General features: G+C 37.0%; 1 protein-coding gene and 1 non-coding gene across 2 annotated transcripts; both read right to left on the reverse strand.

The window, feature by feature from the left end:
* Positions 1-25,737: 25,737 nt before the first annotated feature.
* Positions 25,738-40,214, reverse strand: LOC141632812 (uncharacterized). The gene is made up of 9 exons (XM_074445324.1): positions 40,106-40,214; positions 39,701-40,018; positions 39,323-39,601; positions 37,448-39,142; positions 37,343-37,401; positions 36,990-37,241; positions 26,129-26,220; positions 25,987-26,053; positions 25,738-25,857 (listed from the first exon to the last, which is right to left on the reverse strand). Exons 1-9 carry the CDS (start codon positions 40,212-40,214, stop codon positions 25,738-25,740), a joined length of 2,991 nt encoding a protein of 996 aa, XP_074301425.1.
* A 6,338-nt stretch (positions 40,215-46,552) lies between these two features.
* On the reverse strand, positions 46,553-46,659 carry LOC141635169 (small nucleolar RNA R71). Its single transcript, XR_012539873.1, has one exon. It is a non-coding gene; the product is annotated as a small nucleolar RNA R71 (small nucleolar RNA).
* Positions 46,660-72,089: the final 25,430 nt, after the last annotated feature.

Here is a 72,089-nt window from a genome sequence, read left to right on the forward strand (position 1 = left end):
AGCCTGTTATGTTTTCTTCTTCTTCTTCTTCTTCTTCTTCTTCTTCTTCTTCTTCTTCTTCTTCTTCTTCTTCTTCTTCTTCTTCTTCTTCTTCTTCTCCTTCAGATGCTGGTGATGACGGTGGATGCTCTGAAAATGGGTTAGGGCAGTTCCGTTTATCGTGGTGTGCCATTTGTTTGCAGTTATTACACATGCGCTTTGGCTTACAAACTAAGGCAATGGCTTTAGCCTTAGCTGACACCATTCTTTTACCGCTGCCTTTGTTTTGGATTGTTTTGGTGGAAGTATTGTTACTCCGTCACTGGCAGGGCAACCAAGAATTTGCTCCAATTCCTGGTGCTTAGTCAAAGCTTTCTTGTACGGTAAAAGTTTCTCCTTGAATTCTCTAATTAAGGAGCTTAAGTTCACAACTTCAGTCACACTCATGCCACGAAGTAAACCAATGGTCACATGAACTTCTGACCACAACTTCACCATCTCAACCTCTTTTCAATCAGCATTACTATTTGAATCCGTTTGTTCACCATCACAGTCTGATAATCTGAATTACAATGCATCTTTACTCCATATTGTAGCAACGTAATCATCTGGAATTATTTTCTTGCCGTTAGCCGACAAAATCCATACTATATGTCGGCATAGAATTCCCATCCTTTCAAATATTCTACAGCTGCACCGTGCAGCCAGTGTCCCTGTAATCAAATTAAATTATGAAGTTACTGTCATCTAAATAACGTCTCAATCCATATACAAGTAGAGTTATACATATAATAACAAGGGTTATACATTCTGAAAGTAGAGTTATACATATAACAACAAGAGTTATACATTTTGAAAGTAGAGTTAGTCAGAGAATCAGAAGAGTTACACTGAATAAAAGTAGAGTTATACATATAATAACAAGAGTTATACATTCTGAAAGTAGAGTTATACATATAACAAGAGTTATACATTCTGAAAGTTGGGTGAGTCAGAGAATCAGAAGTTACACGGAATAAAAGTAGAGTTATACATATAATAACATGAGTTATACATTCTAAATACTAAAGTTATTCAAATAGAAGTAGAGTTATACAATAAATGACCGCAGTTCAGTGAACTACTAGATAGATAAAGATTTAGTACAAATTAAATTAGATGACAATTGTATAACTTCTATGTTCAGACAATGTAACTTTGGCACGATATCTAGCAACTTCAGGGAACTACGTACTACAATTGATAAATATCGAGTCAAAATGTTGTTACCTGGGTTGTACTCTATGTTGAAACTTTTAACTCTGCATGAATCCTTAACGACAGTCACCTTAACTCCATCGACTTCAGCATAACCCCCGGTCTTACATGTATCGATTGATCAAATGACCTCTAGTTGGAATTCCTTGAAAACCTCACGGGTATAAACATTTGACGTGTATTCCTGTATGGCTAAATGCGTCCCCCTTGCTGGTGTTGAGTGTCGGTTTTCATGGTCAAGTCTCTTCTGCGTATGTCGTTGATGGTCCATAGCGCTTTCAAAACTCATCCAAAACTCCACTAACATACCTAACTTCTGCTCAAACTTCTTAAAAAAAACTATTAATGCTCCCTGATCTCTGGGTTGTCCTCATTACACCACCCATGTTCAAGTCCCTGCAATGCGCCATCACCCATTGGCTCCTTTTATCGTACGCTTTTGTGAACCACTCTTCGTTCACAAGACCATGCGCTTCCATTATTTCTGCCCACCTAGCGTCAAAGTCGTCTGCTTCTAGGTGTCGTCCTATATAATGTTGTTCAATTTCTGAAGGAACTCCTTATAATCCTCCCTTGTCACCCTGAACTTTGTTGGCACCTTGTTCATTATATGCCACATCCAAAATCGGTGGCGTGCAGTCTTGAAAGCAAGGGGTACGGCCTTAATAATCCCCGCATCCTGATCTGTGATAATGTACTTGGGCTCCTTTCCACCCATAGCATTCAAAAACCTGTTGAAAACCCACTGGAAGGATTCATGGTCTTCATGGGCAATCAACGCCCCACAGAATGTTACTGATCACTTATTGTGATTTATACCAGTGAATGGCGTGAAAATCATATCATACTTTTTTGTCGAGTATGTTGGGTCGTACGACACTGCATCTCCAAAAACGAGTAGTTCCTTCTAGCCATTCTGTCAGCTCAGATTGCCGCATAAGGCTATTATCCTTGTCAGCTTCATAATCAAAATAAAACACCTGCCTATTTTCTGCCATATTCTTGAACCGGTCTATGAACAATTGACCGTCCCATTTATGGATGAAGCATTTCACATCTCTGTGAAAGTTCTTAAAATCAGTTAACGATGCACCAATGTTCTCGACCCCGTTTACGAGTTTCTTACACATGTTGTACGTCCTAGTTGCTCCTACCCTCAACTGCAATGGAAAAGATATCCTGATCAGTGCTGACTAATAATAAAAAATGACGTAACCTTAACTCTTACAACTTTTCGTATAACTTCATAAAACATATGCCTAACTCCATTCATGGATTGTGCAACTTCTTATTATTTATAACTCTTACATCTGAAAGTATAAGCTTGACTGCAATTATGTATAACTCTAACAAATTTCTATATAACTCTAAGGTTGTTATAAATAATTCTAGATTTTTAAAAAATAATTAGAAGTTTCACAATCAATTAATCGAGTTTTACATAAACTTGTCTGAAGAGTTATACAGAAGTGTCTAAGAGTTATAACTCTAAGATCTTGGTGTATAACTTTAGAGCACACTACGTATAACACTTCCACATTTATGTATAACATCAACGAGTCTTGTTTGCCATTCAATTACTGGATTTTTGATTAATAGTAAACTAACCCTTGAGTTGTACATTATCAAGTACTTGTGAAAATCTTCTATGTTCCGCGACATCTTTTGAAACTGACGATCCTCACTAGATACAAGCTCGTGATTATGCCCCATGTGGAATCGGTCAATTACTAATACTCCATCCTTCATAAATAGCCTGATATGTGCTTTACACCCTACCCTCTTGACTTTATATTTCCTCTGTTTCGCAGTTGTTAATCCCCATTGCATTTCTTCTACCCTAATCCCGGTCTCATTTTTTTTTAATTACTGCCTCGCCTTTTGGGACATATGTGAATCCCTCTCTAATGCAAACCAATAACGTTGACTTGATTTCACCGCCGCACCATTTTTTCGTCGTATACTTTCGAACATCAAACCCGGAGGCCAGTGCATAAATTTTATAAAATGTCACTGCCTCGTCGATTTCAAAAAATTGTTGTCCTACACAAGGTGTAAACTCCCCTGCCAAATGCTTACAATACTCAGTTTCCGCTTCCTTACGACCATCTAAGTAGAACCATACATCCATGAGATGATTAAGGAATGTATAACTCACTGCACATAATGTATAACTCCAAGCATAGGATGTCTAACTCACTGTAGATAATGTATAACTCTAAGCATATACTGTATAACTCTAGGCATAGAATGTATAACTCTAAGCATATAATGTATAACTCTAAGCATAGACTGTATAACTCTAGGCATAAAATGTATAACTCACTGCACATAATGTATAACTCTAGGCATAGAATGTATAACTCTAAGCATAGAATGTATAACTCTAAGCATATAATGTATAACTCTAAGCATAGATTGTATAACTCTAAGCATATACGGTAAAACTCAAGGCATACAATGTATAACTCCAAGTATATAATGTATAACTCTAGGCATATATTATATAACTCAATGCATAAAATGTATAACTCACTGCACATAATGTAAAACTCTAAGCATATACTGTACAACTCTAAATATATAATGTAGAAGGTCAACCCCAACACTGAAGTTTCATAATTTTGGATGAAATTCTACATCCTATAACTTCAATTAATGAATGTATAACTTCAGCTATAACATGAATAACTATATCAAATTAGGTTGTTTAGTAATATTTTTTATGCAAAATTTAGGGTCAGAATTACAAGAGTTATATACTCTGTTAACTGAAGCTATAGGAAATTGTGTCAGAGTTATACAAAATACCGCTGGAGTTATAACACGATATATATAAATTTTATGATTATTGAGATTCTATTGTTGAAGCTATACATATATGGGTTAGAGTTTTACTTAAACCCACTGAAGTTATAATTCGTTCTTCATCAATCTTTTAAATTTCCCTCATTTTTGCCATGAACAACAACCTACAATAATAAGCAAGACACAAATAAGAAAGATTGCTTTGATGAACACGATGAAAGAACAATGATACCAAATGAAAGAACAAATTTAATGAACACTATGAAAGAACAATGATACCAAATAAAAGATTGCTTTGATTAACATGAAGAACCGACACAAATGATATTCATGAACAACAAGATACAACAATAACTAAGACACAAATAAGAAAGCAAATAAGTTACCAACATTCGAAACTCACCATCGACGGCAACATCAATCTGCATATGATCGATTTCTCGAACACTGACTGTCATTTTGATAGTCTTTTTGTGATGAACTATGACAAATTATTTATCTTCAACAAAGCGAATGAAATTTATGCGGAAAGATGTTGTAGTTAAACAGTGGGAATGAAATTTCTTTTCTCTTTTTGATGATTTATAATGGATTTGCAGAATTATTCAGGTTTTTTGGATGATTTTTATGGGTTTTGCTTGTTGAGAGGTTTTGAATGGTGAAAAGAGGAGGGAAGCATGCAAAATGAATTAGGAGGCTTTGTTTATTGGTATTGTCCGCGGGATTGTACTACAACAAGTACACAAACAGCGTGTTTATCTACCCTCTCTCATACAATCACCATTTCCTTTTTTTTTGCTCTAAAAAACGACGCCTCTCTCTTTATCTCATCCATTGAATTCACTCATCCAAGGGATCTTATGAAGACTTAGGGCCTTATATGATATAAGGGACTTATGAGAATCCTTCTCTCTCCCTCTCTCTCTCTCTTTCTCTTTCTTTCTCTATCTCTATCTCTCTCTCTCTCTCTCTCTCTCTCTCTCTATATATATATATATATATATATATATATATATATATATATATATATATATGAATGAGATAAATGCACTTGTAGCAGATTTATTTCCTTATGCTACTGATTTTACATCATGCTCTAATAGGATTTCTCAAAATTAGACATATTTCCCAGTATAATCTAAATCTAATTAGCATTGGAAAAAACCATATGTCATGTCTGCTTCCACTAAATGAAATACTGGATAAACACCTAAATATTTCCAGGGACACTTATGACAAAGAGATTAAATTGCTACTAGATAGCTTGTAAGTAGCTTTCTTCAAGGTGTGTGCCACTTTATGTGTGTGGGGGTGAGTGTTAAACTAGTTTACTACTAAACGCTAAACCATAGCTAGAAATTTTAAAGTATCCTAGAGAAAAGGCGGAAGAACAAAGCGTACCTCATTTCAGCAAACATTTTTTCCATATCGGCTCTTAGCTTGTTCTCACGTTCAATTGCATCTAAGTTGATTTTAGAGACAAATATTTTGAGCTTTTCATTTGACGATTTCAACTCCTCATTAGATGCCCTAAGATCGTCATTGGATGCCTTTAGAGCCTCTATTTCAGTCTCACGAAATGCAACCGTATTTTTCAGTTGCTGGATTTCAGAAGAGAGCTTCACCCTTAGTTCATTAGTGTCTCCTTCGATTCTACCTTGCTTAGGTGGCCGTGCTCCAGGCCCAAGTCCTCTAACATATCCAGATTTGTTCTTGAAAACCTTCATATATGCGTCTTACATATTGAGTGTATCCTCAATTCCTCACCATGGTTCTCAATTTCAATTTCATGATTTTTTTTCAATTCTTCAAAATGCTTCTCATCATTTAGTCCAAAACCACTCGGTCCCCAATGACTATTTTCATCAGTGCTTTTATGCCTAATAAATGAAATCAACATCTTATAGCCCTGACAATAACATTAGTATTATAACAAAATGTGAAGATAAAGCACCTTTTAGTCTTCTCAAATTATCTAACATACAAAGGATCTTGCTGATCAAGGGACTCAAGTGCTCCTTCAAGATCTTGAGTTGGAGTATTAGATGGCTCATTAATCTGCATGCGTAATGCGCAATACATCTTTAACTTAATTGTATAATAACAAAACCCTATAATTGTACTAGAAAAAAATCGGATACATACCATGTCATAGAAAATTCTTGCCTTAGACCTTGAACCATTAGCTGGTATGTCAGATTGCTTCAGTTTATTAGCAGTGTTAGTCTTGCTTCTTTTCTGTACATCATAGATAAGTTAACTCGATCTAAATACATTTCAAAAAAATGTTAAAAGTTCACTCCTCAGTTTACTAACAAACACATATACCATTACCTTTTGCTTATCACTACCCCAATACTTGAAAACTAACCAGTCCCATTCTTCTTTGTCCACTGTCAATGGCCTGCTATCCTTCGCTTGTGCTAATGTTTTGCCTCTGAAGTATCACTCCTTGAGCCGAAATCGCCAATGTCTATATATCGTTGAGCATTGAAAGCTCAAAGAGTCAACCACAGGCTTGCCATCAACCATTTCAGGTAAGTTGTATTTTCCCTGCAATACTCAAAAAGCATCATAAAAAAGCATGGAAAACGAATATGAACCTGTCATAACTGTAGTTACTTACAAAGATTTTGGAGTACTGTAATTTTTTTTGTCCAGATTCATTTGAGCCCAATTCCTACCATTACAAAAATAAATTCATGAAAACAGATGGATTCATATGTATAATACATTATATGAAACTAGACACTAAATAATTAAATTAGATGAACATACACCGTGTTCAAGGGACAAAACTCCTCAACCCAATTGTTGCAATCCGATATGAATTCAGTCGCCTTATGCCAACAACACGCCGGACAGAATCCATGAATGTCACCGTAATCTTCTCTTCAGGATTTCTTGCCCTTCTCGAAGCATATTTTAAACCTCTTGTTGGGCTTAGGAAATAGACTTCGAAGCTCTGCTTGATCAAGCCTTCGTTGCTCACGATATGTCATCTTCTCATCTTCTATAGAGGAGCACCATGAAATATTTGATGAATACGCATCCGGGAAAGCTAATTTTGACATAAAGGTCACTATTTTCCTCCTTTCGGTTAATGCTAAGTTGTAAGGGGCTGGAGGGATTTCATATTTATTTTCTCCTACTTTCTTCGGTTGTAGCTAATCATGCATCTTCATGCCTACTAAATCAAGACGAGCCTTTAAGGAATCCTTGTTCTTTCCAGGCAAATCAAGTAGGGTGCCTAATATACTTTCACATACTTTTTTTCTACATGAATTACATCCATATTGTGCCGAATTAAAAGATGTTTCCAGTAAGGCAATTGGAAAAAAAATACTTATTTTCTTCCATTGATGCACTATATACCGTTCCCCTTTCGCACGCTTTTTTTGTTGTTCTTTCCAAACTCCATATTTGAGTATCCACTTAATTGTTCTAAAACATCATGGCCCGTAAGGGGAGTGAGAGGGGGACCTCTTTCAACTTTCTTACCAAAAGAGCAGCTTCTGTTAAGCCTCCATTTGTGATCAACTTTTTAAAACTTCCGATAACCAACATAGCACCATTTGCGACCATGGAGCAGTCTTTTAGATTCTGTGTCCTTGTAACAACACGGGCATGCAAGGGTTCCTTTTGTGCTCCAACCAGACAAATTAGCATAAGCGGGAAAGTCATTGATTATCCACAACAACATTGCTCGCATACTAAAAGTCCTTTTGGTATGAGCATCAAAAGTTTGTACACCATTATCCCACAATTCCTTAAGTTTGTCTATTAGAGGTTGCAAAAAAACATCGATATCATTTCCCGGAGCTTTAGGACCCGGAATTAACAAAGATAGCATAATGTTGTCACTTTTTATGCACATCCAAGGAGGTAAGTTATATGGCACAACCATTACTTGTCATATACTATATCTGCAACTCATTCCTTCAGGATTAAATCCATCAGTTGCTAAACCTAAGCGAACATTACGTGCATCTAGAGCGAAATCTGGGAATTGCTTATCTAAATCTTTCCATGCTTCTGAATCGGATGGGTGTCTCATTACCTCATCACCATCAACGTCATCATTACTGCGCCTATTTTTATGCCATCGCATATAAGCAGCTAACTTTGAAGAGATGAACATCCTTTGCAACCAATGAGAGGAAAATGGGGTAAAACCTATTGAGGTAGACAAGTTGTTTTTCGGATGTTGTCATCATCTGACCATTTATCACAACTTTTTTCTTCCATCTAGAGGCTAAACATTTAGGACATTTTTCTTCATTTGCAAATTCTTTTCGAAACAAAATGCAATGGTTGATACATGCATCAATCTGAACATAGTCTAACCCAAGTGCTTTTGTATACTTTTTTGCTTCATAGGCACTTTATGGGAAATTTTTTTCATAACTGAAACCCCTATGTTACGCCTTTAATAACATTGAAAAAGAACTATCAGACCACTTATTTGAAACTTTGATATGTAATAATGAAACAATGAACTCCAATCTCTTATAAGTCTCACAGCCAGTATACAACATAGCCTCCATATCTTTAACTAACTTATTGAACACCTTAGAAGCATCACCATCAGGTATAGAGGACCCAACCCCAATGGTTTCCTCTTCTCCATCAACAATAGGATTGGTATATTTCCAATGATTTGTTGCATCAAATACCAACGGAGCCACGTCATCAAATGACATTTCATCATCCTCCCCACTTAAAATCTCCCTTTGATTTTCATCTTCACTACTATAATTTAACTCTTCACTTTCTCCGTGGCTAACCCACGGGTTATAACTAGGATCGATGCCATAAACTAATAAGTGACATTGCATGGTCTTTCTGTAATACTCCGTATTTATGAGTCTTTGGGGTACTCTATCGAGTAGGCCTTACTCTGTCGAGTAAGGGTAGATTGCGTTTTAGAAAAGTTTCTGACCTGTTGGGTACTCGATCGAGTAGCTGGGATACTCGATCGAGTAGGGGGGTACTCGATCGAGTACCTTGGGTACTCGATCGAGTAGCCGGTTTACGGGGAGTTTTCTCGGGTTTTGTTAATTAGGCGATTAAGATATATAAGCTTCGTCGTCATTATTCTAAATCACTTTTGCAAAACCTAATTTACTGTTTAAGAGAGAAAGCAAGCAAGTTCACCATCTTAATCGCATTGTTAGCAATTCCCAGAGTTTGGAAGGTTGGTTCTCATCGTTGGTTATACCGTTGAGTTCCTTGCGTCGAGGGTAAGATCTATGTACCCTTTTTATTGTTTTTCCTTTGATTTGGTTAAACCCTAATTTAGGGATTTGGGGGTTTTTGAGTAGTATGTGATTTGGCAGCATTTATATGTTGTATGATAGGAGGAGGTTTCATAGAGGAAGCTTTTTGATTCAAGAGAGAGACCGTCGATAGTGTGCTTTCCAGGTAGGATTTCCTACTCAGTATTAGTCCCATAATGGGATATTGGTTGATGTGTTGAGATTGATTGTTGATATAGTAATTGTATTGTGACGGTTGTGATTGTGATTATGATTGTGAATGTTGTCGTGGTTCTCGGGCGTGTCCTCGGGAGTGGGGTCACTTGCGGGGAGTGGCTTCACGCCTAGTTTCGCCTTCATGGAACCCGCCACAAGAAGGGATGTGCACATTAATGGGACAGGGTTATCGCTCGGTATGATGAGCGGGGATTTGGTGGGTACGGCTGCGGTCCCCCATCGGGGTGGTCCCAGTGGACGATCGGTGATTGAGATTATTGGAATTGGTGTGGTTGTGTGTGTGATTAAGTCTGTCTGTTTATCTTATTGTTGATGTATATTGAGTTGTGTGATTAGTAATCGACCCCGTTTAAATGTTTTAAAACTGTGGTGATCCATTCGGGGTGGTGAGCGATTGCTTGGCGGTATATCTTGGATACGCGTGGGATCTAGTCAGGATGGAGTCATCACATGTCGAGTCTTTAGTCTTCCGCTTGTGTTTGTTAGGACAGTTCCTTTCGATTGGTTTATAGATTGAGAACAGTTGTATTTTGCTTACAGTTGGTTTTGGTTATGTAATCACTTAAACTTATTTAATAAAGTATGTTTCTTCATTGTCTTATGATTATCATGCCTCGGGTAACCGAGATGGTAGTATCCTTATACCTGAGTGGTCCTGGTAAGGCACTTGGAGTATGGGGGTGTTACAAATGGTATCAGAGCGACGATCCTGAAACCTGTAACCAATGAATCTAATGAATCTAGGGAGTCAATTAAAATGAACCCGGGGTAAAGGTTGTAGGAGCTAATGCAAAGGCTTGGGAGACGTCCTAAAGTCGCGAACTCGCCCTACAATTTTGAACCGGTCACCATAAGATATGTGTCGGGATCGTTATGTGCTTATTGTGTGCTATGTGTATCTATGTAGTAGTATGTTGTATGAATTGATGGATGCATGCATGTGGAGGATGGGGGATCTGAATTGAAAGATGATGATGACGTGAATTGTATGTTGGTTGATTGTAAAGCATGAAAGTATAATGATTGATACATGTAATTTGGCATGTTATAATTATGTAAGGAAAAGTGTTTTGTCTGTATATATAAAGCGATGTGTAAGTATACATGTTGTTGTTGTCGTGTTGAGTAAAAGTACAGAAGGTTGGGAGTGTGAATTGAACATGTGCTGGGTGAATATGTTGAACGAATATGGTGGATAAATATGTGGTATGATGGATGAATTAGTGGAAAAAGATGAATCATCGTTGTATGATAACATGGTTCCTGATTAAGCATGTTATATAATGGAAGTTATTCTATAATGTTGTTATGCTAGTAACATGTGAATAGGGGACTTGATGTCATGTATTTGTGATTTTGTTTACGAAAAGTGATAGAATAAAAACATGTGGGTAAGTCATAATTGGCAAGTTAGATAAATTATGTGCATGATGAATGTTGTTGCTTAGCTTTTGAAAATAGTAACATATGATTATGAATACTGGTTTTATGAGTTTTGGACTGGTTTTGTTTGCTTGGTTGTTGTTTAAGCTGTTTGGGAAGTAAAAATCAAATAGTTATGTCGTCTGATTACAGCAAAGTTGTCTTTAAACTGTTATAAATTGAGATGCATAAATGATTTTAATGTAATTCCAATTGGAGGTGATAGCTTGTTCTTTTACGATTCTAACGATAGGTCACACGCCCAAAACGACCAAGAAATGAGTGAGTTATGGCTGTTTTACGAAAACTGGACAATGCTGAGAATTGGGGTACTCGATCGAGTAGCCTTGGTACTCGATCGAGTAAGGGGGCACGCGATCGAGTACCATAGCTACTCGATCGAGTAGCCCTGGTGATTCGTTTTACGTGCTTCTGATCTTCACCTACTCGATCGAGTAAGTCCCTTACTCGATCGAGTGGCCTGTACTCGATCTAGTGAACCCTGTTTTGGGTCATATGCTTATCTTTTAACATTCGTTGCATATTATGTTTAATTCAAAGTTGTTATTTTACTTCTTTATGCATTGTTTTACATGTAAGTTGGTCTTGATACATAAGTTACCCAATCTTATGGGGTGGTGAGTGGCACCTTATGGTGAGTGTGAGTTTGGTGGGAGGAGATGAGCTATATGTGGTTGTGCTGAGAAGTGGAAAAAGAAAAAGAATATTGATGAGCTGATTGAGGCATGGTGCAAGTTTTGGTGAGACGTGGTGAGTGATTTATTCGCGAAATTGAGTGATTTAAAAGTAAGTGAAAGTGGGTAAGGGATGATGTGGGTCTAAGGAACGTGAGAATGAAAAGATTGAAAGGAAGGTTTGGATAGTGGCAACTTGAGATGTGTAAAGAATTATGGAGTGAGATGGTTAGGAGTCGTGTGGGTTAAGAATATACACAGTGAAAGTTCGTTTTAAAAGGGTTGAGAAGAGTAGTATATAGTGAACTTTATGGAGACATGTTGCGAGGTGGATTTGTAGACAGTGAGTGAGTTTGGGAGATTTGGTTTATTAAGAGGTGAAACTACGTGTGATTTCTTTGGGCATTTAACGGCATGAAATGAAGTTGTTTAAACAGTGAACGTTGATTTTATGGATAGGTTAGTGACAGGTGTGAGCGATAGCATAATAAGAGAAGATCCATGGTAAGAAAGAGTGAGATGATATCGACATGAAATAATGGGATTTGAGCTTTGGCGGAATGAGAAGGTAACCGGAGCACTAAAGAATTAGATAGAAGTAATAAGGAGTTGAGCTATTAAATGGTATTGTTGAATGTGAAGAGAAAAGAAGAGTAAAAAGTAAGCTAAGGAAAATTTTCACCGGAGTTATGTGATATAAAGGTAAGGAATCATCGAATTGTGTGATATTATCATGAGGATGTTAGTTAATGGTTATATGGGAGCTTCAGGACAACATGATTAATAATGAGTTTCGAGGAATTAAGGGAGTAAGAGTTGGTGGAGTATTTACACGATATGAGATTTTTGGTGGAAAGTTAGATGACGATACAATTAAGGATAGTATTGGGAATAATGTTGAGGTAATTTTGTTGATGGGTTTGATGTTCTTTATTTGGGGATGTTAACCAAAGATAGGAGAAAAACCGTGTTGTTTTGATATGAGTGTAAGAGGTTTGATATACGAGCAGTGGTGGTATTGTGGTGTTGTCACTAGTGGTTAAGGGTGATGATAGATAAGAAAGACAGCAGTCCTAGAGAGGTTGATTTTACAAAGGCCGAATTGATATGTATGGTTGTAAGGGAGTATAAGATGTGGTTATATGAGGCGAACGCTAGTGGTTGAATATTAATGGTATGGCATGAGGTGATGGTTATGCGAATGGGAAAATATGTTATGAGGCGCATATGAGTTAAACTCGGGCGACAGGTAACCTTTATCGAGTGGTAACTTACGTGATCAGGATTGACTAGTTGGATGTGATTGTGGGTCTATGATGTGTATAAATGTTTGTGTGAGGTTCTGACCTCACGAGAAGCGGTATGGTGTGATAGTTATAAAGATGTTATATGAATGTTGTGATATATGTAGGGTACGACAATCTGATGGAATGAGGCTAAAAAGGTAATAATGTGATTGATCTGGCATGGATGGTTAAAATTGTATGTGTATGGATGATACTTGTTTATTCCGTGAAATGGTAAGGATAATGTTCATGAGATTATTATCTGTTTAATTCATATAACATGTTGCATTATGATTTATTAAAGTGGATTTGAGTAAGTTTTTCTTGTCCGAGAAGTTATGTTGAGTCAGTGTTTATGGGACTGTGTAAGTTGTGATGACTATCGATGTGGTTGTGGTGCCTCGGGTGGTGATCCGGGCACGGTACCTAGTGTTGTGATGCGGGTATTTTCGCATTGCGGTGTGGCTGTTGGTGATGGTATTGTGATGTCGTCACCGGTTGTGGTGGAGTAGGCGGGATGATTATGATTCGAGTTTCGAAAGTACATACCAGTTATACATAAATTGTTGTTTTGTTTAATGTTGCTTCCTGTGAGTTTCAGTTTGTACGGATAGACAGTTGTTTTGTTTATTGATGTTTCTTACCAGTTAAGTTTTGGAATGAGGGTAGAGTATGATATGAAATAGAGTTATACATGTTTTCGTTGTTGTCATGGTATAGTGACATTCATTGATGGGACACGATTGTGAGAAGTTATTACTGATAATTTTGATCTTGTTTTAAGTTGAGGCATCAGTAGTCACAGTCATGATCTGATATATGCAGGTGGTTCATAATCCTTTGTTGAGACAGTGAGTGTAGGGTGTTGAGTAATTAGTGTCGTGTTAATTTATGTATGAGTCTTGCGGTAATGAAAGAAAAGAACTTGAGGATCTTGTGTGAGTGTACGTAACACGTGTGGATCGTGAGTTATGCTTTTGGCGATAGAAGTTTTATATAGCCTATATAGAGAGGTATGTCATGTTACGGTAATGTGGAAGAGTTGGAGTATTGGTTATGCTAAGGGTTTTGCGGTATTAGTTAGATGGAGTGTAGAGTGAATTGAAATATGAGAACTGTTTAAGTAAGAAAGCCTTGGAAATAGAAACGGTTATAGAAATGAGGTTATAGGCGGTTATCTTTGACATGTGGTGGTGATGAGGATGATGAGATGATTTAACTAAGGATTTAGTATTAGTGAGTTACGAGGACGTAACATTTATCTTAAGAGGAGTAGGATGCGATAAAAGAGATTTTGATGGTTGTACATATGGTAGTATATTTGGAAGTAGAGTGTTGGTGTAGCATAAGGTATGGATTTGTATATGTTGTGGTTGATAGTGTTAAAAGGTCATGGACGTGCTTGTAGTAGTTCAATGTTAGGAATGCGAGAATACTTCGATAGTGTTGACAGTTGGATGATGAGGCGAGAATACTTCGATAGTGTTGACAGTTGGATGATGAGGTTATGAGTGTGAGTAAACTTCGAGGACGAAGTTCCTTTAAAGGGTGGTAGAATGTAACATTCCGTTTGATGTTTATGTAGTTGGTTATGTATGGAGTTAGTGTCGGGAGAGTTTATGATGTAGTTGATACGACATCGTGAGCGAGGTGTGGAGGTAGGAATAGTTGGTAGAGTTGGTGTTAAGAGTTCATGGTTTCATGTTCTGTAAGTTGGGGTTTTGTTTTGATTTCTTAGTAGCTTTGTTGCGTCTTGACCGAGTTAGTATGTTTGTTTTTATGTATGGGTTGAACTTCGGGGACGAAGTTCTTTTTAAGGAGGGAAGACTGTAATACTCCGTATTTATGAGTCTTTGGGGTACTCTATCGAGTAGGCCTTACTCTGTCGAGTAAGGGTAGATTGCGTTTTAGAAAAGTTTCTGACCTGTTGGGTACTCGATCGAGTAGCTGGGATACTCGATCGAGTAGGGGGGGTACTCGATCGAGTACCTTGGGTACTCGATCGAGTAGCCGGTTTACGGGGAGTTTTCTCGGGTTTTGTTAATTAGGCGATTAAGATATATAAGCTTCGTCGTCATTATTCTAAATCACTTTTGCAAAACCTAATTTACTGTTTAAGAGAGAAAGCAAGCAAGTTCACCATCTTAATCGCATTGTTAGCAATTCCCGGAGTTTGGAAGGTCGGTTCTCATCGTTGGTTATACCGTTGAGTTCCTTGCGTGGAGGGTAAGATCTATGTACCCTTTTTATTGTCTTTCCTTTGATTTGGTTAAACCCTAATTTAGGGATTTGGGGGTTTTTGAGTAGTATGTGATTTGGTAGCATTTATATGTTGTATGATAGGAGGAGGTTTCATAGAGGAAGCTTTTTGATTCAAAGAGAGAGACCGTCTGATAGTGTGCTTTCCAGGTAGGATTTCCTACTCAGTATTAGTCCCATAATGGGATATTGGTTGATGTGTTGAGATTGATTGTTGATATAGTATTTGTATTGTGACGGTTGTGATTGTGATTGTGATTGTGATTGTGATTGTTGTCTGTGGTTCTCGAGGCGTGTCCTCGGCTGAGTGGGGTCACTTGCGGGAGTGGCTTCACGCCCTAGTTTCGCCTTCATGGAACCCGCCACGAAAGGGGATGTGCACATTAATGGGACAGGGTTATCGCTCGGTATGATGAGCGGGGATTTGGTGGGTACGGCTGCGGTCCCCCACTGGCAGGGCTGGTCCAGTGGACAGTCGGTGATTGAGATTATTGGAATTGGTGTGGTTGTGTGTGTGACAGTTAAGGCATGCATTTTATCTTATTGTTGATGTATATTGAGTTGTGTGATTAGTATCGACCCCCGCTTAAATGTTTTAAAAACTGTGGTGATCCATTCGGGGTGGTGAGCGATTTTGGCGGTATATCTTGGATACGCGTGGGATCTAGCTGGGGATGGAGTCATCACATGTCAGAGTCTTTAGTCTTCCGCTGTGTTTGTTAGGACAGTGCCTTTCAGTTGGTTTTTTAGATTGAGAACAGTTGTATTTTGCTTACAGTTGGTTTTGGTTATGTAATCACTTAAACTTATTTAATAAAGTATGTTTCTTCATTGTCTTATGATTATCATGCCTCGGGTAACCGAGATGGTAGTATCCTTATACCTGAGTGGTCCTGGTAAGGCCAAGGAGTATGAGGGTGTTACACTTTCGATTATGGGCAAAACACAATCTACAATTCAAACATGGACATTTCGACATTGTTTCGACACTGTTATCCTTAAAAGCAAATTCTAGGAACTGGTCGACACCAGCCTTATACTCCGGCTTTCGCTTATCTTTTACCCCATTGTGATTCATCCAACTCCGATCTCTATTCATTCTTGACCCGAAAATAGAAAGCAAGTTAGTAAAAATATTGAATTGAGACTAACTAGAAAAGGAGAAAGCTTAGGGCATCTCCAATGGTTGGGAAAAAGGACTTGCTTGTAATTTTTAGAAATTGTAAGCTAGTAGCTTAACCATTGGAGTTGTACATATAGATTAGCTTTGCTCAAATAATTTCAAGCTAGTAGCTCCATGAAGCTACTTGCTTAAATAGACCCACAAGCAAAATATAACCAATAGAAAATTAGTTGTCTCATTTATAAAGTTTTTATTTTTTATTTAGAAATTAAGAATTAAATAAATTAATAGAAAAATGTGTTAGTTAGGTCTCATCAAGCTAATACTAAATTGGCTTCACCATTGGAGTAACTTGTAGCTTGAAATTGTTCTTGCTCAAAAAATGATGTGGCAAAAGGTAAGCTAGTACCAACTATCTTACCATTGTGGATGCTCTTACTGACAAAAAAAAGCTAGGAGAAAGGGTCCATTTTTGGGGACTACCCACAATAAAAAAAATGGTAACCAGTGAGTTGTGTATTGAAACGGAAACCCAAAAGCACAGAAATACAAGTGAAACTGGTAAAGTATTCTGTATTCAACAACAATATTAGCTTAGTATGTCACAAGTTTTTTCCTATGGCGGATTACATCATAACAATAATTTAGTCCACACAGTCTTACATAAGGAATTAACTTTAACAAAAAAAAAAACAATTTACTGAGTTTTCAACTCCATTGGAAATTCTCTTTTCGCCTATTTGTTTAATAGAATTAATCACTGAAAGTGGCGACTCAAATCATGCCATTCTATATCTAAAATTGTGAAATTTTTTCGAGACCGACAAAATAGTAGTATTAAATTACAACTTGTGACTAATAATAAATTACCTCTATATGAAACATTAAGTCAAACTACACAACAAGATTGACAATTAAAAAGATTAGGATTACAACAACAAATTTTAAATTCAGCAAGTCTCTTTTGTGACGGGTATATCCGTCACAAGCTTGTAACAAGTCAAATACTATCACATGGGTAGATAAGACAAAATAAAATGCTACTCCGTAGGCACTTTGCTTTTGTCTTACCTCCCCATGTGGGTAATATTTGACTCGTCGCAAGCTTGTGATGGATATACCCATCACAAATAAGAATTTATGTTTTAGATTAACAACACAACTCACGCCATACACATACACTTATATAATGGACCATTACTTTATTATTTCCATTGAACTTGTACTACTTTATTTTTTTCTTTTGTTTATCAGGATAACCACTAAACAATCGTCTCATACACATACACATACATATACACTTATTTATTTATTTCAAGTATTTTATTTTTCCATTCTTGAATCTTATTCTTATTTGAACCAATTATTGTTCAAAAAAATATTTAAATCGTAGAGTAAACAAAATAATTATAAACATAAAGGATGAAATGGTATAATGAATCCCTTATCAAATTCAGGGAACTGTTAAGTTGCTCAAATGGAGCTCCTAGATGTGACAATCGATGGCGGCGACGACAACAATAATAACGACAAAGATACAAACAATTCCCTTAGACACTGCTACCAATAATTCAACTGGCAACAATAGTAATAATAATAATAATAATAATAATAATAATAATAATAATAATAATAATAATAATAATAATAATAATAATAATAATAATAATAATAATAATAATAATAATAATAATAATAATAATAATAATTATGGGGATTTGTTGCTGATGCTGCTCAGCGAAAGTGTGCTAAGTATGGGGATTTGTGCGCGGTAGCGGGTTATGGTTTCCTACCTTTCTCTTTCTCTTCACTTGGGGAGTTGAGTTCGGATGCTGTTGCCTTGCTCAAGCGGATCCAGAAATTCTCGGTATCTCGGGATGTTTGGGGCTCGGGTAGCCGCTTACATTTTTACTCGTATTAGCTTTACTATTGCTAAGGGTGTGGGAGCCCAGATTGTCTCTCGGCTCCCCACCAATTTCATGTAAACCTTTTATTTTTATTATAATGAAAGCTGCGCGCATTTTATAAAAAAAAAAAAATAAAAAAAAAAAAAAAATAATAATACTAATAATACTAATACTAATAATAATAATAACAACAATAATAATAACAATAATAATAATAATAATAATAATAATAATAATAATAATAATAATAATAATAATAATAATAATAATAATAATAATAATAATAATAATAATAAAGAACAAACCTGGTATTTATGCGGGAAAGGAGGTTGATATCAGTTTGGTTAACGGGCATGGTGGCTCTCTTCGTCCTGCGGATTTGTTGATTTATTCTTGGGACAGAAGGCGTGATGTGTGCGTTGACTTGACAAGGTCTTCTCCTTTGACTCGGACTGGGATGATGGATTTTGTGCCCGGCCGGGTTGTCGCCGATGCTGCTCAGCGTAAGTGTGCTAAGTACGGGGATTTGTGCGCGGCAGCTGGGTGTGGTTTCCTTTCCTTCTCTTTCTCTTCACTTGGGGAACTGGGTTCGGATGCTGTTGCCTTGCTCAAGCGGATCCAGAAATTCTTGGTATCTCAGGATGCGGGGGCTCGGGTGGCCGCTTACATTTTTACTACACTTAGCTTTGCTGTTGCTAAGGGTGTGGGAGCCCAGATTGTTTATCGGCTCCCCACCAATTTCATGTAAACTTTTATTTTTCTTTTAATGAAAGCTGCGCGCATCCTTTTATAAAAAAATAATAAAATAAAATAAAATAAATAATAATAATAATAATAATAATAATAATAATAATAATAATAATAATAATAATAATAATAATAATAATAATAATAATAATAATAATAATAATAATAATGACTAAACCTGCTAAAGTAAGATAGGGGTGTTGGAGTAGGTGTCCTCCACAATAATGCGTTTACATAATAAATCTCATAAAAGGAATATTAGCGATATAATATTTATTTTATACTCGTCAATTGATCAAAGTATATCGGTAACACTCAGCTGACTAGAGTTAGACATTACTGTCGTTTGACGGCGCTGTTCAACTGATTCCATTCGGTCACACCTATAAGATGATGCCCAAATCGAAAAACTAATTATTTGTATGGGATACAATTTAATTAGTCCCTTGTATAAAATTGACTTTTATTTAGTTAAGTGAATTATTATTTGATGACGAGCTACGAACTCGGGCCAAGGAATTTATTATTCAATTACATGATAATTGTAACACCCGCGAATTTCCTATGTTGACATTTTAAGATTTATTAAACTGTTTGATCACTTTACTTTATCTTTTCGAATTATTCAATTTAATTAATTTTATTTCAAATATGATTTTTATTAAAGTAATGTATAAAAGCTCATTTATATAAAAATACGTATTTTAGTCGGACAGTAATAATAGTGACAGTGATAATATTAGTTTCCGTCTTAAGTTAATATAGACTCGAGACATTATTCCGACTAGCTTAGACCGTCACATTTCCTTCTAGCAAAGATTGTTGCATTTCTCTTATAAAGCTATTTCAATTCAGACCAACCCGATTCCGACAACACACTCTCTTACACTCTACTTTTTAATAATTCTATTATTATTATTATTATTATTATTATTATTATTATTATTATTATTATTATTATTATTATTATTATTATTATTATTATTATTATTATTATTATTATTATTATTATTATTATTATTATTATTATTATTATTATTATTATTATTATTATTATTATTATTTTATTATAAGATGCGCGCAGCTTTCATTAAAATAAAAATAAAAGGTTTACATGAAATTGGTGGGGAGCCGAGAGACAATCTGGGCTCCCACACCCTTAGCAATAGCAAAGCTAAGTCTAGTAAAAATGTAAGCGGCTACCCGAGCCCCAAATCCTGAGATACCGAGAATTTCTGACCCGCTTGAGCAAGGCAACAAGATCAAACCCGCTCCCCAAGTGAAGAGAAAGAGAAAGGTAGGAAACCATAACCCGCTACCGCGCACAAATCGCCATACTTAGCACACTTACGCTGAGCAAGATCGGCGACAAACCCGACCCGACAAAATCGCCAACCCGTCCGAGTCAAAGGTGAAGAACCTGTCAGGTCGACGCACACATCACGCCCCCTGCCCCAAGAATAAAGCAATAAATCCGCAGGACGAAGAGAGCCACCATGCCCATCAACCAAACCGATATCAACCTCCTTCCCAGCAAAGAATACCGGATCTATAGCGGATGTCGTAAAGAGTGTCCCGACAAGGTTATGCCGATGTTTAACGCCCACGCATGCCCGATCTGAGACAGCGTGGTCCCCAAAGACATCCCCAACAAAAACCCGAGAGCAAGCAGGACAGGGCCTAGATACCGTGATTAACGGAACACCCAGACGATACCCCAACACACTACGGTAAGTCCTCCCATTCATAGTCTGCCCCAACCCTGAGATAGGAACCGCACGTAACCAATCAGAGGAGTGAGAACCCTGCTGAGACTGCCATAAAGCAATCTGGCGTGGTGTCAAAGAAAAGACAGACTCTGAGGCAGCAGCAACCGTCGTGAAATAAATATCTGCCAATTTCTTCATAAGTTTGGGGGCAGCAATTTCTTCATATTATTATTATTATTATTATTATTATTATTATTATTATTATTATTATTATTATTATTATTATTATTATTATTATTATTATTATTATTATTATTATTATTATTATTATTATTATTATTATTATTATTATTATTATTATTATTATTATTATTATTATTATTATTATTATTATTATTATTATTATTATTATTATTATTATTATTATTATTATTATTATTATTATTATTATTATTATTATTATTATTATTATTATTATTATTATTATTATTATTATTATTATTATTATTATTATTATTATTATTATTATTATTATTATTATTATTATTATTATTATTATTATTATTATTATTATTATTATTATTATTATTATTATTATTATTATTATTATTATTATTATTATTATTATTATTATTATTATTATTATTATTATTATTATTATTATTATTATTATTATTATTATTATTATTATTATTATTATTATTATTATTATTATTATTATTATTATTATTATTATTATTATTATTATTATTATTATTATTATTATTATTATTATTATTATTATTATTATTATTATTATTATTATTATTATTATTATTATTATTATTATTATTATTATTATTATTATTATTATTATTATTATTCACCGTCCCCACAACCCCATTCACTTTCCCTTCCTCTTTTCGAAATCAGCTGAAACCACAACATCATACAACAACACCTTCAAATCGCCATTTTATCCTGAGCTTCAAACCGCGATTTCTCCCCGATTTCTCAACCAAATTCGATAAATTTTACACCATTCTCTTCCTCTTTCCACCCGCCATCTTTCTAGGTAAGAAAGGTCTCGGATTTCCCCAATTTTCGTGACTGTCGTCCCTCCTTAGGGTACGGGTTTTCACTAAGCTTTCTTATTTCGCGTGTGTAGATGCAAGATTGGACAACCCAGAACAGTTTGCGACGGAATCGTGTTCATTCAAGAGCAAAAAGGTAACGGTGATAGGTTACTCGACAAAATGTCGAAATTCCATCTTATATGTCGATTTATATCCTCTTGTTGATAAAGTTTGATCCTTTATGTTTTTCTCATTTGTCTGATAATTTCCGTCTCAAAATAATGTTTGAACTAGGTTGTTTTTATACGCTCTTCATTTAGACTAGTTTGGAACGATGTTTATGTTTTTCGGGTGCTGAAATTGAGTAGTCTTAGGACGGTATTGTGCAGTAAATTGGGACTATTTTTGAGTCCGCTTTGCTGGTACTTTGGGATATTTTTTTGGGACTGTTAAAATGTGTTGAGCAGGCTGTTTTAGGTCTGTTTTAGTTGGGACAGTTTGCTGTGTATTTCAGGGCTGTTTTTAGTTGGAAAGTGGACTATTTTTGGGTCACTTTGTGCGGGTCGTTCATGGTTGTTCATGGGCGGTGTTGAGGCTGTTTTGGGATGCTTTACTCGGAGTTTTGGGATTGTTTTGACGCGACCGAGCAGACTATTTTTATAATTTACAAATTGGAAAACTTAGGTGGAATATATCATAGTTGTCTGAACCTTGTTCTTCAACGGCTTGATTCGCTCCTTTTGTTTAAGTCTTCTTTAATACACTGTAAAAGCGGAGGGTCAGTGAAAATATCCGCTTATGGGTACAAATTGATATAGGCTTGTCTTTAACATCATACTGTAAATGCTAAACTATGGGGCATTAGGGGCATATTATTCTTCCTATATGACTCAAATGGATTAGAGGATTGGGCAGTATACTATCCTTGATAATATTTGAACGATCTCACAAGCCTATCGATATGCTAGACCATTATGTATACTACTATGGATGGTGAGGCATGATATATATATATATATATATATATATATAGGGTCGGGGTCAGGTGCGAACTAAAGTACGGTGCGAACCGTACGAACTAACATAAAATAGTCAGATTAATTAAATAAGCAAAGTCAAAGTTACACCTTAACCTATACTGACTTATACCTCATCAATCTCAATCACATATCTCCCTCTATCTCCATGTCAACCACACCGAATACTCTCGACGGAGACCAGGCCACCGAGTCTCCGCCACATCATCACCACCATCTCCTTATCACGGGCGGCGACGCGGATTTGGTCAAACCCTATTTGAAATCTCTCTATCCCATCCACCAACATTAGTTGCTGACCGCCGTTCCGGAGCTCCGTTGGTCACTTCAATTCCGCGGCGAGCTGCTCTGACAAAATTTAGTCATCCTATTCACCGTCAATGATCTTAGCCCCATCGTTGGTGTATTAATGTAGATTTATTTGGCAATTAGATCTCGAAGGTCTGGTCCGTAAATGATGGAGTTCATAACAAATGGTGAGACGATCTGGTCCATAAATGATCTTATGAGGACGAAGTCAAAAACGAGGTATTAAACTTGGAATTCGTCATCATGTAACTATAGAGTTGCCTGAACTTGGTCTTCGTCAAGATGCATCTACAAAGTTTGTTGCGTTTACGGAGAGTCACATATTGCTCGACAAAAACACTGGTGTTTATTCTGATGAAGAACTACAAAGGTACACCTAAGAAATGTATCTACAAAGTTGGTAACACTTGAAAGCATGTAGGGTATTATGTGTATCTAACAAGTTCAAGACGTGTATCTATACAGTATTAAAATGTATTCGGAGATAAAAAAATATATCTAATTATTTAAATGAGTGTATCTAGTAAGTTAAATGTGTGTATCTAGTAACTTAAAGAAGTGTATTTAACAAGGGAAAAGTGTGTATCTAGAGAAAACTTAAAAAAATGTATCTAGCTAGTTAAAGGTATGGATCTAGTAATGTAAAAAAAGTGTATCTAGCTAAGAAATGTATCTAGTAATTTAACGGAGTGTATCTATCAACTTAAAGGTATGTATCTAATAATATAAAGAAGTGTATCTAGCTAGGTAAAAATGTATGTATCTATTACTTTAAAGGAGTGTATCTAGTAACTTAAAGGTATGTATCTATCAATTTAAAAGAATGTATCTAGATAGTTAAAAGTATGTATCTAGTAATTTAAATATGTGTATCTAGTAACTTAAAAGAATGTATCTTCTAAATTAAAGGAGTGTATCTAGCTGCTAGTAACTTAATATCGGAACCATTTCCGAGAGGGAATGAGTTCAAACGAGGGGGATGACTGATGAGTATCCTTAAGTTTAAATAAAAGAAAAAAATTTGAAGAAAATGGTTTGACCATAACTTTTAAGACACTTAACAGTTTTAATTATAGTGGAATGGATCAGTCATTCTCTGCACAAATTTATGGTAGTGAACATAGGTTGAGATACTGCATTTTGTCTATTCTGTGCAAGTTTTGAAGGTTATGATAACCCGTCTGTGAAAACCAATTTTAGGATCATGACTAAAACCGATATTTGTGTCCCGTGATTTGGCAGAAGTGTGCAGCCAATAGTTGATTTACTTTATCTAGCATAAGATTTTTAAGTCATATTCTGCATAAATTTGGCAGTTTCATTCCTGATCAGTTATGTGAACTTCTCTTGTAGATCGTTTGGTACCCGCTAATTGGACAACTCTATTTTGTAGCAAACCATTCCAGGATTGATCGCTCAAATCCACAAGCAGCAATTAAATCAATGAAAGAGGTATGCACGCACAAAAGTTCGACAAAAATGACAGTCTCATCTCATCTTTCAAATTTCAACCACGTAGCAGCATTAACCCGTCTTTTTTTCGTGTTTAAGGTGTCTCGTGCAGTTCACAAGAATAACTTGTCGTTAATCATTTTTCCTGAGGGTACAAGGTCCAAAAATGGTAGGCTTCTTCCATTTAAGAAGGTAAGTCATTTCCCTCTAAGCATTTATCATTTAAGATCGAAGCTTGTTGAGATCAATGCTGATGTCTGTAATTCAGATTTTTCTGATCGAATTTCCTAAGCCTTTCTTGGAACTTTTTTTTTCTGTACAGGGTTTCGTGCATTTAGCCTTACAGACGCGGCTTCCTTTAGTCCCAATTGTATTGAAGATCACTCCCAGTCAAGCTCTCAGTTTGTTTGTTTGTGACTGCTCAAGTCTCTACTCAAAAACTGGGTGTTTGCCGATAGGGAATTGTTAGTTAAATCAGCTAGATAGGGTTCTGTTGTCTTTCTCGATTTTGCCCCTAGATGATCAGACATTGACTAAGCGATGACAACCAGGAGGTGGGCTTGGAAGCAGCCATCCTAAGCACTCGCATCCTATGAAACTTCTCTTTCAGCGCTTCTTTCCCATGCCGATGAAACTTCTCTTTCTGCTATAATAAAATTGTTCACAACACTCAGATGTACATCAGGGCCATGACGCAGCCGAACCTATGAACTACCCATTCGACTCAAAACATAACTGCACAACCACGCTCACAGGACCCCAAAACAGAGGTCTGTTACCCCCAAAAAGACTCTTATAAACTCCTTAACGACTCACCATGAAGCTATCCCAAAATGACACCAAGACGACTCAAAACGAGGCCAAAACAATGGCGTAAACACCCTGACATTAAACTCATATTTTGACAAACGAAAACAACCATTAAAAGCCTTGTGATAATGTTAATGACTCCCCAAACTTTCAGTATGACTGAATTTATATTAAGAGCACACTACACCGTTGGACTACTAACGACACCACACCACCACTAAAACCGACATCCCAGGCCGGCGAAATCACCAGCCACTCAAACTCTCTGACGGTGCCGCACCTTGATCACTACCACCACCACTGTCTTAACACCTACTAACACCAACATTTCCCACTAATAGCAATCCATCACCTTCCCAGTCATTCAACCCCAAACTCGCCAACACCTCACCCAGATCCACCACCAGTGTACTCGTGTAAGTCGCATCTTTGATTAATCAGCTGAAGCTTCAGTGTCCCTTTGCCAGTCTTGTTGTACTCAGGACTCGAGTAATTTTCATATTGAAACTACAAGGTTACATACGAAACATTATCAATTAGAGTTCAGAATTTCAGATATTTGTTTCAGCTTTCATGATTACAGTTAGTTTAGATTATACAGTAAAGAAGCTTACACGTGTTTGCTCAGTCACTAACCTTAATCGGAGCAGTACAGAGCAGAGGTGGGAATGCTCTTGCACTTTCAGGTGCACAGGTTGCAGCACTGCAAACCATAACTCATACAGTAGCAGCGATTTCTTAGTCCATCACAAACTTACCACGAGTTTCTGAACATTACCTGAAATTAGCAAGCGAAAATACTCCAATCCAATCACCAATAGTTGGTTGACTATGCTCAAAATCTAAGGTCACCCATTCCGAGTTTGCACCCTTCACCTCAGTAAGAGTAAACAACATCAGAAAACTAAAAAATGACAGCATTGCCTAATAATAGCGGTATCATTACTAAAAGAATAGAGCTCGCCGACGTGTGTGACTCGTTACTCTTATCATTTTCCTCGCTCTACCCTTAATCAACCACTAGTACCATAGCAATCAGAGCCTTAAGAACCTTCGATCTACTCCTTTTTATAAAAAATTCTCTCTTCAATAGATCTACGAAAAAAGGAGTAGATTTTCTAAAAAAATAACCGCATTAATGACAATGTCGGAATCTTTCAAGTAAAATTGAGTTGATTATCGACGAAAACTAACCGACTGGCAGTGAGGTAGGACGAAATGAAGAGGAGAAAAAAAGAGTAAAAAGCAGTGAGAGTACGACCGTCTACGGTGGTCGGGTGGTACGCCGACGAGGTTGATGCCGGAGCTCCGGCGGTGATATTGTGGTGGTGGTGGTCTGGTTGATAAGGATGAAGTGGAAGTAAAGTAAGATTGGGGTTTTGAGTTTGGAGGGATAACAGGTCACATGTGAGCAGTTTATTGATTTAATCCCAGCCGTTAATCAATCTTATCTAAGGGGTGAGAATGAGTTCGTAAGTTCGCACCGAACTATTGGTTCGTACAGGATCCTATTTCTATATATATATATATATATATATATATATATATATATATATATATATATATATATATAGAAATATATATATATTTTGTTAACACACCTTAATGTAGGCCCAAACGCAACTTTGACTCATACTTATGGATAATCATTTGTCCTTGTATTATCCAACGACCTGGGTCCAATTGGTCTAGGTTTTTATATAATAAAAAGGATGGCAATTCAGTGATGGTACACGGGTGACTTTTTGTGTAAATTTTACAGTAGGGACTATCACTTTTTAACTAGCTTTACAAATGGTTATCCAAGTATATAAAAGAAACAATTTAGAATGAATCTTAACTCGGTTATCATATAAGACAAAAGCTTCAAACGCTGTTTTATGGGCTGATGAGGGACTATTTTTATGGGTTATTGTTGTTGGATTGTTGGCCTAGCAGCGGCCTGGCCGTGGCCTGGCCGTGGCCTGCTGTAGCCTGGCCATGGCCTGCTGTAGCCTGGCCATGGCCTGCTGTAGCCTGGCAGTGGCCTGGCCGTGGCCTAGGCAGTGGCCTAGCTATGTCGCGAGTTTGAGGCCATGTGTAGTTGGTTGTTAGGCCGAGTTTGAGGTTGCCATAATAACTTTTGTGCCGTGTCTATAAATCGTTGGGCGCTAGTTTGGTTTATTTAAAATATGATTAAATACCGTCTCGTATTTAATATAACGTAATTTGTTAAATATCGTTCATTTATATATTTTCTCACATTAATCATAAATATGGAATTTATTATTTGTTCAAGTCAAAATTTGATGAAATGTCTCATTTACCTATAATATGAATTCTTAATCCGTTCATTCTCATTTATTTATTGTTTCTCAAATATGAGTAAATTATTCTACTTGTTTAATTAAATTGAGTCATTTATAGTTGAATGTTTGTTTTGCTTATTATACATGGTTCATTTCCATTTGTTTTCATTTTTATTCAAATGACAAATATTGAAGAAATGGGTTACTTATTCATGTTCATGAATATAATTTGGCATGAAATGTCTTACTTGGATTATCATCGGTTCATTTCACGTAGTAGTCTCTTTCCAAGTTGATTCGTATCGCTTGGTTGAGTCGTATTCTTGATAATGCCTTTATGCTATACCGTATTGCTTGACTTATCTTTACGCCTCTTTCGGACTGTCCTGCCAATTGTGGGTTTAGCTCATATCTTCCGCCTCATTCGGACTGTCCTGCCGATTGTGGGTTCTCGATTTCCGATCTGTCTTCGAGTCTTGGATGCGGACTGTTATGCCGCATGTCGAATCGGGGACCGTTCTGCCCCGAGAGTCTGGCCAGATTTAGACTAGGATTGAGCCTTGGGAGTACCATTGTCGTCCTACCTGGAGAATTATATATTTATATATGAGTAGTAAAGGTCTTGCTTGGTTATAGATATTGGTATTTGTCTTTCAAGGTAAGAGTTATGCCTTGTGTTGTTTGTCTTGGTCCTATTGGATACTAGGGGTGAGCTGTAAGCCCTCTAGTTGCGATATGATTGTCGGGATTGATGTTGCCATCCGTTCTTATGGTGAGATGCAAGCCATAAGTATGAATGTGACATTTGTAGCCACGTCCCGTGCAATGCTTGCTAAGTGGTTTTCCAAATAATGGCTATGGTTTCTATCCTTGTAATTTGCATTGGTTGATCCCTTACTTAACTGTTTCACATGATTTGGATCCTAGTCTCATATCTATGATCGTAATTCCTCGAAATGCGTGCCTTTGCATAAATGACCGTATTCTTATCTTTCATATTTATTAATTATTTCACATGAATAATGAGTCTCCATTATGCTAATATTGATCTATCATATTCCAACTCATTTAATTGACATGTTTAAATATATAAACTTGATGTTCATATCTTTTGTAAGTATATTACATGATTTATTATTACATGATTTATCTAATTGAGTTCTTTGTTGTGTTCATTTTGACATTTTGTGGCTGGGAGAACCTTGAGTTACTCCCCACTGACTGTGGCGTTCATGTTTACATGAATGACAGGTATTAGTGGTGCATTCATGGGGTGAAGATATGTGTGAGCTAGCGAGCACTTCGGCTAGTTGGTTTATTAGGATTGTTTAGACTCACCTTTTTTTTGTATTGTCATTCTAGGGATATATTTTACCTCACCTTGACTATCACGTTTGTATAATTTAAACTTTATTTCCGCATTCTTTATTTATGTTTTGGATTTTAATGTACCCGCGCTTTAATTTTTAAAAGTTTCAAAAATTTCCTTACTTACGCTTGAATTTATAAGTTATATTTTCCGCTTTATCGCGGGGTGTCACAGTTGGTATCAGAGCCTATGTTGCTCCCGACGCACACACGTGTACCCCAAACTTAAATGTGAACTTGACCTTAAATAATGAATGAGAGATGGGTAGACTTAAGGACCTAAGGTGGTAGTCTGTAGTGTGTTTGCTCTTTGTTAGGTCCTAACATGTTTGTTGATTGTCATTTAATAATTATTATGCCCGTGGATCAATGACCGTGAACTTACCTACATGAGGATCAAGATTTGGTGCCTATTGCCGGGGATTGAAGAATTGTTCAACCTTTGAAGAATGCTTCTACTTCCTCAGAGATATTTCTCTTTCTTTGTATACCTTGCCTTACTCTTTATCTCTTGGTGTTTATCCTTCTTCTAAACTCTCTTCTGTTTTACTTTGAAAACAACTCTTGTATCTCTCAACTTGTCCTTTGTCCCTTGCTATCCTCCCTTAACGTCTTTTGGATGGTTCTCTTTCTTTTGTGAGATATTAATTTTGGGTAAATAATTTGGCTTTGTGGAGTTTGTTTGTGGTTGACCCATAACTCTTGGTTTTGAGAAGTTGTGATGTTGGAAGGACTTAGGTAGTGTGGTGAGACATACTTAGTGATTCTTATACCTAGTTCTTTGGTAAAGTGAGTATAATTGATCGGTGGAATTATGTGTGTTAAGTGTGAGTTGACTATGATACTAAGATTATGGAACTTGGCCTTGTTGTTTATACTTGGAAGTTTGAGTGGAGCTCGAGGTTAGCATAGTCGGTATACTTTTGGGAGTGTTACGATGATTACATAAGAACCATGTTAGGTGAGAGTTGTTAGTAGTTTTGGAATCTCATTTGGGTATTCACCTTGCGGTAATGAGGATTAGTAGCCAGAGTTCTTGAGATGTAATTATAAGTTAGGAACGACAGATGTTGAGCTGAGATGAGTTTGATGTTTTGGGTGGTTGTCTCGTACTTTGGAGAATGTCACCATCTATGCTTTTGGTTTTAAGAGTATAACAAGATCTCCTTGGGATGATAGAATGTGCAAAAGAACGTTGGAATTTGGATATTTGATTGATGGTTTACCATTTTGAGAAACCCATAGTTTACCCTGGTTGGATATGAGTATAGCTTTGTTAGAGGCTTTGACCTTGTTCTCGTGGAGGTTGTTTGTAGATGTTTGAGGATTTGGAGTGGTGAAATCACACATATAGTGAAGTACCTTGTTTCATGGAATTGCTTAGGATGAAGTAGCATGAGTTTTGAGGAAATCCTTGGAAGTGTTGTGATTATGAGTTTTGTTGTTAGGAAGTTTTCGCAACCGTTTAGGATGATGTTGTTGTTCGAGGTTTGAGTACCTGACATTTCCTTGTTGTCTAATTCCCTTTCTTCTTTGACCATAAGCGTTACCGTTCATACCTCTATTTCTCGCTTCATCATACTCCTCCTTTAAGTTTGATACTCGTAACCTGCGAAACTCTATCTTTGACATCCTTGTTGACCTGACTTCGATTCTTATCCCTGGGAAGTTCATCATAGCTCTTTTGTTGGTTAATTCTGGATTCTCTTAACGTACTTTGTATTTATGATGCCGAAGTTACTTTTCTTTTAGTACAATTTCTAAACGTTTCTAGCTACCATTTTTGGTTCGTTGTTAAAAATTTAGATTACTCTTACAAAACGTTACCTATTTTAAGAGGTTTGAAACTGAAAATTTGATTTAGTTCGCTATTTGTTCTTTGAGTATCAACTCATTTATTATAATTTTAATTGCTAAACCCGATATTTCTTTAAATTTTATCCAATTTCTATTAACTTTGATCTATTTATAATTTCGTTGCCAAAGTTTAATATTATATTTTCAGGATTTGACTCCTTTTTTAAGTTCAACACTGAATCTTTCAATTTCCATTTGGCTTTTGCAAAAGAAAATTTGAGTGAATTACCTTTTTCTTTTGATTTTAACGTTGATCGGATGTTAGAACTCGTTATTGGAGACGTTCGATAACTTGTTCTACGCTTGTCGGCGAGTGATTTTTGTCTTAAATCTGTTTTTGACTTGGAAAGTTAGCGTTCTTTTGTGCACGACAAGAGCAATTTCGTTCCTCGAATAAGACTTATACTTTTGAAAACTCTTCATAAATATTTTTGAAAGCATTTTGATTTTTGATTTATACAAATGATTTGCCTTTTGACCTTATCTTTGATTTGGAATGTGATGTTCTTGAATACGTAACGAGAACACTTCCGTTCCTTTGATGAGAATCTGGTTCTGTCGGAAAATTCTACTTGAAAATTTTGAAAGAATTTTAATTCTCACGAAGAGTAACCTTTTAATGTTTTGGTTGCCGGTTTCAAAAAAAAAAAAAGTCCACTTTTACTTTTTATAACCTTTCATTTTTACTTTCAAGTTTCGAGGACGAAACTTTTTAAAAGGTGGGGTGATTTTAACACCCGCGAATTTCCTATGTTGACATTTTAAGATTTATTAAACTGTTTGATCACTTTACTTTATCTTTTCGAATTATTCAATTTAATTAATTTTATTTCAAATACGATTTTTATTAAAGTAATATATAAAAGCTCATTTATATAAAAATACGTATTTTAGTCGGACAGTAATAATAGTGACAATGATAATATTAGTTTCCGTCTTAAGTTAATATAGACTCGAGACATTATTCCGACTAGCTTAGACCGTCACATTTCCTTCTAGCAAAGATCGTCGCATTTCTCTTATAAAGCTATTTCAATTCGGACCAACCCGATTCCATCAACACACTCTCTTACACTCTACTTTTTAATAATTCTATTATTATTATTATTATTATTATTATTTTATAAAAGGGATGCGCGCAGCTTTCATTAAAATAAAAATAAAAGTTTACATGAAATTGGTGGGGAGCCGAGAAACAATCTGGGCCCCCACACCCTTAGCAATAGCAAAGTTAAGTCTAGTAAATATGTAAGCGGCCACCCGAGTCCCCGCATCCTGAGATACCGAGAATTTCTGGATCCGCTTGAGCAAGGCAACAACATCCGAACCCAGCTCTCCAAGTGAAGAGAAAGAGAAAGGTAGGAAACCATAACCCGCTACCGCGCACAAATCCCCATACTTAGCATTATTATTATTATTATTATTATTATTATTATTATTATTATTATTATTATTATTATTATTATTATTATTATTATTATTATTATTATTATTATTATTATTATTATTATTATTATTATTATTATTATTATTATTATTATTATTATTATTATTATTATTATTATTATTATTATTATTATTATTATTATTATTATTATTATTCACCGTCCCCAGACCCCCATTCACTTTCCCTTCCTCTTTTCGAAATCAGCTGCAACCACAACATCATACAACAACACCTTCAAATCGCCATTTTATCCTGAGCTTCAAACCTCGATTTCTCCCCGATTTCTCAACCAAATTCGATAAATTTTACACCGCTCTCTTCCTCTTTCCGCCCTCCATCTTTCTAGGTAAGAAAGGTCTCGGCTTTCCCCAATTTTTGTGACTGTCGTCCCTCCTTAGGGCATGGGTTTTCACTAAGCTTTCTTATTTCGCGTGTGTAGATGCAAGATTGGACAACCCATAACAGTTTGCGACAGAATCGTGTTCATTCAAGGGCAAAAAGGTAACTGTGATAGGTTACTCGACAAAATGTCGAAATCCCATCTTATTTGTCAATTTATGTACTCTTGTTGATAAAGTTTGATCCTTTATGTTTTTCTCATTTGTCTGATAATTTCCGTCTCAAAATAATGTTGGAACTAGGTTGTTTTTATGCGCTCTTCATTTAGAGTAGTTTGGAACGATGTTTATGTTTTTCTGGTGCTGAAACTGAGTAGTCTTAGGACGGTATTGTGCAGTAAATTGGGACTGTTTTTGAGTCCGCTTTGCAGGTACTTCGGGATATTTTTTTGGGACTGTTAAAATGTGTTGAGCAGGCTGTTTTAGGACTGTTTTAGTTGGGACAGTTTGCTGTGTATTTCGAGGCTGTTTTTAGTTGGAAAGTGGACTATTTTTGGGTCACTTTGTGCGGGTCGTTCATGGTTGTTCATGGGCGTGAGTTGAGGCTGTTTTGGGATGCTTTACTCGGAGTTTTGGGATTGTTTTGACGCGACCGAGCAGGCTGTTTTTATAATTTACAAATTGGAAAACTTAGGTGGAATATATCATAGTTGTCTGAACCTTGTTCTTCAACGGCTTGATTCGCCCCTTTTGTTTAAGTCTTCTTTAATACACTGTAAAAGCGGAGGGTCAGTGAAAATATCCGCTTATGTGTATAAATTGATATAGGCTTGTCTTTAACATCATACTGTAAATGCTAAACTATAGGGGCATTAGGGGCGTATTATTCTGCCTATATGACTCAAATGGATTAGAGGATTGGGCAGTATACTATCCTTGATAATATTTGAACGATCTCACAAGCCTATCGATATGCTAAACCATTATGTATACTATTATGGATGGTGAGGCATGATATATATATATATATATATATATATATATATATATATATATATATATATATATATATATATATATATATATTTTGTTAACACACCTTAATGTAGGCCCAAACGCAACTTTGACTCATACTTATGGATAATCATTTGTCCTTGTATTATCCAACATCCTGGGTCCAATTGGTCTAGGTTTTTAAATATTAAAAAGGATGACAATTCAGTGATGGTACACGGGTGACTTTTTGTGTAAATTTTACAGTAGGGAGTATCACTTTTTAACTAGCTTTACAAATGGTTATCCAAGTATATAAAAGAAACAATTTAGAATGAATCTTACCTCGGTTATCATACAAGACAAAAGCTTCAAAAGCTGTTTTATGGGCCGATGAGGGACTGTTTTTATGGGTTATTGTTGTTGGATTGTTGGCCTAGCAGCGGCCTGGCCGTGGCCTGATGTTTGCCTGGCCGTGGCCTGCTGTAGCGTGGCAGCAGCCTAGCAGTAGCTTGCAGTGGCCTGGCTGTGACCTGGCAGTGGCCTAGCTAAGTCGCGAGTTTGAGGCCATGTGTAGTTGGTTGTTAGGCCGAGTTTGAGGTTGCCATAATAACTTTTGAGCCGTGTCTATAAATCGTTGGGCGCTAGTTTGGTTTATTTAAAATATGATTAAATAACCGTCTCGTATTTTATATAACTTAATTTGTTAAATATCGTTCATTTATATATTTTCTCACATTAATCATAAATGTGGAATTTATTATTTGTTCAAGTCAAAATTTGACGAAATGTCTCATTTACCTATAATATGAATTCTTAATCCGTTTATTCTCATTTATTTATTGTATCTCAAATATGAGTGAATTATTCTACTTGTTTAATTAAATTGAGTCATTTATAATTGAATGCTTGTTTTGCTTATTATACATGGTTCATTTCCATTTGTTTTCATTTTTATTCAAATGACAAATATTGAAGAAATAGGTTACTTATTCATGTTCATGAATATAATTTGGCATGAAATGTCTCACTCGGATTATCATCGGTTCATTTCACGTAGTAGTCTCTTTCCAAGTTGATTCGTATCGCTTGGTTGAGTCGTATTCTTGATAATGCCTTTATGCTATACCGTATTGCTTGACTTATCTTTACGCCTCTTTCGGACTGTCCTGCCGATTGTGGGTTTAGCTCATATCTTCCGCCTCTTTTCTGATCGTCCCGCCGATTGTGGGTTCTCGATTTCCGATCTGTCTTCGAGTCTTGGATGCGGACTGTTCTGCCGCATGTCGAATCGGGGACCATTCGGCTCCGAGAGTCTGGCCAGATTTAGACTAGGACTGAGTCTTGGGAGTACCATTGTCGTCCTACCAGGGGAATTATAAATTTATATATGAGTAGTAAAGGTCTTGCTTGGTTATAGATATTGGTATTTGTCTTTCAAGGTAAGAGTTATGCCTTGTGTTGTTTGTCTTGGTCCTATCGGATACTAGGAGTGAGCTGTAAGCCCTCTAGTTGCGATATGATCGTCGGGATTGATGTTCCCATCCGTTCTTATGGTGAGATGCAAGCCATAAGTATGAATGTGACATTAGTAGCCACGTTCCTTACAATGCTTGCTAAGTGGTTTTCCAAATAATGGCTACGGTTTCTATCCTTGTAATTTGCATTGGTTGATCCCTTACTTAACTGTTTCACATGATTTGGATACTAGTCTCATATCTATGATCGTAATTCCTCGAAATGCGTGTTTTTGCATAAATGACCGTATTCTTAACTTTCATATTTATTAATTATTTCACATTAATAATGAGTCTCCATTATGCTAATATTGATCTATCATATTCCAACTTATTTAATTGACATGTGTAAATATATAAACTTGATATTCATATCTTTTGTAAGTATATTACATAATTTATCTAATTGAGTTCTTTGTTGTGTTCATTTTGACATTTTGTGGCTGGGAGAACCTTGAGTTACTCCCCACTGACTGTGGCGTATATGTTTACATGAATGACAGGTATTAGTGGTGCATTCGTGGGGGTGAAGACATGTGTGAGCTAGCGAGCACTTCGGCCTAGTAGTTGGTTTATTAGGATTGTTTAGACTCACCTTTTTTTTGTATTGTCATTCGAGGGATATATTTTCCCTCACCTTGACTATCACGTTTGTATAATTTAAACTTTATTTCCGCATTCTTTATTTATGTTTTGGATTTTAATAAACCCGCACTTTAATTTTTAAAAGTTTCAAAAATTTCCTAATTTATGCTTGAATTTATAAGTTATATTTTCCGCTTTATCGCGGGGTGTCGCAATAATTGATTGATAAATGTGATACGAGATTTAGTAGTTAATAGTTAATTTACTAAATTATTACGGTATGTGTGTATATTATGAGGCAGAGATAATTAGCTAATTAAGTTTACAAGGAGTTGTAAAATTAGGTAAGAGGGTTTTATAAACACATTTTATATTGATAAAACGGTAAAATGTTACTAGGTGAGTGTACATTAATCACATGTTTGTATCGTTTAAGTGTTAAATCATCAAATTAATATTTAATTATATAGTATAATTAAATATAGGTCTTTTAAGCATTTGTGGGACAAATGTCCAAAGTGGAAATAAGACCCGAATAAGACCCAAATGGATCGACATACATATGTAACAAACACATAATTTTTTGCCAAATTTGCCTAACTTGTGATGATGTAATATGCTTACGTCATCCAACTAAATTGTCTATAAATACTATACTATTCACACTCTTAAGATGATGAATTTTTTTAAAGACAAAAATCACTCTAAAACTCCTTGTTTTTCCATCATCTTTTCTTCCAAATTTGATCAATTGTTGGTCAAGGTTACATCAAACAAAATTCACATATAATTATTGTAAATAAGTATTATTATTTTTTTGAAGGGAAGACCCAGAGGTCTACTGCATTAAAAGAGAATAAAAAATAATAGCATTGTTTGCACTCGGTGGTAGCTCCTCCGACCACACCGATCTACCAACTAATCTAGGAAATAAATGAGCTAAAGCATGTGCAACGCTATTGTTATCGCGACTAGTAAACGACCAAACAACAGAAGTAAAAGAGTTACATAAATTTAAAATATCCGACAAAACCAAAGCTAGCATATTTTTTCCAATGGACTTCTTCCTGAGCGCTTCCACGACCAACAAGCAGTCACTCTCCATGACCATCTCTTCGTGCCCCCTTCTTACAGCTTCCTTAACCCCTTCCAACACAAACTACCGCTTCAAAGAATCGAGGCTCCCAAGATCGGTCCCGAACTGCGCAAAACCCCACAACACTCTCCCTGTACTTCCTCGACACACCGCTCCCCAGCTCACTCCTTCCCCTTCCTTAGCCCCCGCGTCCACGTTAATCTTGACAACCCCGGCCTTGGGTGGCTCCCATCCTCTCGTCTCCACATCCCTCACAGCCCTCCTACTCGTCTTTTCCCTATTAGCCACCACAAAACCCCTTCCTTCCGTTTCCTCCATAACATCCAAGGCACGTCTAAGCACCCGCCAATGATCCACCTCCCACCCATCAAAAATCACCTTATATCGGTGTTCCCACAAGGCCTAGCAACACACCATAAACAAAGCTTGTTCCCTACCCCCAAAGCTCCTCCATCTAGTTTCCACCCATTCCCTCACGCAAGCTCCCTCATTCTCCTCCTCACCGAGACCCACTTCTTCCCAGACCCGCTTAACAATGGCACAATCACGAAATAAATGTAAACTAGACTCAACGAAAGATTTACATAAAGAACAAAAAGCAGGCTCACCTCGAACTAGAGTAGCAATATTCGCTCTTGTTGCCAATGCCTCGCTGCACAGTTGCCAGAAGAAAAGCTTCACTCGGGGCCACACCGGGATTTTCCAGAGCCTATTCCACAGCCATTTTTCCTTCCCCCAATCCGACACACCCCCAAGCTCCAACGCCTCCCTATCCCCAGCCAATCTTCGATTTGCGGACTTAACTGTGAACACACCATCTTTCTCCCCAACCCAAAACCAATCATCAGGCGGTCTTGAGCTGCTAACCCGTATCCTCTTAATCCTCTCGCACTCAAAAGGCAAAAACAGCTCGGCTAGCAGAGACTCATTCCACCCCCCACCATTATCAAGCGGCTTGGCTACGGTCATGAGTTCCTTCCCCGGAACCAATGGGCTCAATACCCGCCCTGTTTGAGTCTCGGGCAGCCAAGCATCCCTCCACACCCGAATACCCAGACCGTCCCCAACTCTCCTCCTCCAACCACTATCCAAAACTCTCCTAGCTTCCACAATTCCTCTCCAAGTATAGCTTGGAGCACTACCGAGCTCCGCCGTCATAATATCACCCTCCGGGTAATATCTAGCTCTCATCACCCGCGCCCATAGCCCATCCGGTTCAGTCAACAGCCTCCACACTTGCTTGCCAAGGAGAGCCATATTAAAGAGGTAGAAATCACGAAACCCCATACCCCCACGGCTTTTCGATTGACATAGCCGACTCCACGCCACCCAGCTAATGCCTTTTTTCCCCTCCTCAAAACCCCACCAAAACCGCGATATTAAAGATTTAAGCTCATCACAAAAGTTTACGGGAATTTTGAAAATACTCATAACATAGGTAGGGAGTGAATTGGTCACAGCCTTTATAAGCACCTCCTTACCAGCCCTAGACAAGATTTTCCCGCGCCACCCACTCAGTCTCTTGCTCAGCTTATCTCTTAAAATATCCGTTAGGACTTTCTTTAACTTACCCACCACCGTCGGCAGACCCAAGTATCTTTCCTGCTCCTGCACCTCAACAATCCCCAACCGTGTAGCCAAGTTACTCCGCTTCTGCAAAGGAATTCCCTTACTAAAGGAGACCGTAGTTTTAGCGAGGCTAACCAACTGTCCGGATGCATCCTCGTATCGCCGCAAAATGGAATTAGTAGCATCAGCTTCCTCTATTCTTGCTCGCGTAAAAAATATACTATCCTCAGCGAAGAGTAAATGCGAAACCAGTGGAGCATTATTCGCGACCCTAATCCCGTGTAAACTACCCATCTCGACAGCTCTCCGCATCAGACTAGATAACACCTCAGCACACAAAATAAAGAGATATGGCGACAGCGGGTCGCCTTGTCGTAACCCTCTCGAAAGGTTGAACGCTTCCGTGGGTTGCCCATTAATAAGAACCGAGAAGGACACCGTAGTAACACAAGCCATCACCCGAGAGACCCACTCCCTATCAAACCCCACAGCGGACAAAACCCTTCTTAGGAAACTCCATTCCACTCTATCGTAAGCTTTTTCCATGTCAAGTTTAATCGCCATATAAGCCTCTCTGCTTCTCGACATCTTCATAAAATGGAAAAGCTCAAATGCAATCATCACATTGTCCGAAATTGATCGACCCGGAGTAAAAGCACTTTGGTTTTCTGAGACGATCTCCCTCAGGAACTCCTTTAACCGGTTGGCTAACACTTTGGACACGAGTTTATAAGCTACGTTACACAAGCTGATAGGCCGGAAATCACGTATACTCGCTGGATCCTTTATCTTGGGAATAAGTACAATGTTGGTTTTATTCAAGCCCCTTGGCGAGGCCTCACCACGCAGAATCGCCAAAACCGAGTCAAGTACCTCCTGCCCCACCTTCCCCCAATATGTTTAGTAGAACAAACCATTCATCCCATCCGGACCAGGAGCTTTCAACGGGTGCATTTGGTTCAAAGCATCAATCACCTCATCCTCGCTGTAAGCCCGTCGCAGCCGAGCATTCATGTCATCGTTAACCCGCTGCTCAATTCCGTGGAGAACATCCTCGGGTATAATTGGGTTCGACGACTGAAACAAACTTTGAAAATAATTGATAGCAACACCCGCAACCGCATCATCTCCACTCCGAGTTACCCCCTCATCATCAACAAGCTGGGCAATATGGTTCTTCCTTTTCTTTTCCCCTGCTCTTGTATGAAAGAATTTTGTGTTCCTATCACCGTCCTTCAACCACAAAGCCCTCGATCTCTGTCTCCAATATTGCTCCTATTTCTTCCTCAAACCCGCTATCTCCGCAACCAGTTTACACCGTCTAAGGACAACCTCTTCTGACCGTTCTTTATCATTAAGCGCATCCAGCTGTTTATTTTTAATCCCGATGCTTCTTCTAATCTGGTTGATACTAGTCCCCTTCCACCTACGCAGCTCTCTAGCACACTCCTCCAGGACGTGTACCAAGTTGCCCCTACCCCTAGCAACTCCACGTTCAATGGCTTCACAACACTCCTCCTCGCCAACCCAAATTTGTTCGAACCTAAAGCATCGCTTCCTAGACTTCTCTTCTTCCCGGCAGTTCAGAACTAGCTTCAAAGGAGCATGGTCTGACCAATCACGCGTCAAATAAAACAAACGAGCCTAAGGAAATAGATCGACCCAGCTTGACAAACACAAAGCTCTATCTAGCATACATTGTCGATTAGCATCCCTCACTTGGCCATTATCATAGGAAAAATTATAACCCTCCCAAGGCACATCTCGCAACCCACATTCATCGACCGCAGCTCGAAAATTGTTCATTTGCCATTGTGGTCTACTACCCCCTTCATCTCAGTAGAATACAGAATCTCATTAAAATCACCAATATAAACCCAAGGCAAATTCGACTGCCTACCAAGAAGTCTAAGCAGCTCCCAAGAGAGGTGCCGGTCAGACACCGCCGGCCACCCATAGAACCCTGTAACTCTCCACTCCCCAACCTCACTCTTAATCACAAAATCCATGTGGTGAACAGAAGCAGATACAAAAGTACAGTCGATCTCCTTCTGCCACAACATAGCAAGCCCTCCCGATCTCCCTACACTATCAACCTCCAAACCAAAATAGCCATCTAACCTTTCCTTCACCCTCCTAAACTCACGACCACTCAGTTTCGTCTCACACAGAAATAGAATGGTTGGGGCCTCCTTCCGTACCAGAGCACGGAGTGCTGTAGCTGTATCGGGGTTGCCAAAGCCCCGACAGTTGATAGTCATGATATTCATTGGGCCTGGCGGGGTTGATCTTTGTCAATCTTCGCCTCAGATATTAAGATGTTCCCGTCTATGGTAAGTCTCGCTTTCTTCTGTGTTTCCTCCCCCACCAAATACTCCCTTCCCCACTTATTCACCTCCTGCCCCTTCAACTTCGATCCCCCCTCCGTACCTGCTCCTCTATCACAAGACCTAGGAATACGAGTCCACCTTCTCCCTCCTCCATTCCCCCTTCCTCCAACAATATTCGAATTCGTCGCCATCACTACTCCCTCCATCCCCTCCCCCATCTGGCTTACATCAGAGAACCTGCCACTCGCCTTCACCACTTCCCTATCCCCCTTTAGATTGTTCCCCCTCTGAGACTCCAGCTTCCTCTCCCCTGAGCATGTCAAGAATTCCACCGTAGCATCAGCTTTCTCCCCCACAGTCTCCCCTTAGCATGTCAAGAATTCCACCATAGCATCCGCTTTCTCCCCCACAGTCTCCCCACCACCTCCCTGTCCTCTTATCACAGCCTTATTCTCCACCCGCATAGCTTGCACCTGTTTCTTAGTACGTAGGTCGATAGCAATACTTTTGTGTTTCTCGATCATATTCGATATAGTCTCTTCCGAATTCTTGTCACTTTCTTCATCAAACTGAGCCCTAAGATTCCTTGCAGCCTTCCCCGTTTCTTCCTTAACCGTTTTCACCACCTTCCATGGTGAAGCCCTTAGCCAGTCTCCAAATTTAAGATCTTCCTCCTCATATGGCCCTTCCTCACAATCCTTTTCCCCATGCCCTATAAGACCACACCCATAGCAGTACGTAGGTAACCTCTCGTATTTGACATTAAATTTAAGCGTCCTTCCATCACGAACCTGTATCGGGATATCAGCCTTCAATGGTTTTCTAATGTCGTACAACACACGCACGCGGATTGCCCTATCGAGCCCAGGGTTAGGGCCATGTTCAAAGTGCATAAACGTCCCCAAACGGTTTCCTAAATTCTTAGCATTCAAAGGACTAGTACAGCCTGATAAAGGTAGGTCATAGATTCGCGCCCAAATCGGAAATAAGAACAATGAGGAATCAGTAATTTTACCCGACAAAGATGGTTCATCAAAACACCACATGAACCTGTCAAAATGCCATGGCTATCCTTCTAGAACCCTCGCCTTATCCCTTTCTGCCCCAAAACGAAACATGAAGGTCTTCTCTTTCGCATCGATGACCCATCGTAGGTTTAGATGGATTCCACAACTTGATCATTGTATCGATCGCCGCCTTGACATTAATAGCCCTCGAATCCCAAAGATTCCCAACGAGGAGAAGTTTGCCTTCTCCTGCCGCCTCCGTCACATCCTCCTCCCATTCAAACACCCCATCACACTCTCCCATAGGCTCTTTCCCCTCCCGGTGAGTCTCCGATGATCCACTCTCCATGGCACCTGCACACACGAAACAAAGAGAACAAACAAAGAAAAACGAACAAAGAAGAAACCTACTCACGACGAGGTCATGAGCAAGGCCTCGAGAAAGAGGAGAATCGAAGAAAAATAGGACGAGAGATAGAGAAAATCAGACGGGAAACCCTAGGAAACCCTAGACGTTTGATATTGGTTTTTTCCTTGCCTGGTTAAACACTTAATTTAAATCAAGTATTATTAATTAGTAATAATACTACATAATACAAAGTTAATTCTATATATTATCTCCTAAATAATTATAGAAATTTTGGGCTAGTCTTGGATGCATTCTAAAGGAGGTCATCTAATTTGGTGACTTGGGGTTAAGGAAGATCATCCATATTCATATAGGTCAAGAACAACATAAGGAAGGAGTCCTTTGTTGTGCCCTATAATACCATTTTACCAACAATGTAAGGAAGGTACTTCTTCTTATTTTCTTATATTAAGCATATAGATTGCATGCATGTGATTGAGACCACATTAAATTAAATTAATTAGTAATTTAAATATAATTAGAGGAGTCTAATTAGGCTCTTAAAACTAACAATTAGTATCAGAGCATTGTTATTCACGTGCATGTTGTTTTAAGATGATTTTATCGCTTTTATGAGATAAATTGATAAAATGAGTATTTGGATGTTAAAATTGGTTTTATCACAAAATATCAATTTGCATGTAAGAATCTGATCTAAAATGTTTTGGGTCGGAATTTTGATTTTTTCCGGTTTTTATAGCACATAATTACATATTGCCGATTAAAACCAAGTTAAAATGCATTAATTTTAGTTTAATACTAATAAAATTATGTTTCATATTAACTTTGAGTATGTTTATTAACAAATAATAACATGTATGTTTTAATTATGAGAACTAGAATTTTCAAATTAATTTGATTAATTTTAATAGTTTATTGATTTTTATTGGATACAAATTGGTAAATAGTGGTTATTTTGTAAATAAATAATAATTGGAAATTTTTGGTCGAAATTTTTTGATAATTAGCTACTATAATTTATTCCAAAATGTTCAAAAATTTTGTTTTGTTTTTTTTGAATTTTTATGGTTTGATTTGGAATTAAATTGTACAATTATCGAGTAAATTGCAAAAATGCTAGAAATCGATTTTATGGGCTAAATTTTCGACATGAACATCATTTTGGTAGGTGACCAGAATATAAAAAAATTTTAAAATTGATTTTTCCATAATGGTTATGATTAAATTGAATTATTTCATAAAAGTTATGAATTCTAAGGTAATTTTGCTATATTAAAATCAAATAAATCCTATTAATCACCATATAATTAGTGGGGACTAATTTTTGGAGTTAGAACAGATTAGTATGATTGGTTTATCTTAAAATTATTTTAAGATGTGATTGTATATTTTTTAATGGTTAAAAAATTGCACAATCTCGGAAAACCGAGCTCACATGATCGTTGTTGGTAAATTAGGACGATTTGGCATGACATATATCATTTATTACATATTTTTATTCATGTTGATGAATGGATTTAAGTTATGTTGATCATTTAGTTTTACCTAACATGGCCATAGTTAGAAGTCGATATTACCCGTAATGAAAGGGTACATCGATTGTTTTGTAATTTAAATGCGATCTCGTATCGCCGGTTTGTAATTAATTAATAATTTTTAATTATTTAAATTATTGTATAATAGGAGTAGCTATGTAATTTGATTATATTAGTTATGTATTTGTTCGAGTTTTCTCGAAGACGGAGTTTCCCTTAGACGGCGAATTTCGTAAAGGAGTTCCAAAATCCTAAAGACGGTGGTTTCTTGGAGGCCGTTCCAATGAAGACTCAAGGGACCAAGGAGTTGGTTTTCAAAGTGTAATAGACTAGTAAATTAGATTAGATGCATGGCCATATTAGGATTTATTGTTTTTCATGATTTTTCTATGCATTCATGCCAAATCGTCACAACATGCATTTTATCGTTTTATACGAGTGTTGTCATTTTATGATTATCTAGTATTCACTAATTTAGTTCACTTAAAGGTGAAAGATGATTAATTGACAAGATCTCTCACATTACTTAAAATTGAGATTAGCCTTACCAATTAGTAGCACCTATGAATCCCTTCTTTATTAGGAGCACGCTCAACCTAGCGAGGTGTAACCTTTTTACGTTGGGTAAGTGGGGTAATAATTGTTATTACGTGTCAAATTTGTGATAAGTGAATATTTTATATACTTCCATCCCCTATATTAGCTTCATTTTATTTTTATATTTAGCACTTATTATAGTGTCTTAAGCTAATATTTGTTGTTCTAGTGTATTTGTTTGTCTTAACATGTTTTTGTAGGAATCTAAGCATTTAGAGGCTTTTTCCTATCATTTTATACACTAAGTTCATTAAGCTAATCAAGACCAAGTGTGGACTAAGCATGGAGTATTGGCATGGGTTTGCATGAAGAAATTGGTGGATCAAATTGTGTAATTCAAGTGTTGTCAACAACCAAAATCAAGCCCAACTTCAAAGTCCAAGTCAATGGGAAAGCATGGGATTCTAAAAGTTCCTAAGATGCCAAATGCTATCATTAACCGGGTGATTAATCGCACAATTAATCACCAACATTGGATACCCTTTGCAATTAAGAGGAGAATTAAGAGAATTAACCGAGGATCACACGACCCCGATCGGGGCCGCCTAACCCCGATCGGGGTTGCATGACCATTGATGGCTTACATTTTTCTCCTCCTCTCCTATAAATAGGAGAGGTAATCCGAGGTCTTAGGCATCCAATTTTTACGTCCAAGTCTTAGTTTACAATAGCCTTAAGCATTATAATTCTCTCAATTGTTTTCATATTAGTTTACAAATTAGTTAATCTTGTAGTTGTTCAAACATTTGGTTCTAAGTTATTTCAAGCTTTTGGTTATACATTGTTACAAGTTCTCTATTATTAAGGTATTTCTTTTTCTAATTTGCAATTTACATTTCTATTTTAGTTACCACATAGTTTATAATCAAGTATTCCATTTTACATTAGCATTGTTCTTTTCTCATGTTATATCATCTAATTAATATAAATCTTATAACCATGTTTAATATTTCTTACAATATAAATTGCAATTTACATTTTAGTATGAGTAGCTAAATTTCCTAGTCTAAGGGCTAGGGGAGCCATGCATAAAATCAAATATATAACATGATAAAATAGATTAATAATAATATTGAACATATTGCTTCTATCACATGCTTGTGCCACAATGTTTAATCTTTGTTTAGGGCCCTATTCATTTGATTAAGTTTGTTTATTCGTTCTATAAGTCGAGAGGCACGGAATTGAATTAGACAAAGCATGTATAGTAGGACGACCTAGTCATGGACGAGAGTTTCTCTAGGACCCGGTCTATGGTTGATGCTAATGCCGCAAGGTGGGTATCTTTAAGCCTAAGCAATTGACAATGTTGTTAGTACCGAATTTATCATGACCATATGTTTATCTTTGCATGTGTGACCCGAACCCCTTAGACTCTCTTTTATTATATAATTTACATCATAATTCTTATTAATCACCAAACAACCAAAGCAAACCAAATCGTAATCGACCTTGATAAAAATCTACCCATAGCAATTCACGAAGTAATTCCCGTTTCCTTGTGTTCGACCCCTATTGCTACATTAACTTGTTGTTTAGGGAATTTATCTTTGCATAGGTACGCGATAAGCCTATCAAATTTTGGCGCCGTTGCCGGGGAAACGGTTTTATTGCTTTTTGAATTGTCGATTTTTATCTTGTTTTCCTTCGTCTTGGGGAACACTTGTTCCTTGAGACCGTTACTTATCACTTCTCTAGAAATTGTTGTCTTATGCCCAGGTCCTCACGCAAGGGAGAATTGCTTTCACCGGATTCCGATCCCGAGAAAACCTTTAGGAGAAGACGACGTTTTTGGAAGGAAGTGAAAGAAGCCACTTCTCCCGTACAAGTTGAAAGTGCTAGAAAGTCTTACTTAGACGATCTAGAAGCCCTTGAAGAGGAGGATGTTTCAAGTTCATCATCTCCACCACCATCACCATCTACTACCAAAAAGATGGTGAAACTTTCCGATCACTTAAAGCCCACCGCGGCCATGCTTCCGGCCGGAATCACAACCACTCAAATCACCGCGCCGGACTTCGAGATCAAACCGGCTTTCATTAGCCTTGTGGAGAGAAAGCAATTTGGAGGAAGTCCTTTGGAGGATCCCAATTTGCATGTGCAAAACTTTTGTGACTATTGCTCCATGATCCGTCAAACGGGCGTCACCCAAGCCCAAATAAGGGAAATACTTTTCCCTTTCTCTTTGAAGGACAAGGCCAAGGTTTGGATCAATAGCCTTGACCGCACCGCCATGGGAATCACCAATTGGGAGACATTGGCCCTTGCTTTTTACCAAAAGTTTTTTCCACCGGAGAAAACTCAAACTTTGAGGAGCCAAATCACCGGATTCCGTCAACAAGCTCTCGAGAGCTTATATGAGGCTTGGGAGAGGTACAAAGAGCTTCAAAGACAATGCCCACATCATGGGCTAGATGATTGGTTTCTTGCAATAACATTCTACAATGGATGTTGTGCCGAGTCCCGAAGGATTCTTGATTCCGCCAACAATGGGCGGTTTGATCAAATTGACACCGACCTTGCTCATGCCACGATCGAATCTATGGCGGTCCATGATGCTCAATATGTCAATTCCCGAGCTGTGCCATCCAAAGGTAAAGAAGAATCCTCTAACAACTCCGTTTTGCTAGCTCAAATTGCCTTGCTCCAACAACAATTGGCGAAGAGAGATGCTAAGGATTCCCTTCAACAACTCAATGTTGTATCTTCAACAAGCCAAATCATTATTTGTGACGGTTGTGGAGGTGCGGGTCATTATGCCGCTCATTGCCGAGCCCCCATCGAAGAGGTAAACGCTTTTCAAGCTTTAAGACAAAGTTCATATCCACCGGGTACATTTTCCAACACATATAACCCGAATACAAAATTTCACCCGAACTTGTCTTACAATAGCAACAATGTGCTTAACCCTCAACCCCCACCACAACAAAATGCCTATGTTCCTCAACAACAAAAGTATATCCCTCCACCGGGTTATCAAAATCAACAAAGGCCCCCACAAAACAATTTCCAACAAAATCCACCACAAAATGGCCAACAAAACAATCAAGGAGTTGGTAAGCTCGAGGGCATGATAATCCAAATGCAAAGGGAATTGTTGGCTCAAATTCAAAAGAATGATCAAGCTCATAGTGCCGCGGTCAAGATGTTGGAACAACAAGTGGCTCAACTAGCCGCTTCTAGCTCTCATAGGAAGAATGGTCAACTACCTCCCCAAGGTGAGCAACCACATGAAACCGTTAATTCTATTTCATTGAGAAGTGGTTCAAGCTATGATGGGCCATCCATGACTTTGGATGAAGAGGTGGTTGTTAAAAAGGCTAAGCTTGGGGGAAATGACAAAAGGAAGGCTAGTGAAGAGCCTATTGTTAAAGATCGTGTGCCATTTTCTCACCGGTTGTTGATGCTAAAGAGGAAGAGCAAGCTTGATGCCAAGAATGTTGAGTCTCCTATGCCCAAAGAAAGTGATGAGGTAATTGTTGAAGAAGTCTCTCCTAATGCTAAGGAGAGTGATGCCGTTCCAACAAAGGTGAGTGTCCCCAATGAGGATGAGAAAGTGATAGGTGTGGAGGATGCTCCTCCAAAAGAAGTTGTTCAAGTACCATTTCCCCATCGTCTAGCAAAGCACAAGGAGGAAGGTAAGTTTGCTAAATTTTTAGAAGTTTGTAAGAATTTGCAAGTCACCATCCCGTTTATGGAATTGCTTACCCAAGTCCCTTCTTATGCAAAGTTTATGAAGGAAATCCTCTCAAAGAAGCGATCCTTCAATGAGGTTGAGACCATTGCTTTCACCGAAGAGTGTAGTGCACTCTTACAAAACAAGTATCCCCCGAAACTTAAGGACCCCGGTAGCTATTCTATTCCTTGCACTATAGGCAAATATACCATTGATAAGGCCCTTTGCGACCTAGGTGCTAGTGTAAGTGTCATGCCCTATTCTCTCAATAGTTTTCATATTAGTTTACAAATTAGTTAATCTTGTAGTTGTTCAAACATTTGGTTCTAAGTTATTTCAAGCTTTTGGTTATACATTGTTACAAGTTCTCTATTATTAAGGTATTTCTTTTTCTAATTTGCAATTTACATTTCTATTTTAGTTACCACATAGTTTATAATCAAGTATTCCATTTTACATTAGCATTGTTCTTTTCTCATGTTATATCATCTAATTAATACAAATCTTATAACCATGTTTAATATTTCTTACAATATAAATTGCAATTTACATTTTAGTATGAGTAGCTAAATTTCCTAGTCTAAGGGCTAGGGGAGCCATGCATAAAATCAAATATATAACATGATAAAATAGATTAATAATAATATTGAACATATTGCTTCTATCACATGCTTGTGCCACAATGTTTAATCTTTGTTTAGGGCCCTATTCATTTGATTAAGTTTGTTTATTCGTTCTATAAGTCGAGAGGCACGGAATTGAATTAGACAAAGCATGTATAGTAGGACGACCTAGTCATGGACGAGAGTTTCTCTAGGACCCGGTCTATGGTTGATGCTAATGCCGCAAGGTGGGTATCTTTAAGCTTAAGCAATTGACAATGTTGTTAGTACCGAATTTATCATGACCATATGTTTATCTTTGCATGTGTGACCCGAACCCCTTAGACTCTCTTTTATTATATAATTTACATCATAATTCTTATTAATCACCAAACAACCAAACCAAACCAAATCGTAATCGACCTTGATAAAAATCTACCCATAGCAATTCACGAAGTAATTCCCGTTTCCTTGTGTTCGACCCCTATTGCTACATTATAGGGAATTTATCTTTGCATAGGTACGCGATAAGCCTATCAATTTGGTTGGACTCAACGGGATGCAGAGGCGAGTCTCAATTACAGGGTTAGAGATAAATTTAAGAAATTTATCGACCAAGAGTTCTAGGTGTAGAACCAGTCAAACGTTGACTCACCAAATTTAATTAAAATTGGGATGTATCGGCTCACCGTGCCCGAAATTAATTAAAAACGGATCTTGAAATCATTTATATAATTCAGTGGGAGATCATTATATAAATGCATATTAAAACTTGTTTAAAACTTTATCAAGTTAATTTCACGATAAATGTTAATATTTCCTTTCTTATTTCGTTTGTAGTAAAATATTTGCATAATGTCGACTACAACACCAACTCAACAAACAAATGTACCACCACCATCTGCTCCACTTTCACGCGATTCTTGGCTTCGGTCTTTTATGGATAGAGTATCCTTAAAGAAAGATGGAAGCAACTACGTCGACTAGGCAGAGCAGCTGAAAGCTGCTGCTCTCGCCGACGGAAAGTCACGCTATCATTTTGACCCTCCCCCTCCCAAACCCACTGCTACAACAACCAATGACGATGTTAGGTCTTCTTATGATGAATACATTAGAGAGTCTAATGCAATTAAGAACGTCTTAATATTTGCCATGGACCCTGTGTTACAATGTCAGTGTATTTCACTGAATGCACATGAGATTTACACGAGGGTTGGGAACATGTTTTCCCTATCACCTCGAATTAGACGGTACAAATCTGCCGCATCTTTTTTCGAGGCTTGGCATGGAAAGGGCCAATCCATGAGTGCCCATGTACTCAATTTGATTGAACACGTGGAGACCCTAGAGAGGCTAGGCAGTCCTATCTCTAACGAGATTGCGATTGACCAAGTGCTACACTCGTTTCACGGTGGATTTTCCTAATTCAAGGGGAATTATGAAATGAGCATTGTGGATAAAAGTATCCATGACCTACATGGACTTGTTGTCCAAGCTGAGAAGGACATGCAACCCAGTGGGAGCCTTAGGAAGGATATTCTTAACATCCTAAGAAGGGTGCTGGAAAGAGGAATAAAAATGCGCTAACGAAAAGGGCAAAGGGAAGGCTATTGTGAATAGCTAACCTAAACCTAATAAAGGGGCAACTCCCGACCATCAATGTTTTTACGGTAATGGGACAGGGCACTGGAAAAGAAATTTCCCAAGATATTTGGATGATAAGAAAGCGGGACATGTGACGTCTTCAGGTATAATTTCATCAAACATCTTTATGACAGAAATCAACTTTGCTAGTACCACTACTTGGGTATTTGATACACGTTGTGGTTCTCATATTTGTAGCCATTTACAGGGAATGAGAAACGTGCGTCAACTAGCCAGGGGTGAAGTTGATCTTCGAGTCGGAAATGGAGCTAGGGTAGCCGCCGTCTTAGTGGGAACTTATGTACTTAGTTTAGCATATGGCTTAGAATTGTATCTAAATAATTGTTATTTTGTACCTTCCCTATGTAAGAATATAATATCAATATCTATATTATATGCAGAAGGTTTTAATTTTGTAATCAAAGACAAGTGTTGTACTTTTTTCTTCAATGATATGGTGTATGGTAATGCCAAATCTATCAATGGTATTTATATTCTAGATCAAACTAATGATGTTTATCATATAGAAAATAAAAAGTTCAAAACAGGTGACCTAGATCTATCTTATCTCTGGCATTGTCGTTTAGGTCACATAAACGAAAATTGCATTAAAAGACTAGTAAAGACTGGTATTATCAGCATTTGATTATAAATCTTATGGCACATGCGAGTATTGTCTTCTTGTCAAGATGACTCGTTCACCTTTTTCAGGAAAAGGAGAGCGAGCAAGTCAGTTGTTGGGCCTTATATATACCGATGTATGTGGACCAATGACTATAACCGCTAGAGGTGGTTACGATTACTTTATTACTTTCACTGATGACTTAAGTAGATATGGATATGTATACTTAATGAGGTAAAAGAGTGAAGCATTTGAAAAATTAAAAGAATTCCAAAATGAAGTAGAAAATCAACTAGAAAGAAAGATCAAGGCATTACGATCTGATCGTGGTGGGGAATATCTAAGTAATGACTTTGATGATCACCTAAAAGAATGCGGTATAGTATCACAATTGACTCCTCTCGGAACACCTCAACTAAATGGTGTTGCTGAGAGGATAACCGAACTTATTAGATATGGTTCAGTCTATGATGAGTAAGACTCAGCTTCCTGAATCATTTTGGGGATTTGAAATTCTTTCTGTCATTAACTCTCTTAACCGAAGTCCAACTAAAGCTGCAGATAAAACTCCACATGAGTTGTGGAAAGGAAAGGTTCCTAATTTTTCGTTTATGTGAATTTGGAGTTGTGAAGCTTATGTCAAGAACAAGTCTGACAATAATTTAGCTTCTCGATCCGACAAATGTTTCTTTGTAGGTTATCCTAAGGAAACACGTAGTTATTACTTCTACAACCGTGATGAGAACTAAGTGTTTGTGACTCGTGATGCTGTCTTTCTAGAAAATGAGTTTATTTCTAGAGGACAGAGTGGGAGAAAATTTGAACTTAGGAAAGTTCAAGAGCCACAAACTGAGGATGTGACGCAGGAAGATGTTCCTTTTCATCTGTTTTAGTTATTGTTCCTAGGAGGTCAAGTCGCGTTAGCCATCAACCTGCTAGATATATTGGTATTATCGAGGAAGATGGTGACTGCGATGTCTTACATTTAGAAAGTGACGAACTTACTACCAACAAGGCAGCAATTTCTGAAAGTTTCATAAACCCCTACTATACTCTTCTAATAGTGTATAAATTAACTAATTAATTTAGTGATGCTAGATCTAGTTGCATGCATAACAAAATAATAAAATAAGAAAGAAATTCGAGTTTCCTTACATTGTAAATGGTTCGAAACTTTGGGCACAAATAAGGACACCTTCCTTACTTGTTCTTGAGCTAAAAGATTATGGATGATCCTCCAAACCAAATCTCAAGTGTAGAGATTCTCCTCTTGTTGCACCCAAACCAAACCCTTAAAACTACTAATATAATTAACTAGATTATACTAGTAGTATTCCTTAAAATATATTCTATATAATTTATTACTACTTCTAGTAATGTTTTTATGTAATATTAGAATGAACAAATTTTTTGTATAATAATTTTAGAGAGATGAGAGAATAATGTAAGAATGTTAATATGTCATAAGATAAAAATGAGAACATTTTTCTCATAATAGAGAAGGGGAGACGGGTGGGGAGGTGTCTCAAAGCCAATGCATGGCTTCCACTTTCTCTTTTTCTCTTCTCAAAATAATAGGTGTGTAAGGCTAGTAATCTTAGGTTACGATTGTGTCTTAATTTAACAATTAAAATAAAAACACCCACTAACCCAAAACCCTCCAATTTCAGTCCACCCATAAAATGGACATCCATTTTATGTTTGTCAATTGTAATATTGTCATACAATATGTCACATGTAGCATGTAACATGTTATTAATCAATTTAATGCATATTTAACAATTAAATATCATTATATGAATTAATTAAATTATAAATAACAAATTTACTAGTAATTCATAATTACTTGTGTATAAAATTGGTCAAGTTATATAATTCATAACATTTTGTAATTATAATTAACTATTCATTTTTATCTCAATTGTTTCATAAACAATAATCAATTTTAGTAATAAAAACATTTTAATTACTAAAAAGAATCTTATTTAATCAAATTACAATAAGATATATATATTCTCACTCACTATCATAAATTGTTCAATTTTAAGGAATTAATTAATCTGTATCGTTATACAATTAATTGATTAAACTATTAAGGGAGTTGTCCTATAGGTGTGATCTTAAGGGATGAACTGATCACCACCGTCAAACGACAGTAATGTCAAACTCTAGTTAGCCAATCATTACCGATTAATGTTGATCAGTTGACTATATAATTGAATCATCCCTTACGTATTCTTATATGAGATTTATTAATGCGATCGCACTATTGTTGAGGACACTTACTCCAACAATTTCTAGTCCTAACACTAAATTATGGCTTGAGGCCATTCGATCCGGTATGGGACCTGGTTGATTTGCCTGAGGATGTTAGACCTATTCAGTGTAAATAGATTTTTAAAATCAAAATCAGCTTGGATGGACAAAAGGATGCCTACAAAGCACGATTGGTTGCAAAAGGTTTCACTCAGGTTCATGGTCTTCACTATGACGAGACCTTTGTGACAGTCGCTATGCTTAGGTCTGTTCGGATTATCTTAGCGATTTCTGCATTTCATGATTATGAAATTTGACAGATGGATGTAAAAACCGCCTTCTTGAATGGAATTCTGGAAGAGGAGATCTATATGACACAACATGAAGGTTTTGTTGATCCAAACAATCCTAAGAAAGTATGCAAACTTAAGAGATCTATTTATGGTCTTAATCAAACATCAAGAAGTTAGAATCATCGTTTTGATCATGTGATTAAACAAAATGGCTTCGCTCGAAGTGTCGAGGAACCATGTTTATACATGAAGTTTAGTGGGAGCAAAGTGGTCTTCTTAGTCTTACATGTGGATGACATATTGCTCATTGGAAATGATAAACCAATGCTTATTTCTGTAAGGAGTGCCTTGGAAATTTTTTTAAAATGAAAGACTTAGGAGAGGCACAACGCATCTTAGGTATCCAAATCTATAGGGATAGATCCAGAAGGATATTAGAGTTAAGCCAAGAGGCTTATATAGATAAGATTCTTGACAGGTTCAAAATGACAAACTCTAAGAGAGGTCATCTGTCGATGGGTCATGGGATCACTCTGAGCAAGTCACAGAGTCCTACTGACCCAGCAGAAATTGAACGCATGAAATTGATCCCTTATGCTTCCGCTGTTGGATCAATCATATACACTATGATGTGTACTCGTCTTGACGTCTTGTATGCATTGAGTATGACGAGTCGTTACCAAAAGGAACCAGGTGAAAATCACTGGATAACCGTGAAGAACATCCTTAAGTACTTGAGAAGGACTAAGAATTGGTTCTTAGTGTTTTGAGGAGATATTGAGCTATGTGTTAAGGGTTACGCGGATGCTAGTTTCCAAACTGATCGAGATGATTTAAAATCTCAATCTGGCTACATATTTATGTTGAATGGTGGTGCTGTTAGCTGGAAGAGTTTCAAGTAGAGTGTGACTGCGGATTCTACAACGGAAGCTGAGTATCTTGCAGCGTCGGAAGCTGCAAAGGAAGCTGTTTGGATTCGGCAGTTTTTGGAAGGGATAAAAATAGTTCCCGCTGTCTCAGATCCTATCACCATTTTATGTGATAACAGTGGGGCTATTTTTCAAGCAAACGAGCCCAAGTCTAGCAACAAGTCTAGACATATACTTAGAAAGTATCATGTAATTAGGGATTATATTGATAGAAAGGAAGTTGCGATTTGTAAGGTTGGGTCAGACGATAACATTGCTGATCCTTTAACCAAGCCATTATCGCAGGCTAAGCATAATTCTGATGTATTTTTAATGGGATTGAAACGTGTACCTAAATTTCTGTAGATTATAACATATGTAATAAATGGATTGAGTATCAATATTTACATATATGATAATCGCATTTATCGTTTGAGTTTTTCATAACTCTGTTTATTTTTAAGACTTTGTTTTTCCGAGTAGGTTTTGAGACAACGTTGAACCGTTCTTAAAGTGAACAGGATTTACATTGTATTTTGCCCCTAGTTACTTAATGAGGTGATGTCTCGGAAGTGACTAGATTGTAAGTCGACTAATGGCAGGTTCGACAGCCATTGGGTCATTGATATGAATAGTCGATTACATAGGCAAACTGTTATGACACTCTGTCGGGCAGTGTCCATTTTTTATAGAGTCCTCATGTTGCTTGGTCGTGGCAAGGACTTCTATCTATTCCTTTGAGTCGATTATTTAGACTAGCAACTATTTGTCTAAGTTAGTACAGTTTTCGATTGGCTTTAGGTTTTTGTCCTAGGTCGCGCCGTAAAAGGAGTCTGATGAGCATCTACTGGATCATGGTGATCTGTGATTGAACAAAGAAAATGGTTCAATAGGAGTTGTCCACCATTGTCAGGGTTTAAACATCTCAGGGCCACTCGAGGAGATATGGTTGGGAATGCGTGGCCACGCTCGAATGAGATCTATGGTAGATTATCCGGTCAGACAGTTATTCTCCCAATCAAGGAAACCACTCATGATTTAGATCAAGTGCAAGTACGACCTGAAAGACGCTTTGCATTGAGTGGGAGATAAAACGGACAAGAGAATCGGTAGCGCACACTTGTGTCGGACAAGTGGGAGATTGTTGGAATAGGTGTCCTCCACAATAATGCGTCTACATAATAAATCTTATAAAAGGAATATTAGGGATATAATATTTATTTTATACTCGTCAGTTGATCAATGTATATCGGTAACGCTCAGCTGACTAGAGTTAGACGTTACTGTCATTTGACAGTGGTGTTCAACTGATCCCTTTCGGTCACACCTATAGGTTGATGCCCAAGTAGAAAAACTAATTATTTGTATGGGATACAATTTAATTAGTCCCTTGTATAAAATTGACTTTTATTTAGTCAAGTGAATTATTATTTGATGACGAGTTACAAACTCGGGCCAAGGAATTTATTATTCAATTACATGATAATTGATTAATAAATGTGATACGGAATTTAGTAGTTAATAGTTAATTTACTAAATTATTACGGTATGTGTGTATATCGTGAGGAAGAGATAATTAGCTAATTATGTTTACAAGGAGTTGTAAAATTAGCTAAGAGGGTTTTATAAGACACATTTTATATTGATAAAATGGTAAAATGTCACTAGGTGAGTGTACATTAGTCACAAGTTTGTATCATTTAAGTGTTAAATCATCAAATTAATATTTAATTACATAGTATAATTAAATATAGGTCTTATAAGCATTTATGGGACAATTGCCGAAAGTCGACATAAGACCCGAATAAGACCCAAATGGATCGACATACATGTGTAAGAAACAAGTGATTTTTTTTGCCAAATTTCCCTAACTTGTGATGATGTAATATGCTTAAATCATCCAACTAAATTGTCTATAAATACTATACTATTCACACTCTTAAGATGCTGAAGTTTTTAAGACAAAAATCACTCTAAAACTCCTTGTTTTTCCATCATCTTTTCTTCGAAATTTGATCAATTGTTGGTCAAGGTTACATCAAACAAAATTCACATATAATTTTTGTAAATCAAGTATTATTAATTAGTAATAATACTAGATAATACAAGGTTAATTCTATATATTATCTAGTTAATAATTATAGGAATTTTGGGCTAGTCTTGGGTGCATCCTAACGGAGGTCATCTAATTTGGTGACTTGGGGTTAAGGAAGATCATCCATATTCACATAGCTCAAGAACAACATAAGGAAGGAGTCCTTTGTTGTGCCCTATAATACCATTTTACCAACAATGTAAGGAAGATACTTCTTATTTTCTTATATTAAGCATATAGATTGCATGCATGTGATTGAGACCAGATTAAATTAAATTAATTAGTAATTTAAATATGATTAGAGGAGTCTAATTAGGGTCTTAAAACTAACAAGGGGAGGAGAGATTAGGGTGATCTGATGAAGAAATCGATAAAGCGAATGGTAGATTCTAGAGAAGAGAAATTAGGGTTTTGAAATTGGGGGAAATTATTTAGGTGGGAATTATTTGGAGAAAATTAAGGGGAATTATTTGGGTGTAAATTATTTGGGGGGAAATGTTTGCACCATTGTATTTCCGAGCAGAGGCGACAATTATGTGTAAATTGCAGCCTATAAGAAGTTTAATGGCGACAAAAACAAATGCCGTCGCCCAAAATTTATAATAAGGCAACAAACATTTGTCTCGCTACACAAAGGGTAGCTTTTAATGACGAAAATAAGGTCGTCGCCTATGTTAATATCATTGTGCAACAAGTAGAATATTTGTTGCCCATATTAAACCATTTTGTCGCCCAAACTAGTTTTTCTTGTAGTAAGTTTAAACCCGATCAAAATGTGATTAATCTATGATATAATCAAACCCGTTTTTTTATACCCCATCAAAACTTAGGCGAGTAAAACTTAGTACATGCAATTGCGACAGGAACAAAAAGCAACCCGAAATTACCCAAAAACCTTGGACGGGTAAAACGTCTGACCCAAAAACGACAACCACATGCAATTACAATAACAAAATAGAAATACAATTTAAAAACCGATCATATTACATTATAAGGCGTTCATCAAACCTGCGACAAAACGAATTACCCAAAAATCTTGCATGAACCCTTACAAATCCTGTCATAATACAGTACATTAAAACCCCAAAAGAACCTTGCATGAACCCTTACTATATACTCGGCCATGCATAAACCACTAAACTACGATATTTACAATAAGTTCATTTAATCTACCATACCTTACTAATTTTGAACTTGTAAGACAACTCTAAGCTTCATCAACCACCCATGCACGCCTTGCACGTCTTCTTCTTGCAACATCGTCTCTACAGTCGACCCATCCACGAGCCCATGCCTTACAAACAGCCACTAGGTTAGCACTATCCACAGTATAGCTGTAACACCCCACGTTAATTGAAGAGATCCAGTGATAGGCTTAAATGACTAGTGCTTAAAGGGATTGAATGTACTACTCATATCAACAAAGTGCACTTTCTTTTCTGGTTATCCATGCAAAAGAACTCCAAAGTTAAGCGTGCTTGACTGGGAGTAGTCTTAGGATGGGTGACCTCCTGGGAAGGTTCCCGGGATGCGCATGAGTGAGGACAAAATGCGCTGGAAAGGACTCGTGTTGATCTGTGTGCTATGTACACAGCCTGGTGAGCTATCATAACTAACCGCTCCCGGCCCGGTTTGGGCCGAGGTGTTACGATAGCAACGTGACATGATTTCATATACAATTATATCGTTGCATGCAGCAACTTGAAATGTCGAGGTAACCTCCTTTGATGACGACTTAACGGGACAGAACTGGGTAGATAACGTATGAGTTTAGGTATTGGATGTCATCCTTGGGGTTGCAGAGCAAAAATAGACCAGTCTAGGCCATCATCTTGCTTATCCATGGTGTAAACGTTTGAAGGTTTTAGTTAAGAATGTAAGAACTTAGGAAGTGGATTAATGATAGAAGGTAAGATATGAGGAATGATGGGTGAAGGAGGTCTTTATAACTGGTTTAGAAAAAAGGGGTTTGAAATACGGTTGTAGTTATAATCGGGTTCAAAAAACGGGTTTGAAATAAGGTTGTAGCTATGGTCGGGCTAAAAAATTGGGTTTGAAATATTAAGTTTTTAATGAAGATGATTCGGGTTTTGGTATTTCGGGTAATTTATACTCGGTTTAAGCTATGATCATGTTTAGGAAAATCGGGTTAATCGGGTTTGAGAAAATTGGGTTTGTATTTTGCATGGAAAATGACTTTACTCATCTCCTTACTCAACCTTTGACATATGACAATGCAATTACACCAAAAACATCATGATGACTTACCATTGACTATTGAAATTTATCATGATTACTTCCATTTGTTTTATGGTTTTTAATATTTAAACTTAAAATCGTATCATATTACGAATTAACCAATAATAGAAAACCCTAAATTACACGAATTCAAATTATTAAAAACCGGAAATCAACCATAATTTAGATTACCATACCGAAGTATATTACACCAAGAAAATCAAGATACTTACCATACGACTAAAACTTACAATATGGAAAATTATACAACTATGATCAACCCGAAGTTACCCAAATGCAAAACCGAGTTCATCACATGCAACTATGAACAACGGTTTTCATTTTTCCTTCGATTGATCTCGTCTTTTCAGTCGACCCATCCACGGCCCCATGCCTTGCAAACGGCTACTAGTGAACCACGATCCCATAACCAACATTGTGACATGATTTCAAACACAACTAAATCGTTGCATTGAGCAACTTGAAAAGCCGCTGTATTCCCGTTTGAGGAGGATATAGGGACAGGAGATACAAGATCGTTAATAACTTTGGGGATTGGAGGTCGTTCTCTTGGCGGAATAAAAATAGACCAATCAAGGCCACCTTCATTAGCCATGGATATAGTTTAGAGGTTTTTTTTTTTTTTTTTTTTTTAAAGTAACCGATGAAGAAGATGAATGAGAGCAGTCGGTTAATGAGGAAGTTATATGAGAATGAGACTTTAGGGTTTATTTTTTTTAAGTAACTTTAGGGTTCTTTTATTTCACTTGGTTTGGAAGGATCTAGTGTTTTAATTTTTAATTTTAGTTATTGGTTTTGATTTTGAAAAAGATAAATTTTTAATTTAGAATACAAACAAATAAATACAAGTTTTTGATAATATGTTGATTATTAGGTCATTTACATGAAATATCGATTTTAACCTATGATCGGGTTAAGTTAGTACATATTTACATGAAATTTCGATTTTAATCTATGATCGGGTTAAGTTAGTACGTATTTACATAAAATATTGATTATAACCTATGCTCGGTGTAATACCTCGTAATTTGATAAGTATTTATAAGAATAATTTATATAATTCGAATAATTAATTAAAAGGCATTTATATTAATAATTGTAAATAAGACGATAATTAATAATAAAATAATGGATGAGTCGCGATTGGATATTGGGCCGTGTACATTGGGTCGTGTAATAATAATAGTAGTAGTAGTAGTAGTAATAATAGTAGTAGTAGTAGTAGTAGTAGTAGTAGTAGTAGTAGTAGTAGTAGTAGTAGTAGTACTAATAATAATAGTAGTAGTAGTAGTCTGGCGATCTTCATCCTCTGGTTGCCTCTTCGGTGGTGGTCTTGGATATGATTCGGAGCTTCCCTCGTGGTACTTCCTGTGGGAGGGATGGTTTTCGTGCCCAACACCTTATGGACTGTTTGAGTGGCGCGGTTGTGGCTATCTCCGATGATTTGATCACTTTTATTACTAGGGTGGTTAATCTTTTTCTTGAGGGCCGGTGTCCTCTTCCTCTGGGTGAGTACATTGCCAGCGCCCCTCTCACACCACTCGTTAAACCGGGTGGTGGAGTTCGTCCTATTGCTGTTGGTACGGTCTGGAGACGGCTTGTCTCTAAGGTTGGTGCTTCTATGGTTGGCCCGTCTTTATCTTCTTATTTTGATGGGCTTCAGTTCGGGGTGGGTGTGTCCGGTGGAGGAGAGGCTATCTTGCATGCCTTGAACCGGCTCATTGAGGCTCTGGGGCTCTCGTGGGGCTTTCTATGTCTTTGCTGGTTGATTTCGCACGCGTTCAACCTTGTTGACCGTTCGACCATGCTTCAGGAGATCCGCCGTCGTTGCCTGGCTCTCTCCCATTGGGTGGAGTTTTGTTATTCCAGCCCGGCCCGTCTTTTTTATGGGGAGCACTGCTTGTGGTCTTGTCAGGGTGTTCAGCAGGGTGATCCGTGGAGCCTTTGCTTTTCGCGTTGGTTTTGCATCCCTTGGTTTGCAAGATCCGGGACTGTTTTGACCTCACTTTGCAGGCATGGTACTTAGATGATGGCACCATTGTGGGTGATACTTTGGAGGTGGGGAAGGTTTTGGACTTGATTAGGTTGGATGGCCCTCGTTTTGGTTTACACCTAAATGTCTCCAAAACGGAGGTCTTTTGGCCTGTTGAGGACCCACGGAGCCGGCTTCCTGGGGTTTTCCCCACTTCTATTTCTCGGCCATTGCACGGTGTTACAGTATTGGGAGGACCTGTCAGTACTTGTCCTGGTTTTAGCAGTGAGATTGTGGCGACGAGAGTAACTAAGACCATTGAGCTAATGGACTTGGTTGCGAGGATTGAGGACCCGCAATGTGAGTTGCTTCTTCTTCGAGCTTGTACTGGTATTTCTAAGCTCTACTTCTCCCTTCGTACTTGCTCCCCTAGTGTTTTTGGGTCTGTCCATCTTCCTTTTGATGCCGCTCTGCGTTCTAGCTTGGAACGTATTGTCACCGCGTCAGGGCCGGGTTTTGGGGATTGGCAGTGGCGCCTCGCTACGTTCCCTTTTCATCTTGGTGGACTTGGTGTCTATGCGGCGGGAGATGTTTTATTTTATGCTTTTATTGCGTCCCGCTTGCAGTCTGCTGGTTTGCAGGCTAAGCTCCTTGGCCCTTCTGGTGTTGTAGCTGCTGGCCCTGCTTTTGATGATGCCGCGCAGGTGTTTACTGCGACTACAGGTTCTGGTATATTAGGTCACCCTAGTGAAATTGCTGCCCCCAAACTTATGAAGAAATTGGCAGACATTTATTTCACGACGGTTGCTGCTGCCTCAGAGTCTGTTTTCTCTTTGACACCACGCCAGCTTGCTTTATGGCAGTCTCAGCAGGGTTCTCACTCCTCTGATTGGTTACGTGCGGTTCCTATCTCAGGGTTGGGGCAGACTATGAACGGGAGGACTTACCGTAGTGTGCTGGGGTATCGTCTGGGTGTTCCGTTATTCACGGTATCTAGGCCCTGTCCTGCTTGCTCTCGGGTTTTTGTTGGGGATGTTTTTGGGGACCACGCTGTTTCTTGTACTGGTATTGTGGGCGTTAAACATCGGCATAACCTTGTCCGGGACACTCTTTTCGACATCTGCTATAGATCTGGTATTACTGCGGGCAAGGAGGTTGATATCGGTTTGGTTGATGGGCATGAGGGCTCTCTTCGTCCTGCGGATTTATTGCTTTATTCTTGGGACAGGGGGCGTGATGTGTGCATCGACCTGACAGGTTCTTCACCTTTGACTCACACTGGGTTGGCAGATTTTGTGTCGGGCCGGGTTGTCGCTGATGCTGCTCGGCGAAAGTGTGCTAAGTATGGGGATTTGTGCGCGGTAGCGGGTTATGGTTTCCTACCTTTCTCTTTCTCTTCACTTGGGGAGCTGGGTTCGGATGCTGTTGCCTTGCTCAAGCGGATCCAGAAATTCTCGGTATCTCAGGATGCGGGGGCTCGGGTTGCCGCTTACATTTTTACTAGACTTAGCTTTGCTATTGCTAAGGGTGTGGGAGCCCAGATTGTCTCTCGGCTCCCCACCAATTTCATGTAAACCTTTTATTTTATTTTAATGAAAGCTGCGCGCATCTTATAATAATAATAATAATAATAATAATAATAATAATAATAATATTAGTAGTAGTAGTAGTAGTAATATAATTGGTAGTAATATGTAATATAATAATAGTTTCCTAATACCCTTCTATATGACCTTTCATAATACTTTCCTATAAGACTACCTTGTCACTATAAATAGAAGACATTGACCCTTATTCACTCATAATTCCATAAGCACATAAGTTAGAGAGGGAGAGGGGGAATAAGAAGGAAAAAGAAGAAAAAGAGGGGGGGGGGGGGTGGGGAATTGGACAATCAATTTGGGGATTTTGCATCTGCTTCTATTGGATTCGATCTTTTATTTTGTAAGTTGCCTTTAATCTTTCTAAGATTCAATTGTTCATCTTTAAGACTTAAAGTATAGTAGGATTATGGTAGAAGTTGTGCTTAATTACATAAATATTAGGTTAAACATGATTAGAATAAAGAAAGAAAGTTACAGCAATTTGGCAGATTTGTAAGTTGTCTTGATTAATTTATTTCGTGGTCTTAAATTGTTTTTTTCGAAAGATTAATTAAGAGACTAGGGTTTATTTCAAGTCTAGTTTATGCATATAAAATTTCGTAGTAATATTCGATACGGTTTGTCTTGGGTGATTTATTTATGAACGTGTGGCCGAAAAGTCCGCAAATCTGCTAGTGTTGTAAAGAATGCTTCGAAACCCTAACTTACATGTCAAAAATATTCTGTGTCTTTTTCATACATTAAATTTGAAGAGTCTATATGATGCTAGAAATTGGAATTTCTCAAAAATTATATGTTAAAGTTGTTTATGAATCGACACTTTTTATGCAACGGGATTCATCAGTAATTATAAATCTTTCAAGAAAACCTTGATAAGTTTGGAATTTGAGTCTATTTCACAAGAACTGTAGATATGAGTCTTAGGGTTCCAACCCCATTGGTCTTGTGTCGTTTGGATTTTTATTGAATTAATAATGAATTTTATAGTGAGACTGATTTGTGCCGTAAAGACGGATTTTAATTCAATAATTACGTATGTTAATAATTAGTAAATTATAATTAATTAATAATTGAGTATGTGACGTAGTTACTAATTATAATTATTATTATTACAATTGTTAGGTGACGGTTACGTTGAAGTAATTCTTTAAATCGGATTTAAGCTGCATAAATTAGAATTGCTTGTCAGGTAGGGATAAATCCTACTCAACTCTCGTATATGATTTGTGTGTTTTATTGTACGATATGGTGGATGATGTATTGAGGTGAATTATTTACATATTGATATTGTTGTATTTGTTGGAAGGGAGAAATTATATTATACTGTGTTGTTATTATTATTGTTGTGGACGCGTAATTATGACGAGATGCGTTTAATTATTATTGTTGATTATGAATGTGGAATTGTGATGGGAGGTATTGCGGTCAGATGTACGTTGTTCAGGGAGTTGTACTCTGCGATGAACGGTAATATGTACGTTATTGAGGGAGGGGTACTATTACAAAGTGGCGTTACGTTGTTAAGGGAGGGGTACGATGGTGATATGAGCACGTTGTTAAGGGAGGTGTGCAATGTCGAAAAGGAGTACGTTTTTAAGGGAGTAGTGCCATGTGTATGGAATTTAATTATTTATTGTGATTTTATTGTTAGTATTTATTCCTACTCAACATCGTGGTTGACAGTGTATTCGTGAACATCTGTGATGAACCGTAACTGGGGAGCAGACTTGACAGGTACTTAAGAATAGCTGACTTGCGAGATTCTGGGGATGCGTAAGGACTCGACCAGTCTACCTAAAAGTCTAGATCATATAATTTAATTATTCACTTTATTTAATTCCGCTGCGAGTTGTAATTAATTTTATATTGAGTTTTAGTTTGGTTAATTTGTAATAAATATGTAATCGCTAAATTTTATCTAAAGTACCGTGATTTGTTGTACTTTGTTATTCACTATCTCGGGAAACCGAGATGGTAACGCTCTCATTTACTTAGGAGGCCTAGCTAAAGGCTCCTGAATAAATGGGAGTGTTACACTCGAGTAAAGTTAGTACACATAATTTACATGAAATATAAATTATAACCTATGCTCGGGTTAAATTAGTACACACTAACATAAAATATCGATTATAACCTATGCTCGGGACAACTTAGTACACATAATTTACATGAAATATAAATTATAACCTATGCTCGGGTTAAGTGTAACACCACCTTCTTACCCGGCCAAGGTAATTAGGAAATGTTACCGTCTCGGTTTCCGAAGGCAGTGAAATCGGAATTATAATTAAGAAACCTTTTTTTATAAATAACAACTTTAGTTATTATAAACATAAACTAATGAATAAAGTGAATTATACAAATTAAAAGTCGACTACCATCTATGTCATCTATGTTATGATACTAGACTCTGAGTCTAAGGCGCGACCCAAATCTCGATCACGTCAACAAGCAAAACCTGTACTCAACCAGCTCCCCATATGATCGGAAATATCATATGGATCGACACAGGCCACCCCGAAAATAGGTGACAATTACACAGACACACAAACGTCAGTTTCAATAAATAAAGTGTGACACTACTTAAAATGTGTAAGTACGCGACATGACTATGATATGAATGAGACGCTATCAAACAACCACTACACCGGTACCGGGACACGCCCAGACGTACCCACAACCACCACGATACCGGGACATGCCCAGACATAGCGAGAACCACACTGGTACCGGGACAAGCCAGAACATACCAACAACCACAAATAGGTATCGGGACACGCCCAGACGTACCGGGTCCGGAAACCAACCAGATCCTCTGCCAGACGTCGTGATTCAACCACACGAGTCCCTCCGTAGCTCAAGCCGTTAATGTGCACATCCCTCTTGGAGTGGGAAGCTCCAAGAGGCGACTTAAGCATAAGACAGTCTCCCAACCGTCTTACGTCTCCTCAATAACCAAGTACACCACCAAACAATCACAACCGTCATATTCTCTAATATACATGACAAATATAATAATGCAAGATACAACACAATATGCCAATTATCGACTCATCAAGTCATCTTAACCAATATCATGTTATAATGCAATTCAACCAAGATACTTATCTCCTTAATGATACTATTAACCATTAAACATGTTATAATACAATTACTTTAATTATGAGATACTAATTACAACATTAACCATAACATATACAATGACCACATTATTGAAGCTGAGTAAGATTAACCTACCTTTTAGCATATTCTGTAAGAAAATCCGAAACCACCAAGCATCCATATCATAAAACCGTCTCAGCCTACATAATTCCATAACAGCTATCACAAAGCATCCTACAACAACTAATACTACTAGTTAACCCTTCATCATTACCCATTAATTACTCCTAATACTAATTAAAGCATTAATTGACACAACTCATGAAAATCTCCCAAATTCTAGTGTTTAGTCTTAAAACGAATTATCCAAATTAAAGGGAAAAAAGGTAGTATAATACTCACCAAGTGATAAGGAACAAGAATATGTGAATGAATCTTCCAAATTCTTCACCCATAGTTGTAGATCTAGGATTTAGAGAAGGAGATATTGTAGAGAGAGGTAGGAGGGGTTTAAAGAGAATGAATTAGGGTTTGAAAATTGGAAAAAACAGAAAAAATAGGTTATATATATATGTCAAGGCCCATGAATAGAAAAGCCCACGCGTGAAAAGTCAGCGGTTCCCGCAGCACTCGATCGAGTGCTTGGTTTACTCGGTTGAGTGACGGTTCCACTCGGTCGAGTAAACCAAGCACTAACCTATGCTCGAGTATGTGTACTAACTTTTGCTCGGGTTATGTTAGTACACATAATTTACATGAAATATAAATTATAACCTATACTCAGGTTAAGTTAGTACACATTTACATAAAAATATCGATTATAACCTATGATCGGGTTAAGTTAGTACACATTTACATAAAATATCGATTATAACCTATGCTCGGGTTAAGTTAGTACACATAATTTACATGAAATATAAATTATAACCTATTCTCGGGTTAAGTTAGTACACATTTACTTAAAATATCGATTATAATAAATGCTCGGGTTAAGTTAGTACACATTTACATAAAATATCGATTATAACCTATGCTCGAGTTAAGTTAGTACACATTCTCGATTTTATATATACCATAAAACCCTAACACCTAAAAATATACCCTAGAAACCCTAAATCATAAAACCCTAAACCCTATACACAAAAACAAACCCTAAACCATTTCCGCCAATTGTGTTGATTGGTACCAATTTTACAAATTTGTAAACTTGGCTATGTTAGTTAAATTAAATTTTACGCCAAACTAGTTATAATTTAAAAATCAAATACTTATTCAATAATATTCAATTCAATAAAAAAAACAAATTTCAAAATGACTATCGATTAGGGTTACTCAAATTACGAACCTAAAATTGAGTTCCAAATATTTCAATTTCAAATTGCAAATTATGTAATCTACGTTAATAGTTTTTACAATTAGTTCTCATTATTCTTAAATTTGAATTTCATTTTAAAATTGCAAATTAAACTCAAACGAGGGTTCGAACCCTATTAACCACAATTTTTTTTTTGGCATAGGACTTTCCGTTTAGGGTTTAGGAAATTCAATTTAGGTTATCACTTTTTTTTTTCGTTTTTATTGGATATCTTTTCCATTTCTAATTTTATTCATATTCAATTAGGATATCTTTTCCATTTTAAATTTAATTGAGTATTTATTTTATCTTGTTATAATATATTCATTTTATGATTTTTTAAAATTATGCCAAGATATTTTGGCCGAAATATAGGGATACAATTAGGAAACTATATTTTGGCCGAAATATAGCTATGATCAGGTAAAAATACAATATTTTAGGAAAAAGATAAAAACCACATAAATAATTTCCTTTTTTACGAATTCAAATTGATAATAAGTCGGGAAATTTACAATTTGCCTATTTTTAAAAACTAATTCAAAATCAAACTAAAATTTACAATTTTACGAGAATTTTAAAACATTTTCGCCAATTGTGTTAAAAACACAAAACTCAAAGTATTTTTAATTGTAGCAAGTCATCCCGTGTTCAAACCTCACTAACAACCTTTTGTCATTACGTTTCTGCAATTGAGTTACGTGAATTTAATTAGGGTTAGACAAATTAACATCAATTGAATTAGGGTTCATGATTTTGCGAATTAGGTTATGTCATATTATGAGTAATAGACTACAGGGTTCATGATCTTCAACTTACTTAAACTCTTTATAATCAAACAAAAATAATGAACAAAATAGGCCGAAATTAATAACAAATTTATTTCAATTACTTAAAACGATTACAACTAAAATTGAAAACAAACTGAAAAACCTCGGAAACAAACTAAATTTATTAAAACAAATACTAGAAATTAACTAAAAGTTGAGGCGTCTAATAGCACGTGCAGGAATCCGATATCGATCCCTAGTCCTCCATTCAAAATGCGTAGGAGGAGGAGGTGTAGGATGATTAGGATTATAGCCAAATTCATCCCGAACAACTATTGCATCGTCCACAACGGGCATAGGGAGATACTCCAAGTCATCTACTTGACGCCATTTAAGTTTGTCATCGGGTAGGATTGTTGCGTTTTTGGCATTGTACTCCTCCTCGTAAATGTACTCGATATTTTGGCACAGGATGCCATTTAGAGCTTTTTAGAAATCCTTCTTGGGAACTATGTCCATCATTACTCGAACAAACCTACGTGTTTCCAACACGTCCTTTACGTGAGCTTTCTTCTCACGTTCAACCTGAAGTTCCAACAAACGATTTTGTAGCATAAGTTGAGCCATTTTATAATATTGATCAGCCATTTGTAGTTTAGAGGGTTAGTTTTGATTATTTTTTCCAATACGGTTGTGTGTTTTGTGTGAGTTAAAATTATCAAAGAATTGTACTTATATATGATCCCTACTCAAATTTCCTTCCACTTTTTCCCTCCACATTTTGTAACACCCCCATACTCCAAGTGCCTTACCAGGACCACATAAGACATGGGAATGCTACCATCTCGGTTTCCCGAGGCAATGTATATCAAATAGACAATAACGAAACGTACTTTAATAAATAAATTTAAAGTGATACATGTCCAAACCAAAACTGTTAAAAGGAAATACAACCGTTCCAAAATGCTAACTCAATAAAGTAAATAAATGTTCAAAACACAGCGGAAGACTTCTAGACATCTCATGGTGACTCAACCCAGCTATCCCAAGCGCTTCCATCTCATACCTGCTCAATAACTGCTCACCATCCCCGAATGGATCACTACAGTTTTCAAAACATTTAAACAGGGTCAATTACTGATTACACAAAAATAATACAACAGAAACAATACACAATTATCCAATCTCCACCATAACTCCACACACCTGACTACACACTAATGTGGGTAGTCCTGCCAGAATACTCAGCACAACAAGTATTCCACACCGCCAGTGGGGGACCGCAACATTTCCCATCTAAGCCCCAATCATCTCATTCGAGCGATAACCCATATTCCTTAATGTGCACATCCCCTCCTGTGGCGGGTTCCATAGAGAGCGAATCAAGGGCGTGAAGCCACTCCCGTAAGTGACTCTACTCAGCCGAGGACGCACCTCGAGAACCACAGACAAACAATCACAACCAACCACATTATACAACAACAATTACCAATCACCAATTCCAATACAATATGAATCAACAACAACAAATAACCATAAACAACATTATGTAGTCAATAACCGAGTAGGGAAACCCTACCTGGAATAAGCTACCACGAGACCGTCAAAAGTAGCTAATCAGTAATGCTCCACTACGAAACCTCCTCCTATAATCACATATTCATACAATTACCATCTAATCAACATAACACTCCCAAAACCCCCAATTCTACCCAATTAGGATTTTAAACAAAATCAACAAAACAATATAAAAACTATACAAGGATCTTACCCTTGACACGACGAACTCAACGGCGTAAAGAACACGGCGATCCGACAACCTTAGCATTTAGGATTTGATAATAACGCGAAGAACAAAGTAACGTAATTCTTTTCTCTCTTTAAAAGGTTTTTAGAAAAGTAAAAGTGATTAAGAAAGAAGACGGAACCCTTAAATACTAATCATGCATTATTAACAAAACCCGGCTAAAACAACCCGTAAGACCAACTTACTCGATCGAGTAAGTGACGTACTCGATCGAGGGCCCCTTACTCGATCGAGTGTCACTCCTACTCGATCGAGTACCCATCAGGCAGACTACTGTTTCGTATAAAACATACTTACTCGATAGAGTAAGTTCCACTCGATAGAGTATCCATAGACATAGAAAACCTTAGTATTACAGTCTTCCTTCCTTAAAAAGAACTTCGCCTCCGAAGTTTAACCCATACCAAAAAAAAAAAAAAAAAAAAAAAACAAAACATACTAACTCAACCACGACACAACAACGCAACTAAAACTCAAAACAAAACTCCTAACTAAAATTCAAACCGACTCAAAGCAACTAAAACTTATAACAAAACCAACATAACCCATACCAAAACCTTATGAGATCACTTCCTACCCCCTTTAAAAGAAACATGGTTACGTTCCCGTAAGCACACATACCTGATCAAAAAGAGGCGGATACCGCTCCCTCATAGCCTCTTCCGGACCCAAGTAGCTTCTTCAACCTCATGATTAGACCATAGAACCTTAAGCAACACTGTTTCCCCGTTCCTAGTTTTCCGTACCTTGCGATCAAGAATCTGTTTTGGCACCTCAAGATAAGACAAGGACTCATCCAACTCTATGTTCTCCACCTCCAGCACATGCGAAGGGTCGCTTAAATACTTCCGTAACTGAGACACATGAAAAATATTATGCACCCTTTCCAAAGCCGCTGCCAACGCTAACCGGTAAGCAACCTTACCCACACGATCCAAAATCTCATATGGTTCGATAAACATCTGGCTCAGCTTCCCTTTTATACCAAACCTCATAACCCCACACATAGGAGACACTTTCAAAAGAACCTTTTCCCCAACCTGAAACTCTATGTCACGGCGGTGTAAGTCTGCATAACTCTTTTGTCGATCCTGGGCCGCTTTCATCTTTTGGCTGATCAGCTTAACCTGTTCTATATTCTCCTATACCATCTGTGGTCCTAAAACCACAGCCTCAACTCTATCATCCCAGTAAATCGGACTCCTACACCTCCTCCCATACAAAGCCTCAAATGGTGCCATCCCAATACTCGTATGATAGCTGTTGTTATAAGAAAACTCAATCAGGTCCAACCTATCCTCCCAGCTACCACCAAACTGTTGGAGCTTGTGTCCTCCACAAATTAGTGTGATAACATTTGTAAATCTCTTACAGGTTCACAAGGGTATACTTCGTATTTTAATCAGTTGATTAACGATTACCTAATAACGGTTGGCTTGCTAGAAAGTTTGACGTTATTATCATACAGATGGCGGTGATCAACTGGTCCCTAAAGGTCACACCTATAGGATGTGTTTGAGAGATGTCGTTATAGAAATATAATCACATTGATGCCTTATATGACTAAACAGTTAGTCAATGTGTTGATGAGACAATTATTTAATGAAGATTAAATAATATTAGTTGAGACGAATTAACTGTCAATTCGTAAATTGAATATAATAAGTTATATTTAATTAAATGTATGTAATCGTTAGCTTGGACGAATTAATCTGTTAATTCGTAATTAAATGTAATCGGTTATATTTAACATCAACAAGATGAATGTGTCATAGTGGTAATAGTGATGGTACTCAAACTAAGAGGTCATGGGTTCGATCCTCACTAGATGACAATTTACACAATTTATACATTTTTGGAATAACCGAAAAAGGAGAAATTAACTCTCTTAATTTCGGTATATGGGCCGAAAATTTGGAAGGAAAATATCTACCCTATTACACCTTATACTCGGTTTGATAAGGGTATGGTAGATCATAATTTTTCTAACTTAATTTTAACCTAGTTTTGCTCATCATTTTCTCTCATCAGAAAAGACACAAAACCCCTAATATTTACAGAAAATTAGGGATCTCATTCTAGCAATTTTGAGGGGTTTTTCTCGGAGCATCTTGGGTGCAACTGATAGGAGAATATCATTGTGATATTGTTTATAGGCCGAATTAGCTAGGACCGAAGGTTATTTCTAATTCTCTTTACCCTTTTGTTTATGTAATTTAATTTATGACTAGCACTCATCATGATATATTCGTTATAGTCCTTAAATTCAAAGGGATTCATACAGATAAATCCCACAAGTGGTATCAGAGCCAAGGCCACGAATTTTAATTTTGATGATTTTCATAAAATTGTTTGTAAACAATTATTAGGGTTTGCGAAAAAAATATATAATCGGCTGGATTTTTTTTATCCGTGGAATTTTTTTCCTTCCGTCACGGTACTGTTCACATATGAACAGTACTTTTATTAAAAAAAAAAACAAAAAAAAATCTGTTTTTTTTCTTTTCGGTTTTTCCTGAAAAACCGAATAAAGTTTTATGCGGCTGTTTTTGTTTATGCCGAGTTGAAAAGCATCCGAGAAAAGAAAATTTGTTTTGTTACTGTTCACGTCACGTTACTGTTCACAGAGGACAGTTTTTTTTTAAAAAAAAAACAAAAAATTTCTTGTTTCGGTTTTTTACAGATAAAAACCGTGAACAATATGAGAAACGGGCTGTTTTTTTGGTTCTTGCTGTTTTTGCCGAAAAAAAAAGGGCTTGTTTTTTTCTTGGTTTAGCCGAGACATATAAAAAAAAAGGATTTTGTTTTTGTTTGTTTTGGCCAATATTAATTATACATTACCTTTACAATGTATGATTAATTGTTGTGAAACGGTTCA

Source organism: Silene latifolia, chromosome Y, assembly GCF_048544455.1.
Source record: "Silene latifolia isolate original U9 population chromosome Y, ASM4854445v1, whole genome shotgun sequence".
Taxonomy (NCBI): domain Eukaryota; kingdom Viridiplantae; phylum Streptophyta; class Magnoliopsida; order Caryophyllales; family Caryophyllaceae; genus Silene; species Silene latifolia.

Excerpts from the sequence above, each read along its gene's own strand:
- LOC141632812 (XM_074445324.1), bottom strand. The coding sequence starts at position 40,214 with ATGAACAATTTTCGAGCTGCGGTCGATGAATGTGGGTTGCGAGATGTG. Across the intron at positions 40,019-40,105 it reads GAGGGATGCTAATCGACAAT|ACCATGCTCCTTTGAAGCTA; the intron begins GTATGCTAGATA and ends GTGATTGGTCAG. Across the intron at positions 37,242-37,342 it reads CTGGGAAGAAGTGGGTCTCG|GCCTTGTGGGAACACCGATA; the intron begins GTGAGGAGGAGA and ends GTGTGTTGCTAG.